The sequence below is a fragment of the Prionailurus viverrinus genome, chromosome E3 (assembly GCF_022837055.1).
Source record: "Prionailurus viverrinus isolate Anna chromosome E3, UM_Priviv_1.0, whole genome shotgun sequence".
Lineage (NCBI taxonomy): Eukaryota > Metazoa > Chordata > Mammalia > Carnivora > Felidae > Prionailurus > Prionailurus viverrinus.
Window position 1 is genome coordinate 10,524,639 of NC_062576.1, and position 68,941 is coordinate 10,593,579.

Consider the following 68,941-nt stretch of genomic DNA (forward strand, 5'->3'; position numbering starts at 1 on the left):
GCTTGGTGAGGGGCTGGAGGCAGGGTCCGGGAGATGGCCAGCTTGTCCTTGGCCGGGCTGTCTCTCCAGTCCACCAACAAGTGAGCCAGCGTTTCATCAACCTTCCAGGTCCAGGTGGCAGGACTGTGGCTGCGGGGGTGATGGCTTGGGGGAGGGGAAGGCAGGGGCTGTGACTCTGGAGTCCACGTCACCCAGGGGCCCCTGCCCACCCCCCTCCTGTTCTCAGGCTGGCACACAATCCTCTACCTACCCTCCTCCCTGCCCCTCTGGACGGACAGCAGACCCCCCCCCATCCCCAAGCTCATTTTTTAGGTTCACCCCTCTCAGACCCAGTCCCTCCCCTGCTCCTGGGGCCACCCCATCAGGTGTGGGCTGCCCCCTTCCTGTGGACCTCACTGTCCTGCCCTGGATGGTCACCTCCTCGCCCTTTGCTTCAGAGCTTCGGCCACACATGCTGTGCCCTCTGAGACACCCAAGGGCGCCCACTTCAGGGCTGCCCAGCCGAGGCTACCCCCCCTACCCCCTCCCCCCCCCCCCCCCCCCCCCGCCCCCGCACTGGTCATCTTTTATTTAGCATCATGATGAAAAATCTGGGGAGCCATCTATGGGCTCCCCATTGGCACTGCACGCCCTCCCTTCACTGAACCCCACTGGGGGCACTTTTGAAAGCCCCATCGCACCTCCTCGGGTCACAGCTGTCCCTTCCTCTGCACCCACCAGAGCGCAGGAGAGATTTTCAAAACTCTGCTCCTAGGGCGCGCGGCCCCTCGGAGGCTGCAGTTCCCACAAGCAAACACACGGGGGCGACTCGCGGGAGCGCTGACGCAGGCCGGTGCGGCGGGGCCCAACCCCTGGGGGACAGATGGACAGACGGAATTTCCACTACCCTGCTGTGTTCCCGCACCCTTCACCCCAGCCCCACACCATCCCAGCCGGGCCTGATCCCCTCCCCTTCCCGCGTGTCCACAGCCTGCCTACAGTTCTCAAAGGCAGGGCCTGTGGGGTTCTGAGTTTCTCCCCAGCTCCAGCGAGCTGGGGGTTCAGTGACATCTTGGAAACAAGCTGGAGCAGACCTGATGCTTGTGGTGGTGGTTACACACTCTTTGGTCCCCGTCAGTTCTGGGTTCACGTCCTGCCTGCACAAGCCGTGCGTCCCTGGGGAGATCTCCGAACTGCTCCAAGCTTCCGTTTCTTCATGGGTAGAACGCGTCGCCAGCACCAAATCGTAGTTTCCTGGGGGTTAACAGCAGCTGCGTGCGGCCTGCCTGGCACCCGACAGGCAGTTGGGAAGTGCTAATTACTGTTTTTCAAGCTGCTTTATTGAGATACAATTCACATACCATATAATCCGCCCATGTAAAGTGTATAATTCAGTGGGTTTTGAGTATATTTACAGTTAGGCAACCATCACCGCGGTTGTAGAACATTTCATCACCCCAAAGAGACACCCCGTACCCTTTACCCCCGCCCCCACCCCTCCAGCCCTAAGCACTGACCCGTGTCCCGTCTCTATAGATTTGCCTCTTCTAGACGTTTCTTGTAAACAGACTCGTACAATATGGGGCCTTTCTACCTGGCGTCTTGCACTAGCACAGTGTTTTCAGGGTTCGTCTGTTGAGGTGTAGATCAGCACTCCCTTCCTTTTTATGGCTAAAAGTAATCCCAGTGTAGGGACCTAGTCCGCTTTGTTGATGCATTCATCCACTACTGGCCCCTGGGGTCGCCTCCACCTTTTGGCTGTCAGAATAGAGCTGCTATGAGCATTTGGGGGAGTTACTATTGCCTGTAAGGCAACAAGGCCCGAGCTCCCCGGCCTGTCCAGAGCATGGGGGAGAGAAGAGCTTGGGAGGCTTGCTTTGGTCCCAGAGGCCCCTGGGGCTGTTTAGTTAGGTAGGACAGGGGGGGCCACTTCCCCATCAGCAGGGGAGCCCAGGGTATGAGAGGCCGGGGAATGAAGGCATTCCCCAAGGCCACAGGGCTGGGGACACGGGGGCCAGGAGAGCCCTTGTACGTGTGTTTTCGGGAGGGGGTGGACACTATCATGTGACCCAACCCTTGGGCAGCTCTGGGACTCTGGCTTGCCAGGTGGCGGGACGGGCTGGATGAAGACGCCAGGCCTGAGCAGCTCCTGTCCCGCCTGCTGACTGTATCTCAGCGTCTCACCCCTGCCTGCCAGGCCCTGAGCGTCTGGGCTTCACAGACCCTCATCACACTTGCCTACCTTCCCCCCACCTCTCTGCCCCTCCTGCCCTCCGGGCCTCTGCTCCCTCCCCGCGCATGTGGTTCCCGGTGGGTCCTTCCTGCCCACCCTCCTGACGCGTCCCTTAATTTTTCTCCCAACTTTGTATCTTGGAAAAGTAAAACCTACAGAAAAGTTGCAAGAATAGCTCAGTGAACGCTCACTCACCCTCCACCCAGGTTCACCACTTGCTAGCACTTTGCTCCATTTCTGCACTCCCTCTCCCCTCCCTACACACACACTTTTTTTTTTTCTGGGCGGTTCATGAGAGTTACACGAATACAGCATGACCGTTGACCGCCCAGTACTTCAGCATAGGCATCTCCTAAAACGGGACGTTCCCCACCAGAGAGGTTCTGGAACATGAGCAGAACTGAGTACTGAGTCCTGCCTGCTGGCAACCCCAGTGCCCCTTCACTGCCCAAGCATGAGCCAGGAAGGCTCCCTGGAGGAGGTGGGGCTTGGGCTCAGCTAGCTAGCTTGCCTTCTTTCTTCTTTTGTTTCTCAAATAGACTTTATTGGGGTGCCTGGGTGGCTCAGTCAGTTAAGCATGGACACTCGGTTTTGGCTCAGGCCATGAACTCACGTTGAGCCCTGCATCAGGCTCTGTGCTAGCAGTGTGGAGCCTGCTTGGAATTGTCTCTCTCTCCCTCTCTCTCTCTGCCCCTCCCCTGTTCATGCTCTCTCTCTGTCTCAAAATACATACATAAACCTAAAAAATATAAAGTAGGCTTTATTTTTTAGAACAGTTTTAAATTTAGAGAGAAATTGAGAAACATAGTACAGAGAGTTCCTGTATAACCCCCACACCCAGTTTTCCTATTATTTTTATTATTATTATTTTTTTTAATGTTTATTTATTTACTTTTGAGAGAGACAGAGAGTGAGCAGAGGAGGGGCAGAGGGAGAGGGAGACACAGAATCTGAAACAGGCTCCAGGCTCTGAGCTGTCAGCACAGAGCTCGACACTGGGCTCGAACTCATGAGCCGTGAGATCATGACCTGAGTAGAAGTGGGATGCTTAACCGACTGAGTCCCCCAGGCGCCCCCCTGTTATTTTTTAAATTCAGTTTTTATTTTAATACCAACCAGTTTTCTTATTACTAACATCTTGCGTGAATGTGGCATATTTGTTCCAATTAATGAGCCAATATTGCTAGACCACTATTAACTAAGGCCCGTACTTTATTTTGCTTTCCAGTTTTTACCTAAGGGCCTTCCCCCTGCCCCCAGGATCCATCCAGGACACCCCATAACATCCAGTCGTTGTTTCTTCCGAGGCTTCTCTTGGCTGCGACGGTTTCCCAGGCTTTTCTTGTTTTTGGTGACCTTGACAGTTTTGAGGGGTCCCGATCAGATATTTTGTAAGGTGCCCCTCTATTGGGATTTGTCTGGTGTTTTTCTCATGGTTATATTGGGATTGTTTTGGGGGGAGCAAGACCCCAGAGGCAAAGTGCTATTGTTTTCACATACTACCAAGCGTGTATATTCCCAACACGGTTTATGGCTGTTGATGTTGACCTTGATCACCTGGCTGAGCGAGTGTATGTCAGATTCCTCTACTATAAACGTAGTCTTTTCTCCTCCTTCCCATATACTGTCCTCTTTGGAAGAAAGTAACTCTGCAGCCCACACTTGAGGGGAGGGGGTTATGCTTCCCCTTAATGAAGGAGTAGCATTTATATATATGTTTTGAAAATTTTCTGCATGGGAGATTTCTCTTTCCCTCTATTTATTTATTCAGTCATTTCTTTCTTTCTTTCTTTTTTTTGGTTCATTTTATTTTTGAGAAACAGAGAGAGGGCGCTAGTGTGAGCAGGGTCCAGAGAGAATCCCTGCAGGGCTCAAACTCATGAACTGTGAGATCATAACCTGAGTTGAAATCAAAGAGTTAGAGGCCCAACTGAGTGAGCCACCCAGGCGCCCCTCAATCACTTATTTCTGTTAATATCTGCCTTCTTTTATTCACTCTTATCCAGTAAAACTAGTAATTCAGGGGGCATCTGGGTGGCTCCGTGAAGTAAGCAACTTCGGCTCAGGTCATGATCTCACCGGCCATGAGTTTGAGGCCCCACAACGGGCCCTGTGCTGACAGCTTGGAGCCTGGACCCTGCTTCAGATTCTGTCTCCGTCTCTCTCTGCCCCTGCCCCGCTCGTGCTCTGTCTCTGTCTCTCTCTCAAAACGAAATAAACGTTAAAAAAAATACTAGTGATTCAGTAGCTAGATGTTGATGCTTGTTCAGAGACACACGGGCTCTTCTTGGAGAGTCAGAGAAGAGTAGGTGGTCATCTCACCGTCGAGGAACCTAGCCTAGCGTGGGAGGGCTGGGGGGCGGGAGGCAGAGACCACATCCACACGCAGTGTGGCAGGTGCTCTGATGGGGTGATCACGAGCGTGTGGGTGAGCCAACAGGCTATGGCCTTAGAGCTGGGCTTTGAAGGAAGGGACAGGCTTTGCTGTGCAGCAAAATGATGTGTGTGCTCAGGGTGTGGTGATAAGGGACGAGAGGCTGGCGGACACGGTGGCCAGCCAGGACATTAGGACATCAGGATATGTGGCAGGAGAGGAAGGCTGGGCCAGACTAGGGTAGACTTTAGGGGTCCCTGGGGTCGGGACTTCATCTCGCTCACTCAGGACACCCGGGAAGGCTTCTGGGCAGGGCCAGTGTGTGTCTCAAGGTCACTGTGACCTTGGTGTGGAGGGGGAGGCTGGAGAGAGGCCGGTGAGGAGGCTGAGGAAACAATGGCTGGGGTAGGGGCGTTCTTGCCACATCAGTTGGTGTTTGTTCTCTCTCCTGTCCCTGTTGCCAGCTGCCATTGGCCAGGCTTTGGACGGGGAGGGTGGGAAGAGAGGCGGGCTGAGACAGAAGCTCTCCTTGAGCTTGACCCCAAGGTAGAAGCCGAGGTCAAGAAGAACCAGGATTTGGTGTTCTGGAGCGGAGACAGACAGGGAGGATGGGGGAGAGGTGCCTTCCTTTGGAGGCAATGACTTAGGGGGCATGTGACAGGGGAAAGGCCCTACGGTGTGGTCCGCCAAGCACTGTTCCCAGGAACAGAAGGCGATAAACTCTTAGGTGATGGCTGCCTGGTTCCTGGTCAATGATTTCTGATCCCCCCCTCCCCCCCCACCACGTGTAGCTGGGAGGCCCCTGAGCCCCAGGCCCTGGAGGGGCCACTGGGCCTGGAGGCTGGAGGTTTCCATGGCAACCGGGGCCTGGCAATGGCTGATGGGACCAGGAGGGACCTGTGGGTGTCTAGGTGTGTGTGGGGAGCTTCATACTTCCTGGGTGGGGAGGCCTGGCCTGGGGAGGTTGCGGGGGTGGAGAGCCGCGGGGTGAGGGTAGTGACACCAAGCTGGCATCTGCGGCTACCCCAGCCCTGCTGGTGTGTATGTGTGTGTGTGTGTGTGTGGAGGAGGGAGGGAGGAGGGATAGGGGAGGGAAGGAGGAGGGATGGGGGAGGGAAGGAGGAGGGATGGGGGAGGGAGGGAGGAGGGATGGGGAGGGAGGGAGGAGGGATGGGGGAGGGAAGGAGGAGGGATGGGGAGGGAGGGAGGAGGGATGGGGGAGGGATGGGGAGGGAGGGAGGAGGGATGGGGGAGGGAGGGATGGGGAGGGAGGGAGGAGGGATGGGGGAGGGAGGGAGGAGGGATGGGGGAGGGAGGGATGGGGAGGGAGGGAGGAGGGATGGGCGAGGGAGGGAGGGAGGAGGGATGGGGGAGGGAGGGATGGGGAGGGAGGGAGGAGGGATGGGGGAGGGAGGGAGGGATGGGGAGGGAGGGAGGAGGGATGGGGAGGGAGGGAGGAGGGATGGGGGAGGGAGGGCATTCACTGGTGCTGCAGGTGGATACTTGGGCTCACGCCAAAAGTTCAAACCATGTAGGTTAAGCCGGGCCATAAAAAGAACATTGAAAAACAAAAAAGTTCAAACCTAACCACAAGCGTGGCTGCTCCTGGCTCCCCACCTCCTGCCACCCAGCTGATGGGGCAGGTCGGGGCGCGTGCCCTTCCTTGGGGCTAGACCCATCCGCAGCTGGGAGCCGGCGGGGGGGGTGAGGGCCGCTGGCCGGGCTGGGTCAGTGGGTGCATCCGGCGGTAAGACCAAGATCTGGCAGCTGGACTTGAGGGGCCCGAGGAGGCCAGGGGTCTGCGGGTGGGGTCCACCCCATCCATGCCAGAGGCACGGAGGCAGGAGAAAGTCTGAGAGAGGCCCGGAAGGCCAGGCCTGGGGCCCTCCACACCGGGAGGGAGGGGTAATGTGATCTCTGAATCACCTGGGGTTGGGGCTTGATGCCATTTAGGATCCTTAGACTTCTGGTTTTGTCCTTGGCCTGTCACTCCTGACTCACAGGCTGCCTGGGAGTCCCCAGGTCGGCCTGCTGGTTTCTTTCTCCCCCTCGGTGCGTCACAGAAGCAGAGACAGCTTCTCTGCTTGTCGTCAGCAGGTGCGTGCCCTGCCCAGGCTGCTTGGAGAGCAAGGGTGCCAGGTTCCAGAGTCCTCTGAAGCTCCCACCAGGGGGGTGGAGAGGAAGCCGGGTGGGACGGCTCCAGCCCGGGCCCACTGGAGACAGGGCCAGGCCTCGCCCAGGGCTAGCGGGTTGCTCTGGGGGTCCTGGCTGGTTCTGGGTCAAAACACCCCCCTTCCCCCCACCCCCGTGAAACCCTGCCTCCCGTGCCCTGAGGGTCCCCCTGAAAGCAGGACAGCCCTCTCTCTCCTCCCCCACACTGGCCCAGGTACCTCCCCACGAGTCACACCTGGCCAGGCCTGCCCTTGCTCAAAGCCTGTCCGTGGTTCCCCTGTGCCTCCAGGCTCCTGAACTTGGCACTCAAGGCCTCCCCTGATGTGCCCAACTTGATTTCCAGCCCAGCCCCATCAACTGCCAGCACCAGACTCCACAAGCGCCCCCACCAGAGGCCCTCCTCTCTCACCTATCCCCCTCCCCCTGGGTGTAGAAAGATCCATCCCAGCACCCTCCCTCCCCCCCCCCCCCCCCCCACCGCCTTTTGCAGAGCTCTTTCTTCATAGACTTCTAATCTTTTACTCACCCTTCAGGTCTCCTCTCCACCTGACACCTCCTCCAGGAAGCCTGCTGTGGGCCCTGGGTGGGGCGGGCCTTTTCCTTTGCAGAGTTCACACAGACCGTCTGATACTGGAAATTGTCTATTCAGAGTGGGGGTGGGCCTTGAGGGCAGGTGCCAGCCACGTTCCCCATTGAGTTCCATGTCCAGCCCTGGGCCTGCCAAGCTCCCTGTAGCCTCCTCGGAAGACTAAAAGGAGAAACAAAGGAAGAGTATTAAGTGAGAGGGTGGGTGCAGAGGACAAGCCCCAGAATCAGGCAGGGCCGGGTGTGAATCCTGGTGGCCCTGGAATGTCACATCCGTTCTCAGACCCTCCGTGTTCTCATCTCTAAAATGGGAATGATGATACCCTTGCGTGATTTTATAGGAAGAGACATTGGTTTCTCGTCACGCTAAGGCCCTCAGCCTAGTGCCTGGCTTGTAGCAGGTACTCGAAAACTATTTGCTGACCAGCTGACTGGAGGGGTCTGGTGGAAATGGGTTCCTTGGCTCCGGAGGGGCAGGGCTGGGTGTCAGCTGAGTCCTCAGGGACCCCCTGGCCTTTAGGTTCTGTCCTTCCACTGCTTCTGGAAAAAAGAAGACACATCCAGCAGAGACAGGGCTGCCTTGAAATGGGGGTGGGGGCGCAGGGGGAGGGACAGGGGTGGCTGGGAAGGACATCGCACCTCTGGGGCTTGGGATGGATCTTTCTGAGAAGCAGGGGAGTGGCCCATGATCGGCTGCACAGCTGGGTGGGATGGTAAGGATGATCAAGGTCGCACATAAATACGGGGTTCCTTCCAGAGGGAAGCTGGGATCCGAGGCACGAATTTGATGGGAAGTAATTAAAAACTCGCTCAGTTACGAGGGGCGCCTGGGTGGCTCCGTCAGTGACAACTCTTGATCTCAACTCTGGTCATGACCTCACGGTTCGTGAGATCGAGTCCCGCATCGGAATGAGGGACTGAGCTGTCAGCACAGAGCCAGCGTGGGATTCCCTCTCTCCCCCATCTTTCTCTCTGCCCTCCCTGTCTTTCTCTCAAAATAAACAAATAAACTTAAAAAAAAAAACAAACTCATTCGTTTACGTGCCTTCAAGGAACGCTTGCCCCCATCTGACCCTCTCTCTAACCAAGCACATGAAGGGGACTTGAAGTCCCTCTCTCTCGGAATCCATGTCCCCATCTCTCTACCCGGGTGGCCAGCAGGCAGCAGTGTGGCCTGGCTTCCCTTCCCTGGAGGGGCCACCCTCCACCCCCACCCTCTCCCTCAGCCCACGTGGGGCCCAGCCAGGGGGTAGCACAGGCTCAGCCGGTCTGGCCAGGCCGGGCAGTCAGGCCTCCTGTGCAGCCAGGCCTGTCATTACCCCGTCCCCAGCCGGTGGGGAGGATGGCCGCTGGTGCGGGATGCCAGGCAGAGGGCCAGGCCTCCACTTCCCAGCCTAGGAAACTGGGCTCACCGGACCCCTGTGAGCGTGGCCCGAAGAATCTCAGTGGGCCAAGTGCTCCCGGGCCCCGACTCTGTGTCTTTGCTTGAGCTTCCCAGTCCCTGGGCAGGAGGCACCGTCACCCTCCTCACCCAGATGAGGAAATCGGTTTGAGAAAGTTTGCTTCTGTTGCCCAATGTCACAGAACTGGTAGTGCAGAGCTGGACTCGAGCCAGGGAGGGCCAGGGTTATTCCGGATGAGAGCCACACAGGGGCCACCACATCCTCCCTCAGATTCTGAAAGTCCCAGCCGGGGGCCCAGCCTTTCCACTGGGAAGGTGTGGGAAATCTCTGTCGCTGCCAGAGCCACGCAGGAGGCGGCCAGTCGTGCACCGGCCGGGGGCTGGAAGTGACGGCCTGTTGCCGCAAGCCTCGGGGAGATCCGGCTTTGGAATGAGCCAGGGAGATGGCATCTGAAGTGCCCTGGTGACACAATCTGTATGCTCACCGGGGACCGTGACATTCCATTGCAGACTACTTACTGACATTTAACATTGTGGAACTTAATGGCATTGTCTCTGGTTAAAAAAGAACACGATCTTAACTTGTGTCTGTGGGCTGAGAAGTTTGCGAGCTGTTGGAGAAATAAATGGTTTCGGACCAGCTTTCCGCTGGACTGATTTTTGAGCTGAGAGTGAGGCTGTTTCCTTTTTTCTTCAAAACACCTTGATGTTATAAGGATCAAAATGTTATGTTTGGGGTGTGTGTGTGTGTGTGTGTGTCTGTGTGTTTTGATCATGGGCTTGGCTGAGCTTCTGGGCCTCTGGGGACCAGGAGTCCAAGAAGTCCCAGCTCCTACCTGGTGTTAGTGGGACCAGGGCTGAGGGGGTGACTTCTCTGTCCTCATGGTGCTGAACTTCCTGCTGACAAGGCATTTTCACATCCTCATATCGTCTGACACTTTGAGAGGGAAGGGGTCGGATATCCTCCTTTGACAACAAGGAAAGTTGAGGCTGAGGATGAAACCGACCTCCCCATGGTCACACGGCAGGCAAGATGCTCCTGGCATGGGCGGGGATGGGTGAACTGATCTGGGGAGAGGACTGTCCTTGATAAAAACCAGCATGTGTGGTATAATTCTATTGGCATGAAATTAGACAGCAAATATTGGGAGAAAGAAAAAGAAATCAATGCCAACCTTGCCCTCCTTGGCCCAGAAGCAAAGATGATGGGTGGCAATATATATATATATATAATATATATATACATATATATATATATATATATATATATATTGAGAGATGTCACAGTAAAAGGTTGTCCAGGCTGTTGGGAGTGGCAGGCTCAGGGAGCCCGAGCACACGCAGAAAAAGTGTCTGGCTTTTGCTAGTGTTTTTCCTTCAACAGGTGGGTGGGACCCAGCCAGTGTCTCCTGGCATAAGTCAAGCATCTACAAATCTCTCTCCAGCTCCACTCATGTGCAGAGCTGCTCACGGTCCCCTGGGGGATCCCCCTCCTGTTCCTTTTGCACACCTGGGCCCACAGCCCCATCTGGACTCCCCACAGACCTCCCCTGCTCTGGGCCTGCCCTCTGCCTGGGCCTCTCCTGCACCTGCCCTTCCCTTCCCCCGCCTCTGATGTGCTTGGCTGAACTGGGCAGGGAAGGACAGCTTCTTAGTCACTTCTTTGGGCCACAGGTGGAAAGTTCTAGGGCCTGTGTGCTCCCCCTCCCCCACTCTTACTTCTCCAAGTGCCAGTTGGCTGTGTCCCAGGAAAACAAGGGCAGGAAGTTGGCAGGGGCGGGGCAAGGTGGGGGTCTGGCCATCTGGCCAACTCACTTCTGTACTCAGAAAGCTTGCTGAGGGGCTGGGACCATGGCTAAGGAGGCTCTGATGGAGGAGTGCCCATCCCATCCTGGGCAAGCCCTCGGCCTTCTCCGGCCTCAGCTTACCCATTTGTGCAAAGGCTCGAAGAGACCCTGCCTCCTTACTGATGGGGAGGCTGTGATGAGGTCATCACAGGAAAGCACTTAATCTCGAAGGGTAGTTATCTCTGTTGCTCAGCCCATAGGCCTTGGGGTGTGCTGTTCCTCAGAGCCTTGTAAGGAAAACCCTGGGAGGTGTGGTCCAGGCAGAAACCATCCCTGTTTGTGTTGGTGTGTGTCCCTGGCAGTGTGTGTGTGTGTGTGTGTGTGTGTGTGTGTGTAGGGGAGAGTGGGGGAGGGCGTTTGGGAACCAGGAGAATGCCTCCTGCCTTACTGAGCGCCCCGAGCATTCACTGAGAACCCCTTGCTGAGACAGGCATTGCTTCGGTCTTTGGGAGCCCCCCGGCCTCACAGAGGGGCCGGATGCGTGACCGCCAACCACAGCGCAAGACCGCGACTTCCCCATCACGCTAGATTGTCCCAGCCAGCCCTGCGGTGTATCAGGTTGCCAACACGGGGTCCAAAGGCCTCCGGTGTGCCCAGGGCTCACAGAGGACTCCAACCTAAATCACGCATGCTTGCTGATGCTTCCATGGGAAGCCGGAGGACACATAGCCACCCCAGGGCACCGAGCGTGGTGCTGGACAGTGCTGGGGGTTCTGGGACCTGAAGATCCCCACGTGGTGGCGACCACGTGGAGGGTGAGGGGCTCCCTTGATCCAGCCACTCTCCTTGACAAAGACCCCCTCAACCCCTCCCCTGCTTTCTTTCACCTCTATTTAGTTTCCAGAGACATCTCCCTAGGGTGTGCGGGCACCTCTCTGCCTGGCATCCAATGCCCTTGCTGATCCTGATGGGCTCAGTGATACTTGGGGCAGAGATTTCTGGCCCTTTCTCTCCAGCCCCTCCCCCACAACCCCAGGGTCTGGTCAGACTGGATTCCTCCGGGTTCCTAGAATTAAGTGCATTCCACCCCCCCACCCCCATCAGCACCTTTGACCTCCATGTTTCTTCTCCCCAAATGTCCCCCTTCACCTAGTCCCGCTGCCTTGCAAACTCCCGTCGGTGGCGATTCCTGTCCTCAGTGCCCTCTGCACCCCCAGAGTTGTACCACGCAGCTCCCCTTTCCTTCCAAGCCCCCTTCCCAGAGCCCCACCTCCATTCTGTCTGTGTTCTTCCTCCCTTTTGAAGCCTCCTGGGACTTTGCCCCCATCCTGGCTTTATCTGACCACCTCTCTGTGTGTCTTCACAGAGTAAACAGGCTTTTGCTGGGCTTTGCTCCCAGGGTCTGGCCCGTAGCGTGTTCTTGGTGATCTCCCCCACTCAGGTCTGGCCAAACAGGCTGCAGCCCCAGGAGGAGGTGACCGAAACTCTCCTGGTAGGGGGCAGGAGTCGGGGGGGCAGGTTTCCCTCTCTCTTCTCCTCTGGCAGGGCTGGGAAGCCTGGTGGTGGTAAGAGGGGGGACAGCAACTAACAGACCCAGGAGTCCTGGCTCCCCAGCCCCTCGTTCCCCAAACTGTCCTCGTCGAGCCAACACCAAAACCGCGGGTGAGGCAAGCGGGTGGATGGTGAGAACGGGAACAGTAGTGATCAGGCCAGTGGGGAAGAGGTATGGACAGGACTACAGTAATTGGGGTGGGGATTTTATCCTCAGACCCCCTCCCTGAGGGTCTCCACCCCATCTGCCCACCCAAGCCTGGAAGGAGGGAGCCCTGAGGTGTGGAGATCCTGTCTTCGGGACCTGAACCTGGCTGGGCGTGGCTGCCCCATGGGTCCAGGTGCCTGTGGACTGTGACTCAGTGTCTATCTCCAGATCGACCTCAGCAAGGGCCTGGGGGTGGGGGTGGGGGGGTGGGGAGAGGGCAGTTTCCCCTGAGACTGGCTCTCCAGGATCCTGACTCAGGGGCCCAGGGTTGAGGCCTTGAAGGGCCTTTGTTGGCCCTGACTCTGGAATCCAGAGAAACTGGTCAGGGGAAGTCCCCAGGGACGGAAACCCCTCCCTCTGCTCCCCCCCCCCCCCCCCCCCCAAGAGCCATATAACTGCTCCAGTCTCCAGTCTCCTGTCAGACTGGAGACAGGAACTGGTCCGGTCACACGGTCACACTCGCTGTGCTGGTGCTTCTGACTCCGGAGAGATAAGGAGCTGAGCCGACCGTCTCTGCCTCTGCACTCGAAGTGAAAGTCTTCCCTCTAGACGCCGAGGGTCTGTCCTCAGCGCTTGGATTCCTACAGCCCCCCGGGGCCGGATCCCCACAGCCTTCCAGGTCCTAGACCCCGGCAGACGCCGAGCCATGGCCTCCATGGGACTACAGGTGATGGGCATCGCGCTGGCCGTGCTGGGCTGGCTGGGCGCCATACTGAGCTGCGCGCTGCCCATGTGGCGCGTGACGGCCTTCATCGGCAGCAACATCGTCACGTCGCAGACCATCTGGGAGGGCCTGTGGATGAACTGCGTGGTGCAGAGCACCGGCCAGATGCAGTGCAAGGTATATGACTCGCTGCTGGCGCTGCCCCAGGACCTGCAGGCGGCCCGCGCCCTCATGGTCGTCTGCATCATCCTGGCCGTGCTGGGCGTGCTGCTGTCCGTGGTGGGCGGCAAGTGCACCAACTGTGTGGAGGATGAGAGCGCCAAGGCCAAGACCATGATCGTGGCGGGCGTGGTGTTCATTCTGGCCGGCCTGCTGGTAATGGTGCCGGTGTCCTGGACGGCCAACAACATCATCCGGGACTTCTACAACCCGCTGGTGGCCTCCGGCCAGAAGCGGGAGATGGGTGCCTCTCTGTACGTCGGCTGGGCCGCCTCGGGCCTGCTGCTCCTCGGGGGGGCCCTGCTGTGCTGCAATTGCCCACCGCGCACCGACAAGCCCTACTCGGCCAAGTACTCTGCCGCCCGCTCCGCCCCGGCCAGCAACTACGTGTAAGGTGCCGCCACTCAGCTCTGTCTCCGGGCTTTGCTTCTCCCTGGACTGAAGGCGCAGCCCGTGCCCCTGGGGATGTTCCTGCCACGGGCCGCAGGCTGCACAAGCAGGGACTGAGCCAGGCCACCGGCCGGCAGCCCCTTCCGGCCCCCTCGGACACCTACCCAGAGCCTCCTCTCCGCCAGCAAGGATGGATGGACAGAAAGAGACTCCTGTGCTGCCCTCCTCTGGCCCCGGGGACACAGGAGAGGGGGCGGAAGTAACAGGGTGCGGAGGCGGAGGGGGGAGCTGGCTCCTGCCGGTCAGGAGAGCACGGCCCTGAATTTGCTTGGGCTCTGCCTCCGTGGGTGCCCGGCCCACTCCTGTGTTGGCTGCGAGGATGGCTGGCGCCTCGCTCCCCCACCTGCCCGTGGAGCAGAGTTGACACAGAGTTGACGGACGGGTTTAGAGGGGAGGGGTGAAGGCGCTACAAACTGGTTTGGGTGGTGGTGGGGGAGGAGATCGCGGAGGCTGCCCAGGCTGCCTGCACCCCTCCCTCCCCCCACCCTGCAGCCTCAGGGCTCTGCCTCAGCGGCCTGGGTAGGAGGACCCCAGCCTCTTGTGACCAGTCACGCCTGGATTCGCCACCCCTGCCAAGGTCGTTGGGCATCCTGGGAAGAGCAGGGGGGACGGTCTTTCTCTGGCCTTCATTCCCAGGAAGTCCTGGACCTTTTTTTCCCTGCCTCCTCTCTGGTTTCTGTTTTGTAACTTAATATCTGTTTGTCATGGTAATTACTATAATTTTCTATAATAAATGGGACCTGTGCACAGGAAGACCATATCGTTTCTGATTTCGGCCTTGAAGGTGGGCAGGGGAGGGCTAGAAGCCTGGGCAGGGGTGAGGGAGGAGTACGACCGCTGTGTGGTGGTCAACACAAGAACACTTAAAAAAACAACAACAACCTGGTTTCGAGGAACTGTGACAAATCAGAGCTGGCCTTCACCTTGGGAATCACCTCACTCAAGCCCTTCGTTTGCTGGAAGGTCAAGGCGATCATAGGAAACGCACTGCTGAAGTGCTGGGGACCCCAGGGGGGAGGCCACGTGAGAACACTCAGCCCTGGGGGGTGGGCCACCTGCCCTCTATCCATCTTTGTCCCAGCTCTGTCCGAACCTGGGCATCCAGGTTGGTCTGCTCACCCTCCAGGTCCCACGTCCTGGCCTTGGCCCAGGCTGTTTCCTGCTGTGGGTCTAGAATGTCTTTTTTGCCTCTCTCCACCCCTCGGAATCCTGCTTGTCCTGAAGGCCAGGCTTCAGTCTTCCTCCCTAATGAGCCTTCGCACAGTCCCTGTGTGGAGGAATTATCATTAGTCCTGATCATACCCCCAAGGCCTGGGGGTCACTGAACCCTTTCACCGGGCAGACACGCCCTGAGCTCAGCTTTCCGGCTCCTTTAGAGATGAGGAAACTGAATCCTGGCCACGTGAAGGTATTTGGCCAAGGCCAGAGGCACGGGCATGAGTTTCCTGTCCTCGAGTTAGCGTGAGAGGGCCCACCACGGGAGGTGTCAGGAAGTTACATCTGTGGCCCTGTCGGGGCTGGCTCAGGGGCGGCCTGGGGTGGGGGCCCTCTTCTCACTTCTGTCCTTCTCAGGGACGGATGTCAGTTTCCTGGGGAAGAGACTCACAGAGCCAGAGTCCTGCTACCCCTCCTGGGACTCATTTAATGGGCCAGGTTGGCTCAGGGGCCCCATTTTACAGATGAAGCAGAGGAGGCCCAAGGACGGGCCTGGAGGAGAGGGTCAGAGGCCAGCTGGGGGCTGAGGACCGGGCCTCACTCCCTCCACCTGGGCCCCCTCCTGCTTTCGGTACAGGTAGACGATGCCAGAGATGAAGCCATCGCTGTCAGAGGTTCTGGGCACCACCTCAAGCTCGGATGTGGCCAGTTCCCACTGGTCCACAGGCCAGGCCACTAGGCGTTCCCACGCCCCGGCCTGCTCCAGCCTGTCCAGGGTAGCCTCCAGGGCCTCCTTGTAGTGAAGGTTGGACGGGTTGGTCCGGGTGGTCAGACACACCAGCCCCCCTAGGGAGAGATGGGGGCAGGGGGTGGAGGGGGGGAAGAGGTGAGTGGGGGAGGGGCAGGAGCCCTGGTTCCAGGCTCTAGGCCCACCCCTTCCGGGAAAGGTTATCTTTCCTGCTCTTCCCTCAAGGGTGTACATTCTCCCCACCACCAACCACCCCCCCACCCCCCCCAGCCTTTTCCTATCTCCATGCCTTTGCTGCTCACTGTTCCCGCCTCAGGGAATACCCTTCTGCGTTTTCAGCCTCCTATACCAACTTCCAGGCTCACGCGTCCTTTATGCTGGGAACTCTTGGCTTAATCCCCTGGACAGAGGGGACTCCCTCCTCAGTGCTCACCCAGCCCCTCTGCCGGAAGATGTGGTGTGTCTGGATGCACGGGAAGGAAACACTTGGGACCTTGGGTAAGTCCCATCACCTCTCTGAGCTGCAGTTTCCCAGCTTACAGAGTGGGGCTCGTTTCCGGCTCTCACAGGAAGGACCACATTAAGCGCCGGCTGAATGAATGAGTGACATATCCTTTCTGGTGTTCCCTAGACACCTATAGCGTGCCCAGTGCGGGCTCAGATACATGTAGAAGAGGCCAGTGTCTGGAAGGCTTCCTGGAGGAAGCGGGGAGGAGAAGCCGGGCCCTGCAGGGTGGGTGGCTGGGCTCCGTGAGAGGAAAGGCTCCGAAGCAGGGGAGCCTGTGACAGGGGCGCAGCAGACGGGGCTCTAGCCAGCTCAGGGGCCTGACAAGCGCGGGCGGGGCTGGTTATGCCAATGGGAGTTTCCTGTTCTCTTGAGCCCCACCACTACCTCTCTCTCTGACCCCATCGAAGACCCTGCTCCCTGAGGCTGAAGCCTGCCCAGACCTGCCCAGGCTTAGCCACAGGGCCGGCTCCTCACAGTGGAGGCGAGGGGGACAGGGAGAGGATGCGGCCTTGCTGCCACAGGCCCACTTTGGGGCTTCCTGAGCCCATCCTGCAGCCAAGTCAGGGCCTCAGCTCCTGCCTGCTCAGTCCCCCATGCTCCTTTCTGCCTCTGACTCCCCGTGGCTGTCTTCCTGACCTGTTTTGGCCTGTGGCTGTGTTCCTGTGCCCACTGCCGTCAGCACCGCCCCCCCCCCCCCCCCCCCCCCCGCCGCCTGTCCCCTGGAAATGCCTCTCTTCCCTGAATTCTCAGAGTGTGTGCCCTGGTCCTTTTCCCCACGCCCCTTCCTGGGGTGCAGTGGGGTGCAGTAGGTTGGTGATCGAAGCCCAGAGGGCAGGGTGCGTACCCCCCCTCCAGAGCAGAGGCCAGCGCGGGACAAGGCACACAGGAGGAGCACAGTAAACACAGTCCTTAGCTGCACATCAACCCACGGGTGGAGGTTACAAAAAGTGCTCACGTCTATCATCTCACCTGAGCAGCCCATTTCACAGATGAGGAAACTGAGACCAGGAAAGAGCAAGAGACTCACCTGACAGTTGTCAGTGAGTTCGTGAGGGAGCCGGAAGACAGGGAACTGAACTGAGCCCCCACTGCGTGCCAGGACTGGAGCAAAGGCCTCAGACACGTCTTTTCACTCAGCGCTCACTGCGATCCATTGGGGAAGGGGCTCTGTCACCGCTCAGAGGTGAGGAAACAGAGCCAGGGGGAGTGGAGCTGCCCAGTGGATAGGAGGGCAAGCTGGCTACCGGTCTGCCCTGCCTGCTTGCCTGGGTCTGTTGATGGTGGCAGCTGGTGGCTGGGAAGCTAGGCTAGGCTGTGTGACCCTGGGCAGGACCCTGCCCCTCGCTTAGCCCGAGACATTCGGAGGTTAGTGTCTGTGGGTGTGCGGCGGGGGAAGGCATTCACGTGGGGTTGGATGGGCCTGCTCCTCACCTGGCTTGGTAACTCGCAGAAGCTCAGGTATCGCACTGCAGGGCACCTGGCCATCGCTGAGGGCACCCACCAACAGTACCGCATCGAAGGTCCCTGTGTGGAGTGTGGGGTCTGTCTTAGGTGTGGCCTCATGATACCCACAGGGATGACATCAGATCACGGGGTAGAGGGCTCAGAGAGAGGGGCTCACAGGGGCTCAGAGAGGGTCCCGGTGGGGGTTCATGGGGCTCAGTGTGGGCGGGGGCTTGTGAAGGGCTCAGCAAGGAGGATGGAGGCTGGACAAGAGAAGGCACTCACTGTCAAGGTGCCTGGGTGGGAAGGGAAGTACCTTCAGAACTGGGCAGAGGCTCCTGGCCCAGGACGCAGAGGCTGAGATTCTGGTAGAGGCCACGGGCTCGGGCCCGTTCCAGCATCCCTGGGCTCCCATCCACCCCATGCAGCTGGAGGAAGCCCCGAGCCTGCAGCTAAGGTGGGGGGACTCAGTCACAGTTCACACCTGCCATCTCCCAGCTGGGTCCCTGCACTGGGGAGGGCAGCAGGCTCCGCAGTAAATGTAGTCCACGTGTTTGGGACCGGTGAGTCTGAGCAGGGAGGCAGAGTTCTGGGGCCAGGGGTGGGAGGAAATTGGAGCGAGTGGGGAGTTGAAGAGAGGACAGGGGATGTGGGGAGGCCTCACCTCAGCAGCCACCAGGCCGGTGCCGCAGGCCACATCCAGGATCAGGGCAGCATGGGGTGGGCCCGGAAGGGCTTGGGTAAGGCAGTCTACTGCGAGGCGGGGGGCGCGGTACTGCAGGGCGGCCACATCCTGGGGACAGAGTACTGAGCTGACCGGCACCCCGTGCCCCAGTGTTTGGGTGACCTCTGTGTAGGGTGGTCTAGGAATCAAACAGGCCAAGCTGTGTGTGTGTGTGTGTGTGTGTGTGTGTGTGCGCACATGCTTATTGGCACCTCCTCCAGGTGCAGTCCCAGGGTAGAGAGGTCTTGTTTCCTGATTTTTCAAGGGGCTGCCAATATGGAAACATGGGGCTGGTCAGAGGCCAGAGCTGCTGTGGATGAGCCGAAGAGGGGGCCAGTCCTTGAGGAGGCAGGACTGCCGGGTCTCACCTCATTCTCACAAGCCACCCTGCGATGATGCAAAGCGAATTATTCCCTCTTTAGAGATAGGAAAGTTGAGGCTGGGCAGGCAAGAGGAGAGAGGGGAAGGAGCCTGGCCAGTTTACCTGGTCATAGTCTGGAGCCCAGCGGTCATAGAAGTGCAGCTTGTGGCCCAGGTCGGTGATGCCATGTGACGCCCCCACCCGGGCCCGCACTTCGGACAGGCTCCCGCCCTCCTCCTGCGCCATCCTCCTGTGGGGACACAGCCTTGGTGTCCGACGGACACTGCAATTTCTCCCATTCCCACCCCTCCCACCCAATCCCATTTCACAGGCGGTGGCACTGAACACACAGAGGGCGAGACTGTAACACCTGGAGTTCAGGGCTTGGGGGAGGGGTGCTCCCTGTGGCCAGAGGGAGGACATGACCCTACCTCCCCACTCTTTAAGCGGTGAGCTGGCGTCCTGGACCTAAGGGTCTTTAAGCAGGTAAAGGGTCAGAACTCACCGTCAATCGGACTCTCCCGCGGTGCTTAGCGCCGGAACTCGGGGCGGGGCCTGTACGGCGAGCCGGGCCCCGCCCCCACCTCCCTGGATGATTGGCTTTCCGCTATGAGAAAGTACCCAATCAAAGGAAAGCGCTGGCAGCCGCCCCCGCTACCAGCCAATGAGCTCAAAGTTCTTGGCCTCTCTCTCTAGCCCGGGGAGATCCAGACTTTCCAAAGCGTTTTCAGGGTATCCGCGTTTAGGAGCATCTCTGTGCGCTCCGGGCTCTCGATGTCCTTCATTAGGAAGTGACAGCCTCTGAAATCTTAGGGGGAAGAGGAGGGCCTAGGTCTGTGCTGACAGCTCAGAGCCTGGAGCCTTCTTCAGCTTCTGTGTCTCCCTCTCTCTGCCCCTCCCCCCTCTCAAAAATAAATAAACCTTAAAAAAATAAAAAAAAAGGGGGGTGGTGCCCAGGATCAGCCTTCATTTTTAGAACGGTCCCCACGGCCTGGGCAACGCTATCCTGTAGAACTTTCTGTGGTAATGGAAATATTCTATACTGTACGCTTTTCAATACAGTAGCTACATGTGGTATTGAGCATTTGAAATGTGGCTAGTGCTACCGAGGAACTGAATTTTGAGTTTTATTTTGTCTTAGTAATTTAAATAGCCATCTGTGGCTAGTGGCCTCCGTTTTGGACAGCGCAGAGATCCTTGCTGCTCAAAGTATGGTCCCAAAACTTGTATCCTCTTCTCCAGCATCTTTAGCTCTGGTTGCTCCAGGGGACCCCCTTAGGGGAGGTTTTTAGAAATGCAAATTCTTGAGCCCCATTCCACACCAATAGAATGAGAATCAGATTGCGGGGTGGGGGGAGGGGGCCTGGGAGGGGCCCAGAAATCTACTTTTTTTAAAATTTAATTTATTTATTTTTAGAGAGAGGGCACTTGGGTGGCTCAGTGGGTTGAGTGTCTTGACTTTGGCTCAGGTCATGATCTCACAGCTCATAGGTTCAAGCTCAGTGTCGGCTCTGTACTGACAGCTTGGAGCCTGGAACCTGTTTTGGATTCTGTGTCTCTGTCTCTCTCTGCCCCTCCTCCTCTCGTATTCTGCCTCTCTCAAAAAGAAATAAGCGTTAACAAATTTAAACGACAAAAGAAGAAAAGATATCTTGAGAGAGAGAAAGTGGGGGAAGGGCAGAGGGAGACAGAGAGAGAGAGGGAGAGAGAATCTCAAGCAGGCTCCACACTCTCAGCACAGAGCCTGACGTGGGGCTCAAACTCATGAGCAGTGAGATCATGACCTGAGCTGAAATCAGGTCAGACACTTAATGGACTGAACCACCAAGGCGCCCCCCAGAAATCTACTTTAAACAAACTCTCCAGCTGATTTCTATGCAGCTGAAGTTTCAGAAGCACTAGCCTAGAGGACCCTTGGGGATCAGAGTTTGGACAGGTGGAGTTTGGGAGTTTGTTACAGGTGTCCAGGAAGGAGGTGATGGTAGCACGAACTTGGGTAGTGGTCATGGCTGTGGAGAGGAGTGGATGAAGGTCAGAGACGTTTAGGCGGTCGAGGCAGCAGGGCTTTGGTGATTGAGAGCGCGTGGCCTGGGGAAGTGAGTCGTTGGGAGTTGAGACTTTGGGTTGATGATGGTGCCATTCACAGCCAGGGAAGCCCGGGAGGAGGAGCTGGTTTGGGGGCAAAGAGGATATTAACCACTTGGGGTTGTTGAGTTTGAGGGGTCTACGTGAAGATGTCCAGGAGGATGTTTAATGCCAGAGTCTTGAGCTCAGGAGACAGGACAGGCGGGAGACAGATTCAGGGTCACGAGTATAGCCAGTGATTGAGGCAGCCAATAATGGTGGGATGTGCAGGGAGAGATAAGAAAGGATGAGAAGAGGATGGAACCTGAGGACCCCTAACCCTTCAGGGTGGAAGAGGAGTGTCTAGGAGAGCTGGAGAAAACCCAGAGAAGTTGGGAAGGATGCCAAGAAGAGAAGAGTCTCAAAGAGATGAGGAATGGCCAACACTGAGGTGTGTCGAGAGGTGGCATAAAATGAGGCTTCGGAAGTGAGCCCTGGATATAGGGATGTGGAGGTCTTTGGGGGCCGAGGGAGGCCCTGACAGCATACACCGGTGGCCAAATTTACCACCTCTCCCTGAGTTAGACAACGTGCCCCAGCCTCCCTTGTATGTTGGCGTGTCCGTGTGGTTGAATTCCGGCCGATAGAAGGCAGATGTCGGTAAAGTGCTTTATTTCCAGACCTGGACCATAAACGCTTCCTATCCGATCCTCCACGGAACAGGGTCCAGGCGCCCAGAGGAGAGTGGGGGCTGCCAGACGACGGAGTCGGGGACCCTAAATGATTGTGTATAGCACGATCCACCTCCCCCACCCACCTGCACAGGACTGTAACATGAACAAGAAACCCACTTCATTGTGTTGAGCCGTGATTTCAGGATTGTCCGTTACAATAACATCATTTCCCTTCGTTGACATGGTGACCTTGGCAAGAGCAATTTTGGGGGAGTGGAGGTAGGGGAGGAAACCCAGATGTCAGCTGTCACCTGCCAAGATCCAAACCCAAATCTGTTTTAGTCCAACGGTGTCCGGTGAATGTGTCGTGAGTCCGTCGCGCTCAGCTGACAGAACAGAACACGTGCGAAGCTGCAGCCAAAACACAGAGAGATTTACGAGACTCGTACAGAAAGCTGAGACTGGGCAGTCGGGTCAGAGGCTCACTTATGCCATCAGCGACCCAGGCTCTTGTCATCTTCCTTCTCTGCCACCTTTTGCACGGAGGCCTTTGCGCTCCTGACTGTCACCTCGTCATGGCCGCTGCACCTCCCAACAGGACAGGATGAAGGGGAAAGGGCAAAACACTAGGCCAGCTCAGACTATTCATCATCACAAAAGCTTTATTGGAAGCCCGGGGCCGGGAGTTCTTCATCCCATTGGCCAGTTTGGGTCACATCGTCAACCCCAGAGTGGTCACTAGCAGGTGAGTCGGGAGGGGGAGATTGGGGGTGGGGACTGGCTCAGTCATCGGACAGCGTGGGCCTCATCTGTATAGCCTCATGTTTCATTTAGGTCAATAAATATTTATTGTGCACCTAATGTTTATCAGGCCCTGGGCAGGGCACCGGAGTCACAGGGGTGAGTCAGAAACAGCCCCCACTCTACCCCGGTCCAGCAGGGTGGGGGAGATGGGTGTCTTCTCCTGTTCTGGCTCTGGGCACTGTCTCCTCAGTATCTGTGTTCAGGCTTTTCCTTCTAAGCACCCCTCCCACCCCCCACCACTGGGTGTCCAGGGCCACTCCTTTGTCTGGGGTTAACGTAGGTGGGCACTATGGGGTTGAAGGATGTCGTCACGAGGAATGTCCCCTTAGGTAAGCTGGATAGCCCCAAAGGTGGTCCTGTTGGACCATCAGAGGGTGGCCTGGGTGGCTCCATGACAGAACCTGGGGAGGCCCTGGGGGGCCAGCATATCTGTCCCCACAGCCCCTCGGTATCTCCACTCGGTGGTACCCCACTTGCTGGAGGGGGCTGTGTGGTTTGTGGGCACCAACATGGCTTCTATAGCAATGGCTCCTAGGCCATGATGGAGAATGAGACTTGCCATGCGGGGTACCGGTGGGGGCTCCCAGGCTTGGACCCCAGGCCTGACCGGCTTCTCTCCCCAGAGCCCACTCCATTCCTCCCCTTCCAGAGCCTGGGAAATTGTCCCAGCCTCAGGGCAGGAGGCCCTTCTCTGACGCATCAACTGTTCTTGCTCCCTGTCATAAGCCCCCTTAAGTCCAACGCTTTGGAACTCCAAAGCCTTTCCTGTGCCTTTTGCTGATAATGACCCTCCCCTGGAGCAGTGGACACCATCCAGACCGCCCCCCAAAACTAGTCTGGGGTGAAAAGCAGGAGTTCATGTTTCAAAACTATTGTCTAACCTCACAGAGGTACAAGCCGGAGGCCAAGGGCTGCAGGTGGCTGAGGACGGGGCGGGGGGGGGGGGGGTCATCCTGTGGCCAGAGTGGGCAGCGTGAAAGGGTCAAGCGGACAAGGGTGAGGCCACGTTAGGCGAAGATGGCCCACACACAAGACATGGTGGTCGATGCCAATGGGCAAGAGCTCTGGGGGAAGGCACGGCTTTCGGGGGCCAGGCATGGGAGGGTGGGAGGTGCGCATGCATGAGGCTGTGGGGGTCAGTCGGGATGCTTCCGGACACAAGTGTCAGAAACGCAACTCGGGGAAAGGAGGGAGAGGGGGACGGGCTGCTGATACAAGGTGCGTGCGCTTACATGTGCACCTGCGTCTGATGGGCGGGAGCATCCGCAGGGGTGCGGCTGACGTGTGCAGGGGCCCAGGCCACAGGGGGCCCGGCCACCAGGCTGGGACTGGCTCTCTAACCCTGCATGGGCCGTGAGGAGTTAACAGTGTCAGACCTTCATTTTCACAAAGACGCCCAGAAGGCAGTGTGGGGAGTGGACTGGGCGGGCTCAGGGGCCCAGGGGCAAGAGCTGGAGGCCTGAACAACTATGGGGTCTGCAGGTGGGGGTGGGGGGGGGGGTGGGGAGGGGGGTGGGGACAAAAGAGCAACCTCTCTTCCTTTTGGTTTCCTGTCTCGTTTCCTGCCTCTTCACTTCTCTCCCCTCTTCCTCCTCAAGTAGGAGAGCGCCCCACCCCTCAGTCCTGGGCCTTTTTTTTTTTTTTTTTGGTCTCTATCTGCACCCACTTTCGAGATGATCTCACTTTGTCCCGTGGTTTAAAATACTATTTATATGCCAGCGAGTCCCAAAGAGGTGACTCCAAGCCCTGACTCTCCCCTGAACTCTGGACTCTGAGTACCTGATATCTCCCCTTGGAGGCCACGGGCCTCTGTCTGGCATCGTGCCCAAACCCGGCTTTCCTTGTCCCCACTCCCAAACCTGCCCCTCCTTGTCCTCCTCCTTGGCGTCTTCCAGAACCACTGTGCACCCAGGGGCGAAGCCCAAGCCATTATTCCCCCATCCCACATTCTGTCTTCGGCAAATGCTATTACCTCTCCCTTCCGCCTCTGCCACTCTGGTCCCGTTTACTGCTTCCCTCTCAGCCAGACCCCTTGTGCAGCCTCCTCACTGGGCTCCCTGCCTCCCCTCTGCCCCCCACCCACAGTCCATTTTCCTCATAGTAGCCAGCCAGGTGGTATCGATTATTGTTTGTAAAATTTTTATGGAAAATTCCAAACACACAAAAGAAGAGATTGGCACAATGATCCCCATGTATTTTGTTCGTCCCTCAGTTTTGATAGCTAACAAAATATGCCCAACCAGAATGATGTTTTCACAGTATGAACTTGATGAGCTCACTCCCCTGCTTAAGACCTAAATTCCAAATTCTTTACCATCCTCCTCCCTAACCTTTCTCCTCACTCCACTGTCCTAGCCTCTGCTGCTCCTGGAACATGCCGTGGTTACCTCAGGACATTTGCACTGCTATTTTGGGGTCTGGACCATCCTTCTTTCAGATCTCTGCGTGACTGGCTTGTTCTCAACTTTCAGGTGTCCGCTACCCGGAATGAACAAATATTAGCATTTTGTCATTATTGCTTCAGAATATGTGAATGTAGAAAAAGAGAGCATTATAGATGAAGGTGAGATTTCCTCTGAATTGCTCTCTCCCCGTTCTGCTGCCCCAGGGACCCAGCTACCACCCTGAATGGGCGGGACCTTCTGGGTCTTGTTTTTGTATTTTTACTACACATGTCCGGAACAACGTAATATTGCTAGTGGGTTTGAGAAAATTCATATGCGTGCCATCATTTTATAGTGATTACTCTGTGACTTCCCCCTTTTCATCACTTAACACCACGTTTTCGAGACCCTTCCACATTGGTGTATACAGATCTCGTTCATTGTCACCACCGCGTAGTCATCTCTCAAACAGATCCGTCCAATTCATTTCCATTTCCCTATTGATGGGAAAAGATGCTGCCACAAATAGCCTTGCACATGTGCCTTTGTTCACAAATGAATACTTCTGGAAGGAGTGCTTTACAAAATGGGGCTTGCAGCCCAGTAGGGGGTAAGGAAAACAATTCAGTTCCTTGTGAAATGGATCGAATAGAGAACGCACACTGCATGTAGTAAGGGCAATTACTGTCTCGTGAACTCACTTCGGTTTCACATGCGTGTGCAGCGGGCAGCGGCGGATAACATCTTTCTTACCACGGGTGGCCCCCTGAGTCTGAGAAACAAACGGATCTGCCAGGTCAGGACGCGTGCCACGTCTGATGCTCTGGTTGCCCCCGCGGACTCATCGACACATTTTTGTCAGACTTTTTTTTTGTCTTTGCAAACGAGCAGGAGAGAGTTATCTCATTGTGGTTTTCATTTGCGTGTCCCTCGATTACTAAGGAGGGTGACAGCTTCGCACACGTTTATTGGCTCTTTGGGTTTCCTCTGCTGCGAATTGCCTTTGCCTATGTGTTCTACAGTCACTTGATTGAATCTTATCTATCTTTATGTTGGTAGGAGTTCCTTAGATGTTCTGTCCATTCTGGATACTGATTCTGGGACTGCTGTGTGAGTCGCAAACATTTCTCCCAGGCCAAAGCTGCTTGTTGGCTTTGCTCATAGTGTCTCTGCACCAGATTCAGCAACAAAGAGTTTATCGGTCACTTGGGCCAGGGTGGTGACAGTGGGGAGTGGGGGGGCAGGAGCAAATGGCCAGTGGCTGGAGGCGGCAGTAAGATGATTACAGGATTTTTTTGCAACAACGTGATTTGAACAGCGAGGTGAGTGAGCACCGAGCAACATTTTCCTTTGTTCCTTTTAATAAAAGTCGCGTATGTTGAAGGTGCACAACCTGCTGTTTTGAATATCCGTAGACAGGGGCGCCTGGGTGGCTCAGTCGGTTAGGCGGCCGACTTCGGCTCAGGTCATGGTCTCGCGGTCCGTGAGTTCGAGCCCTGCATGGGGCTCTGTGTTGACAGCTCAGAGCCTGGAGCCTGCTTCAGATTCTGTGTCTCCCTCTCTCTGACCCTCCCCCGTTCATGCTCTGTCTCAAAAATAAATAAACGTTAAAAAAGAATATCCGTATACATTGTGAAATGGTCACCACAGTCCGGCTGAAATTAGCATATCTGTCACCTCTACTTAGTTACCATTTGTGTGTGGTGTATGTGTGTTGAGAAGATTTAGGATCTATCCGCTTAGGAAATTTCAAGTAAACAATAAGGTATTATTGTTAGCCGTGCTCCCTGCGTTGTACATTAGATCTCTAGAATTTATTCATCTTTATAATGGAAACTTTGTACCGTTTGACCAGCCCCCTTCTCCCAACCCCAGCCTCTGGCTCTGGCTGGCAACCGCCATTCTTTTGTCGGTTTCTGAGTTTGGCTTCATTAGATTCCACGTGTAAGTGAGAGCATGCAGTATTTCCCTTTCTGTGTCTTACCTCACTTAGCATAATGTCCCGCAGCTCCATTCCGTGTTGTTGGGAATTTTCCTTCTTAAAGGCCAAATAATATCCCATTGTATCTATCTATCTCTCACATGTTGGAATGCATAGGAATACAGCTACTATGAAAAACGTATGGAGGTCCTCAGAAAATTAAAAATAGAACTGCTTTATTATCCAGCCATCCCACGTCTGGATATAGAGCCGGAGGAATTGAAATCAGGATCGTGAAAAGATAACTGTACCCCTTGTTCATTACACCATTCCTCACAACAGACAAGATATGGAAACAACCTAAACGTCCTTCAGTGGATGGAGGGACATTTTATTTAGGACACAAGAGGTCTAGTAGAGAAAAGGGCAAGCAGGGAGAGGGGCAGCGGTTGAAGATGGGTGGGTGGGAGAATATCCGAGAGAGGTCTAAGTGAGCAAGCAGAAAACAAATACACTAAACACATTGGTTCTTGGGACGCCTGGGTGGCTCAGTCAGTTAAGCGTCCAACTTCAGCTCAGGTCATGATCTCCTGGTTTGTGAATTCGAGCCTCGCATTGGACTCTGTACTGACAATGTGGAGCCTGCTTGGGATACTCTCTCTCCCTCTCTCTCTCTCTGCCCCTCCCCTGCTTGTGTTCTCTCTCTCTCCCTCTCTCTCTCTCTGCCCCTCCCCTGCTTATGTTCTCTCTCTCTCCCTCTCTCTCTCTCTCTGCCCCTCCCCTGCTTGTGTTCTCTCTCTCTCTCTCTCAAATAAATAAAAAAATAAACATATTGGTTCCAAACAAACTGATCAAGAAACAAATTGGTGAAAACTGTATTTCCCATTGATGTCTGTTCATATGTTGATTTTTGTACCTCACAGGGGTGACTTTGCAATCTGTTATTGGCATTTATGCATTTTGTCCATTTATCAGAACTTTTATGGGGGGATGACTGTTTTTGAGCACTGGGGTGATGTGGCAACTTTATGTCCTCAAAAAAAAAAAACACTTTGGGTGTCTGGCTGGTTCAGTCTTTAAGCATCTGACTTTGGCTCAGGTCATGATCTCACCGTTTGTGAGCTGGAGCCCATCAGGTGAGCCCCACTCCTCTCTCTCTCTCTCTCTCTCTCTCAAAAAATAAAAAAAAAAAAACACTTTTAAAGCATTTTTATTACTTTTTATGTTAAAAGTTTTTTTAAGGTGTCAATTTGAATCAATTTTAAGGTATATTTGCCCATGTTTTTCTAGAATTTCAAAATGTAGCCTTGGCCTCCAAGTGAATCATCTAAAAGTGGTTTGGTTGAAATGAATATGTCCACTTATTGGCTTATGAATCAATACAGTGTATGCCCCCTGGAGAGAATTTCTTTTCACATATTTGCACGTGTTTGAAAGCAATTCTGTCTAACTTGTAGTTTATTTTGCTTCAAAAAATTCTTGAGTCAACTTTTCCTTTTTAAAATTTTTTTTTTTTTTCAACGTTTATTTATTTTTGGGACAGAGAGAGACAGAGCATGAACGGGGGAGGGGCAGAGAGAGAGGGAGACACAGAATCGGAAACAGGCTCCAGGCTCCGAGCCATCAGCCCAGAGCCCGACGCGGGGCTCCAACTCACGGACCGCGAGATCGTGACCTGGCTGAAGTCGGACGCTTAACCGACTGTGCCACCCAGGCGCCCCAACTTTTCCTTTTTAAAAAAAATTTTTTTTAATGTTCATTTATTATTCAGAGACAGAGACGCAGAGCGTGAGCTGGGGAGGGGTAGAGAGAGGGGGAGACACAGAATCCGAAGCAGGCTCCAGGCTCTGAGCTGTCAGCCCAGAGCCCGACGCGGGGCTGGAACCCACGAACCGTGAGATCGTGGCCTGAGCCGAAGTGGGACGCCCAACCGACTGAGCCACCCAGATGCCCCACTTTTCAACTTTTCAATCCACAGATGCTGACTTCATTGACCCCGAAGCCTCCAGGCACTGGTGGGGGTGGGGGTGGGGGCAGGTACTGCTCAAAGCACTTCCCAGACCCGGTTTCATTGACTGCTTCCCACACAACCTCACCTGCTAGATTCTACAAAGTATATCCCAGTTTTACAGATAAAGGAATTTGGGCCGAAGCACAGACCTTTGATTAAGCGTCAGAGGTCTTTTCAAACGGACTCCAAAATCTTGTCCCTTAACCAGGATTAGGTTCCTCCTGAATTCATTATTATTGTTATTATTATTATTTGCATTTAAGTAGCTTTGATAAAGCCATCTTTAGAAAACAAAAAATACAAATTCCAATAAGTATGAAGGCATATTTATCATTGTTGTGTCTTTCTGGGGGGGAAAAAAAGAAGTAGATATGAAATAAATATCTATTGGAACATGAAATCATATTGGAACATGAAAGAAAGAAAAAAAAACCACGATTATTTCTCGTGGTTTCGCCTCCAACAACCCAGCCATGACAGCACCTGTGCCCCGGGCGAGCTCCTCAGGATGCCCCAAGGTTGTTGTCACAGGGAAACCGGCCTCGCAGACTGACAGGGGACAACATAGCAACCCAAAACTTTCCACCAAGTTCAGCAGCGCGCGCAGGTGCGCCGGGCCCGCGCCCCCGGTGTCTGCTGCCCCCGCGCGGTCGCATTGCCGTCCTGCATCCGCAGGGGAGCACCTGAGCGACCTCGAACGCCAGGAACGAAGCAAGTCCCAAGTGGGCTCCCGGCCCTTCTGTAGCCCTGGGTCCTGAGCTGGGGAAGGGAGTCTGCGCAGGGAGGCACGGGGAGAGGAATGGCGCCCCCTGGCGTCGGGCAAGGCGGCGGCCACTGATAATTGGGCTATCCCACCTGGTCGTCCCGTTACCCTGCAAGGTGCAGACAGGGCCAGGGCGGGGAGGTAGTTATTGCCCGAGGTTACACAGCACAGTAGTGCAAGATGGCCTTGAACCTAGGTGTTGAGAATGAAAGAGGAAGTGGTGGAGGGCTCCCCACCTAAGGATCCGAGTTGATATGGAGCAGTTCTTGCTGCCCTTACACGCAGCCTAGCAGCTGGGATCTCCAGGCAGGTACTCCTTCATTTGCTCATTCATTCAACAAATATTTGTGGAATTCCTACTGTGCACCTGGCACTGGGCCAGGCATGGGACACCGTAGTGAGCGAAATTCATGGTCCTGGTCTCTGGAGGTGGCTGGGCAGGAAGATGAAGAAGGAAGGCGACCAGGTGACTCTGGGTTTTCTGGCCGATGGTAACTGCGTGGCCGGGACTAGGTCAGGGGAGGTCCTGACCTCTGGCACTGTATTTCCAGCCTTGCAGACCCCTCTGGGTCCCTCCCCTTCTGTGGTCTGGGCAAGCACCGAGCCACTGAGAGGCCTTGCTGAAATCTAACTTGGGGACCAAGCTGGGGAGCTATTTGAGCTCTCTCCCCCCCCCCCCCCCCCCGGACGCCTTTGCCCTAGTCTCACCTCCTCATGAGCTGAAGGGACTGTCTTAGAGCCCACAGCAACCTCCTTGCTGCCTTGGCTCTTTGATAGCTCTCACTGTGTAATGTAGAATATTCTGTGGCCTGTGTGGCCCTTGCCTATCTCACCACTTGCCTTGTGCTCTTCCCTGCCTCCCGCTTTATGCTCTAGTAAGATGAAATTGTTTGAATCATGCTGTTCCCTCTGTCTGGACCATCCTTCCCACTTCCTCTGAGAACTTCCTACCCATCCTTCAAAACTTAGCTTAAGGAGGCTCTTCTTTTTTTTTTTTTTTAATTTTTTTTTAACATTTATTCATTTTTGAGACAGAGAGAGACAGAGCATGAATGGGGGAAGGTCAGAGAGAGAGGGAGACACAGAATCTGAAACAGGCTCCAGACTCTGACCTGTCAGCACAGAGCCCAATGCGGGGCTCGAACTCACGAACCGTGAGATCATGACCTGAGCCAAAGTCAGATGCTCAAGTGACTGAGCCACCCAGGCACCCCACAGGAAGGAGGCCTTTCTGAAGCCCCAGTAACCCCCCAGTGCCATAATGTTGCAGCCACAGAGGGTGGGAGGGGGAGAGGCAAGGCAGAGGACAGAGTGGAGGGACTTTGCACGCTGCACCCTCCAGCCCTCAGCTGTTGCCCCAGGAGAGGAAACAAAGGGGCAAACAGGACTGCCCTGGGCAGAGGTCATCCTTTCTGTTCCAGGGATTCATAATGGCAGGTTTCCATGTCCAGTTGGGCAGGTTGTATCCTGCACAAGGTGCCTGGCTGAGGTGGCAGGCGAGGACTGAAATCACGCTGTGTGCAAGGGCTGAGGCGGCGCCCACCCTTCTGATGGGCACAGAGGGGCTGAGCCACTGAGACCCACACTACGGCAGCCTGTCCAGCAGAGGGAGAGCTTTAAAAACATTTCTAAAAGGCGTGAGAGCCTCCTCCCGCAGCCTCCTGGGGCCACCTGCCGGGACCCAGACAGAAAAGCAATGTGAGAAATGCTGGGGTCAAGGTTCTGGTTCTCCCAGAATTCTAAGCCTTTGATCCTAATCCCAGCCTCCTGCAGACTTCCAGGGACGCTCCAGGCAGCCTGTGGCCTCCTGGTTGCCCTGAGCGGGCTAGCTCAGCAAACTGTCCCCTTTCCTGCAGCCTCTGCCTCTCTCCTGAACCCTGAGGCCTTTAGGTCAGTACAACTTTCCTCCCCTGGCCTCCTCTAGCAGAGTCTCAGGTATCACGAGGGTCTGAGAGGAAAAGTCACAACCTCATTTTTCCTCTTTGTGACGAGGGCGGGGGTGGGGGAATGGGGAAGGAGCTTTTCCATCTGCCTCCAAATACTGTGTCACCTGTGGCCTTGGGGAATCAAGATTTCTATTTCCCAGGCCTTGAATACTTTGGGATTTCCAGGGACGTGGGCGGGCCAGATATGGAGTCGATGTCCCCAGGGCCGTCTCCAATCGGGAAGGGGACAGAGCATAGAAGAAAAGTACCCTGCGTTTTGTGCCCTGGAGAGGCGGGAGGCAGGTAAAAGGGGGTCTCTTGTGGCAACTGGGTCCCCACGGTAACTTGGCCCCCACCCTGCGGTATCTGTGAGGTCACCCTCCCTCTCCCAGCTGGACGAAGGGGAGAAGGGTCAGACATGGAGGCCGTTCCTCCTGTCAGATGCAGCCTTTTGGGGATTCTGCTGCTGGTGGTGAAGCTCTCGGTGCTGGTGAGTGGGGAACGGGGGTCACTGGGGGGGGGGTCCACCCAGCCATCCACAGCCACCTCAGGGCTGTTGGAACCCATGGGCCTGGCCCAACCTGTAGAACTGGGTGACTGTCTGCCTGCCTGGAGTAATCTGACAGCTCTCAGGAGCCCCATCCCTAAGCCACAGTGCCCACGGTGGGGCACATGGCCACCCCCAGATGGCTGTCTCCTGCATCGTCCCCTAGGGCTCCAGGTGGTCCTCTGGACAGTGGCACATGAGGTCCAGACAGAGGGGATTGGCGTTACTCAGGGCTGGGGGCTTTAGGGCTCTGATGAGGGACTGGCTGTTCAGCCCCAGGACTCAGGCGGAGCTTTCCCGTTTACAGACTCTTTCCCTACCCAAGCTCACTCTTTTCTCCCAGTGGATGGGAGACATCATATCCACCCTGTCACCCAGGACAGAAGCCTGGAGATCTTCTTGGGGCCCTCCCTCTCCTTCACCCCTCTCCATAGTGTGACAGTGATGCCCCTATGCCTCACATCTCTCTACCCCCTGGCTGCCCTCTGCCCCCCAGCTGCCCTCAACAGACAACTGGTGGGCAGGAAAGCCCAGGCGCTTGGGAGAAAAAACTGCCCAGGGTTCAAATCCTGCAGGATCAGAGGGCTGGGGGGATGGTCACTCCTTATGTAATAATTAATAATAATAATAATAATAAATCAGCTTCCTTCAGTCTAGAGTATTGTAAATAATCACTTAAATCCAAGGGAAAAAAAAATGAAAGGTAATACGAAACACCTTCTACAGTCCCCACCTGAGAGTGGAGTCCTTAGCGGCAGGCAGATGAGGATCATTCTTGCTGGGGAAACTGAGGCCTCGAGGGAAGGAGGCCCGGTAGCCCCACCCCCTACGGCAAAACCCGGGGCAGGCAGGGTCCCTGCCCCGGGTGGGTGACGATGGGCTGGCTCTCCCTGCTCCCGCAGCTGGTCCAGAACCGCATCCACCTCTACAATTTCCTGCTCCTGAAGATTGTCTTCTTCAACCGCTGGCTGTCGGGGCTGGCCCAGGAGGCCTGGGGGTCCTGCAGCCCCGAGGCCCACCCACCCCCTGGGCTTGCAGCCAGCCCCGTGGGCCGGGTGCTACGGGCCGGGCTGGCACCGATGGCAGTCCCCGTGTGGCTGGCGTGGGCCGGCGTGCTGGGCTGTGTGCGGGCCTCGGGCCTGGCCTGGAAGCAGCTAGGCCTGTCCGCGGCCACCTGCAGGGAGCTGCTTCTGTCGTGTCTACACAGCCTGATGCCGGTAGTGTTGCTGCTGTTGCTGCTGACCAGGAGGCTGTGCCAGAGGGCCCATGGCCGCAGCGTGGTCTGGTTGCTCAGCAAGGTGGGCTGCTGAGGGCAGGCCTGGGGCACTGGGCAAGGCCCTGGGGCGATGCCACCCTGCGAGCTCCTGGTGGCCAGCCGCCCATCCGCTTATCCCCTCCAGGCTCTGCTGGACAAGTGTGCGGTGCCCGAGCTCCTGGCTCTGCTGAAGCGTTTGTACTGGTGGGTGGAGAACGCAGCTGCGCTCACCTCCTGGCACCTGGCCTATCTCGTCGCCTGGACCACTTGCCTTGCCTCCCGCCTGCTGCAGGCTGCCTTTGAGCACACGGCCCAGCTGGCCCAGGCTCAGGAAATTGAGCCCCAGGAGGGCTCAGGGCCCGTGTCCGAGTCCCCCACTCCCTGAGCGCCCGGGCCCCGAGGCTGGGCCAGCCCTGTCAGAGCATGGGACCCCTGGAGAATTAAAGTGTGTCCCCATCTGCCTTTCTGGATCTGGTCTGGTTTTCTCGCTCCGTGGCCTTCTTCTTTACTGGTCTGTGTGTGTGTGTGTGTGTGTGTGTGTGCATGCACACGCGCATGCGTGCCCTAGGGCTGCCCCTCGGAAGGAAATCGCATTCTGTGGGCACCTGATATATGCCAGATGACCCTCTCAGACACTTTATGTACATGATTTTGTTTAAATCTCATAACATCACAGGCATCAGGTTTGATTAGCTCAATTTTCCAGATGAGAAAATTGAGCCTCAGAAGGGTTGAGCATTCCCAAGATCCCAGAGTAAGTCAGGGAAAGTTCCAGCAGTGGAACTAGATTTTTTTTTGTTTTTCAGAACCTCTAACCTTCTCTAGGTCTGTGCCCCTGATTCTCAGGGCTTTAAGGGACATGAGTTGTTAGAGACTCTGGCCTCTGGGGGGTGCCAAGGCCTCACATTTCAGAGATTTAGAAAGTTCCTTTTGAGACGCAGTTCCTCCTGAGCCGGTCTGCAGCTAGCCCATCCATTCATTTACACTCTTAGCCACTCAGTTTCCCACTCATCCATCCATCCATCCATCCATCCATCCATCCATCCACCTATCCACCCATCTATCCATCCATCCATCCATCTAGCCAGCCAGCCAGCCAGCCATCCACCTATCCAGACATCTGCCCATCCATCCACCCATCCAACCATCTGTCCATCCATCCATCCATGTGCCCATCTGCCCATCCATCCACCCATCCAACCATCTGTCCATCACATCCATCCTTCCATCCATCCATCCATGTGCCCATCTGCCCATCCATCCACCGATCCAACCATCTGTCCATCACATCTATCCATCCATCCATCCATCCATCCATCCATGTGCCCATCTGCCCATCCATCCATCCATCCATCCGTCCATCTGCCCACCCCCTCATCCATTCATTCCTTTGCCTGCTTACCCAACCAACTACTTACTATCCATCTACCACTCTTCCACAAATCCATCCACAGATCCATCCATCTATCCATCTCCTCCAGGGAGAGGGAAACATCCCAAATCTCAGCCAATCTGAGCTGGGCAAGCTCAGGCTATAGTGGGTCAGACACCCACCCTGTCCTTAAGCCAGGGATTCTGTGAGAAGGAGGGGAAAGGATGGTTTCGTGGGAGTTAGCAATCACCCTCCACTCACTCCCAAGCCCGAGGGTGGTGTGAGGGTGGGCAGACATTCCAGACAATTCTGTCCTATGTTCGCCTTCTGCATTCTGGTTCCCAGGGAAATTAGGGCCAGATTCCTGCCCTGTCTCCCATATGAACCTGCAGATGGCCCAGGGTAGGTGTGGGGGGGACTTCTGGGCCCTTTCCCTGAGTCTGAGGAGCAGGCTTGGCCTGCCCGTTGGGGGAGACATCTGAAGGGCTCCCATCTGGCCAGCGAGGCAGAACATCTGCTGGGAAGGAGGGCGCTCGAGGCCTTGGTGCTGGAGTAAATGTGACTGGGATTCCAGAACACACGATGTGCAGGGAAAGCTGGGCGCTGAAGTGTGTGAAGTTGGCTCACCGCTGAGGCTGGGGACTCGGGGAATGGGAAGGAGGCCCCAGGGCAGTCATCTGGAGCTGCATGGGTCTTGAGCTGCCAGGGACCAAGGTGGTGCTTGACAGGACTGTGGCCCGTGGGGCTTGGGGTACTGGCAGCAAGGGAGGGGGGCAGGCGGAGCGGGGTCTCAAGGGCGAAAGGGGACAGGCAGGGTGGTGGGCTTGCACATGGTGGGGGCAGGGAGGGGGGAAGGGACAGAAGCCAGGAGGGGGCTGGGCGATGGGCTGGAGGCCGGGACCAGCAGGCAGGCTTGCATAGCCCTGGCCAGCAGCTACTGGCCAGACTGCATATGTAATACTAGTATTTTTCCTTTTACTAAATTAAAAAAAAATTATTTTATGTTTATTTATTTTTGAGAGAGAGAGAGACAGACTGCAAGTGGGAGAGGGGTCAGAGAGAGAGGGAGGCACAGAATCCGACTTTGGCTCCAGGCTCTGAGCTGTCAGCACAGAACCTGACGCGGGGCTTGAACCCACAAACTGTGAGATCGTGACCCGAGCCGAAGTCAGATGCTTAAACAACTGAGCCACCCAGGCGCCCCTCCTTCTAAACTTTTACAAAATCACCCACAATTCGGACGTGTTAAGGTAAAAATGCGTCCTTCCTCCCTGGTTCAAAACTTGAGAGAAAAAGGGCTCCTTTCTGGCCGTGAGTCGTTGCATCCACGCAAACCTGCACGCGTGCTCACACGACACACCTGTAGAGGGGTCTCTGGCAGGGACCCACCGAACCATGCACGTCGGTAGGTGACAGACTTTTCTGCCTTTGACGACCTGGCACGCACCCATTCCTGAGGCGGTCCGCGTGGACGTCTTGTCCTTTTGAATGGCTGCACTGAGCTCTCAGGGCAGCTTCCAGTTCGGCCCTTCCCACCCTGGGGTTCTGGAGGGGGTGAGCCCCAGAGGAACGGCCTGGGGGCAGCGAGGGGTGCAGATGGGAGGTGGCCCCGGTCCTGGAGAGCTCCTCTCTGACTCTCCACCTGCTACATCCTCAGGTCTTGGGGTTGACGTCTCTGGGGCTTAAGGGACCGGGGCCGGGGCCGTTGGCCAAGGCTGGCAGAGGGCGAGGGCCTCGCCTGGCCTTGGACCTGGGGTGCAGGGTGGGGCCGACAGACCAGCCGGGACTCAGGACGCTGTTGCCCTGAGCGTGCCCACCTGCTCAGCTTGCCCCCCACAAACAGCCGGCCCCCACGTCCTTGGCTGCTGGCGGGAAGGAGGCCCCCGCTGGCAAAGGCCCGACGTGTACTTTCCACATAGGGGCTCTGCAGGAGGGCCTCCAGTGTGGCTGCCTGGGCTAAGTGCCCGCTAAGTACCTCAAGGCCTGGAAGGTAGAGTAGGTCCGAAGGCAGATTGGGAACCCATCCTTTGGGCTGCTGTGGCTGGGAAGGCTTCCTGAAGGAGGGGGCATTGGAACTGGGTTTACAAGAGAGGCATGTACCACAGGCCCTGCGCTCTGGCCCCAGATCAGCACTGTCAGGCTCTTAACCTCTCTGGACCTGGGTTTCTCCCTGCTGTTGCTGATATGTGCCCAGGGAAGGGCCCCCCGCTGGGTTTTAGGACACAGGCTGATGTCGAGTCTGCCCCGGGCAGTGTCCAGGCTGGGGAGCTGGGGCAGCTCTGAGCAGGGGGAGGCTTGTGAGAGGTGACGGCCTTCCCGCCCCGAGGCCAGGGCCCGAGGAGAAGGTTCCGTAGGTCTGGCCTGCTTCTTCCTGTGACTTAGATGAAGCTCTGCCCTCTCTGGGCCTCAGTTTCCGTGTCTGTGACCAGATGATCCCCCATGAGCTAGCCAGCACTCGAGGGGGCCCCACGGACCTGGACGCCTCAGCGGGGAGGTGGTCTTGAGCAGGGGGAGCTGGGTCTACATGTGCACCCTACTCGAGCCGGGGCCTGGCTCCGTGGAACTACACGTCTAGGCCTTGGCTGTAAGTCCTCCGGGGCTTTCTGAGGCCCTGGCATCCGGGGACTGGGGTTTGGGAGAAAAGCGGGGGGGGCGGGGGCAAGACCCTGCCCCTGGCTGCCCCTCGCACGCAGTGGGCAGATCAGAGGCCTTGGAGTCAGAAAGCCTCAGGGGTTTGAATCCTGGATCTACAGCTTCCTGGCTGCATAACCTTAGGCAAGTCCCTGAACCCTGCGAGCCTCAGTTTCCCCACCTATGAACAGGCATGATCACAGCACGTTCGGCCTCACAAGACTGTCATCGGGTCTGTGCGTGAGGCAGGGGGGACTGAGTACCCCAGCTCCCTCTGCTGCCTTCCCAGGGGCTGCGGATCCCCGTTCTGAGGCCTAGGGCAAGGGCGGTCAGTCCATCTGCCTCAGGCCTCTGTGTGTGTGTGTGTGGAGGGGCCCTGGCCCGCCGGAGGAAAACAAGTGGGGGGCAGTGAGGAGGGGGGGACTGTGGGCAGGGTTGGGGGAATTGGCTGAAGGGCCGGCCAGCAGCTCCACGCAATCTGTCTGCTATGCAGTCCCGGGCCTGGCCTGTATTTATTTATGCTGAGCGTATATTTATATCAGCCCCTTTCTCATTAATAGGGCAGGAAATGGCTGGAATTGTTACATACCTGGCCGCCCAGGGGTCCCGCTCCGCCAAGGCACACAGGGCGCTGGCTGCCCGGCCACGACTGCGAGGGGCCCCCTCCTCAGTCCCCGGCCTGAGTCCCTGGCCTTTCACTGACCTCGCTTTGCATCGACCCCCCCTTGGCTTCCTTGAGTTCCTACTCCGTGCCCCCCCCCACCCCCGCTGAGCATACAGCCCTGGGAAAAGCGGGTTCATTTTCTGGCTGTTCCCTGTCCCCCAGCTCCTGACCCCCTCCCGACCTCAGGGGAGACAGAAGTGTGAGGTGCCGTCCAGGTCCAGCTTACAGAATGGGGGAGCACTGGGCAGACGGAAGGCAGAGCTTCAGAGTGAGAAATCAGGGTCCCCTGATTTGGGCATGGGGTCCTGGAGCCCTGGGGTGGGGTGTGGGCAGAAGAGAAAGTGACGGGGTGGCGAGAGCCCTCCCGAGGTCCCCGGGGCTCTGCTCCCCAGCAAAGCCAGGCTACACGTCCACCAGGATGCACCCTGCAGGTCATAGGACCCCCGTGCATCCGACAGGGGCCTGACAGGGGGTGGAGGCTCATCCTCGTCCCGTCCTCCTGGCCACCGTGGCCAACCGAGGCTTCCCTGCCGAGGGCCCAGCAGCCCCCTCCCTGGCCTTCACGGCTGCACTCGGAAGCAAGCCAGAGTCTGTTGGGCCTGGGCCCCAGGTGGGGCTGCCGGGGCTGAGAGGCGTGGCCCCCTCCCCAGAACGCTCTCCTGACATAACCAATTCGTTTCTGTGCCTCGGCCTGCTCCCCCAGCCGGTCTCCCCTCCCAGGCCAGGCTGTGCTGTCCTGCTGTCCCTCCCCTGGGTGGCTTTGCTGGGGTGGGGTTAGAAGGAGCCTGCGGGATGCCCACCTGCCCCGGGGCGGGGGGGGGGGGGGCGGTAGCTGTGCCTGTTACCCTCCCCGCAGCTGGGGCCCACGAGCTGTATCCACTCAGAGCCTTTTCCTAGGCCAGGTCTCCTGGTGGCTCCCCTGTGCTCAGCTGGGCCTGGCCTCCGACTTCTGCCCCCTGCAGCCTCAGTGCCCTCCTGGCTCAGAGGCCAGAGTGGGGCCAGTGTGCAGATATGGTGACTAAAGCTTAGAGGCGAGGGCTTTTCCTGAGGGCCAGCCCTTTGCCCTCACCCCGCTCTGTCAGCAGTATGTCTAGGGCCTGGGGCAAGGGGGTGGGAGGGGTGCAGCTCCTGACCTTGAGGAGGGGACACTGAGAACCTCCAGTTCTCTAGGCCGGAGCCCCCCTGGGTGGTGGGAGCGGCTGCTGCATGCCTGGGGCTCAGGCAGGGGTCTCTGGGTTTGTGGCCGTCCGACCATAAAGGGCAGATGTGCTATATGGGGACAGGAGAGCCAGACCCCAGGTAGAGCGCCACGCCCGGGTTCCTTCTCCCCAGACGCCATGTTGAGCCACCAGCCTGCACAGCCCCACGTCCGTGCCCGAGCCCTGGCCAGCGGCAGGTGCCTGGTGCTCCTCCGGCCCTGCCTGGCTCTGCCTGGCCTGGCCAGGTGGTCTCAGACAGGTGGCTCTTCTGGGAGCTGCCTGTTTGGAAGAGGAGGACCCCACACCCTGCACGGGAGCTGTGAGGCCCCGATGAGGCAGGTGAGGGGCTCACACAGGATCCGGCACATGGTGGGTGCTCAGCAAATAGGAATATCTCTTCTGTCACCTCCATGTAGCGGCTAAGTGCCTGGGGCCTGGGGCTCAGCGGTCAGCTCGGGTCCTCTGCCCGGCCGTGTTCCTGTCCCTCCACGTTCCAAACGGACTAGGGGGGAGGCCGAGGGGCGGCCAGCTCCTCGGAGATTCCCCTGGGGCTGGACTATGTCGCCCACCCCACAGACCCCGTCTCAAAGGTCAGGGCAGTGTCTCCTCTCGATGCTTAAACTAGGAGGTCCAGGTCACCTAACTGTGGGAGCCTGGGAGCATCTGTGTGGGAGGGAGAGGCAAGCATCTGTCCCCAAAGTGTCCTCTCCCTCAGACCCTCTGCTTCAAGTTGGGGTCCTGCCTGTCCCTGGCTTGTGTGACCCTGGACAGGTCATTGGGCCGTCCCTGCTCATGCAATGAGGCGTAAGCCTTCAGGCTCTGTGGCTCCTGAGTCAGAGTCAGAACCCCTCTTGGCCCTGGGGTTTGGGGTGCTGGAGAGGGTAAGTGTGGAGGCCCCTTGTTCCAGCCCCCGAAGCCCCAGGCCCCCACGTCCGGCTGCTGCAGCTGAGCGCTGCAGGGAATAGATAGACCTTGGGGATAGACCGCATCCATCTGGAGCTGTGTCCGCCCCCACCCCAGACCCACATCTGGAGCCCAAAGCCGGCTAGCCGGCTAAACACGGAGCATCTGGGCCCCGAAGAGCCTGCTCCCAGGTTAATGCGGCCCATCTGGGCCCCTGGTTGCTGCTCCGCCCTGTCTCCACAGCGGATGCTGGCGCACATCTGGAGGGCTGGAGCCCTGTGGTCGCTCCGCCTTCCCGTGCTGTCTGGGGTTCCCTCCCCGAGGCCGGGGTCTTACGCACAGAGGGCTCATTCTTCCTTTCTGGATGACACGGCTCCTAGGACTTCCTCTGGGAGCTGCCTCGGGAGTAGCCCAGTTTTGACATAACGTGGACACATGTCCCTTGCCAGAAGTGGTGACAGCTGCCACTCTGCAGCAACTCACCCTGCAGCCCTTGGCATCGCTTGAAAGAGCCTCTGGGGCCCCCAGCGTCGTCTGCCCGCCTGCCCCTCCCCACGGCGCCCAGGGTGCCGCGGGGCGTGTCACTAGCTCTGGGGGACCATCCTGGGTCCCCGTCACGAAGCCCACCTCACACGCTGTGTCTGGCTGTCACTTCCCTTCTCTTCCTCAATTCCCAGCCAATGGGGGTGCTCAGCAGGATGGGGGCAGACGTCTCCCCAGAGGCCCCAGACTCAGAGAGGAGAGCTTAGAAAAGGAGGTTGCCCGAGGGAAGCAGGCTGCCATGCAGCACAGACTTCGTGGGGGCAGCCAGGGGGGAGGGACGCAGGCCTGGGTTGGAGGAAACTTGTGGGCCATGGGAATTGCCCAGGGGCGGCCTGGACTGGTTCCTCCTCAGACTGCCCTTCTGACCTCAATGGGGACATGGGGCCCTAACGAGTAAGGCGTAGGAGTCTTGTCACTGTCATTGGGCTAGTGAGCTCCTAGCGCCAGGCCCAAGCCCCATTATTCCAAGATTCTAGGCTTCTGAAATGCTGCCTTCTCAGACTCTGAGCTTCCTGTGACCGGAGGTACAAACAGCTACCAGGTACATAGGACGGAGGGAGGAAGCGCGGGGGGAGAGCGCCCTGAGAATGCAGGCAAGTGTCTCTAGCCTGTGGCCTGGGCCGAAGGCCTTGCTGTCTCCCTGCCCGGAATGCTCTCTGCTCCGCCGCTGGCCCAGCCTCCGAGGCCTGGGGGTGTGAGCACAGAGCCCGCCGATTTTGCATCCTGTGGTCAAGCTTTATCAGAGCATCACTGGCCCCAGTTGAAAGGAATCCTTCAATGCCGTAGCCTCCAGCCCGGAGGACCCGGGGCATCAGGCAGTTGAAACCGCAGAGCTTCATGCCTCCTTCTCTACCTCCTTTACCCACGGAAAATTTGACTCAACAAACATTCAAGACGGAGACACAAATAAAAAAAAATCACAAGGGGTAGCATTTATTGAGTCTTTACTGTGGGCCAGATACCGTTCTGAGGGCTTTGCTTGTGTTAACTCATTCCAGCCTCCCTTGTGAGGGAGGTACCGTTGTTATCACCGACCCATATTCCAGACGGGGAGACTGAGGCTTCAGGTCCACTGAGCCTTTGGGTGGCAGAGCTGGGTTCAAATCAGGCAGTCTGGCTCCAAAGCCGGGTCCTTGACCACTGCTCCTCATTGCCTCTCTGCATGTGGGCGGGCACGGGTTGGGGGTGGGATATGGAGACAGAGATGGAGAAGGGACAGAGTGAGGCAGAGACAGGGGTGGCTTCTAGGTCCTGGCAAGTGATGCTGCTGTCCCCAGCCCAGGAGGAGAAGCACCACCAGCTCATCCACAGGGACCATCTTGTCCCGTCTCCCCAGGCCCTTGCGTGAGGTGTCCAGGCATGAGGAAAATTTCCTGCCTCGTCAAGGCCTCCAAAGTCAAACAGAGAGAGATTTTGTATTATTATCTGAGTCCTGCCGGCCAGGGAGAGAGCTGCTTCCTCTGGCCGTTCTAGAAGGCAGGTGTCTGGGGCTGCTGGGGGCTGTGATGGTCAGCCTTAGGCCCACCTGCTGTGCTAGGTCTTTTGGGGGGACACCTGGTTCTGAGGTGGGGGCGCTGTCTGCGGGGTCACTTAGAGCTTCTGGGGCTGTGGCTGGGGGTCTCTATGAATGTGCATGTGTCGGGGGAGGGGCTCCCTCTCTCTGCTTCTGCCACCATCTGACCTGCCTGGGGAGTTAAGCAGACAGAGGGAGGAGAGGGCATTCTGGGACCATTGGTGTCATCTCTGGACTCCTCTGACACTCCTTGTCCCACAGCCACCCTCCGACAAACTCACTGGGTGAGGCTTGTGCCAAGCACCGTGGGGAGGACTTTGTCCTGATGTAATATCTCAGTCCCCACAACCGTGGCAGGAAGGGATCATGCTTATCCCCATTTTACAGATGCAGAAACTGAGGCTCAGAGCCAGTAAATCACTTGTCCACACCGGCTGACAAGAAATTCAAACCCAGGCCTGTCTGACTGCTCTCACTGAGCCCCTAAGTCCCATCCGGGCCCAGAGGGGTGGGGAGAAACCATTTCCCAGACTCCAGGGGCTGACCCATGCTTCCCAGATTCCCTGCCTGACACCCCCATTCCCTAGCTGGCTGGTTTCAAGGGGGCTCAGCCGGGACTTGGGGGCCCGGCTGAGTGCCAAGGGGGAGGACAATAGGAGTAACAGGAGTGGAACCCCTCTCGGAAAGGGGGGGAGGGCAGCCCAGGCCAGGCAGGCAGGGCTTTCTAGATGGACTGGGTCTCAGGTTCCATGGGATGGGGTGGGCAGCGGTGGTGGGGAGAGGTCACCCAGGCCATGCTTTCTGCATGCATTTGAGGCTCTGTGGTCCAGGCCTGTGTGGGGAGACCGAGGCAGGAAGGACGGATGTTGGTCTTGTCCTTCGTCCTAGGGGACTTGGTTCTCTCCGGGGGGCGGGGTGGGGGGGGACTCTGGCCTGAGGAGAAAGGAAGTGGAGGAGGCTCTTGCTAAGACCTAGATTAACTGGACTCTACACGGTTGAACTTGGCAAGAGGAGGAAGCTGCTGGTTCAGCCCAGAAGGCACCTCCCTCCTCCACCCTGGGCAGGCTGCGGGGGCCGGAAGGGGCGGTGGACTCCGTGCCCCCGCCTCGGGCTGCAGACCCCCAGCAGGCCTCCCCGACCCGGGGTGCTGTCCTTCGACGCCCAGCGTGTCACCCAGGCCTCACGGAACGCCCGAGTCAGATGGGGAAGCTAGTAGCTTGGGGGAGAGCCCAGAGCCCTCTGCTGCCACTTGCCAAGGTCCCAGTGCCTGGACCACTTATTCGGGGTCCATCCTGGTCCCCAGGACCAAGTCTCCCTGGACCTCAATGCTCTGGACGGGAACCTGGGTGCCTAGGATAGGAGACTGGTTTCCACGGTGGCCTTTGAAGGCCTGTGGATCATTTCGGCCACCACTCATTACCCCGTCCCCCAGGATGGGGGGTCCGGCCCTGGTCTAGGCTCCTGGGCTGGGACGAAGTTTCTACACATGCCTCTGGACTATCAGGTCAGTGGCTTTGTCAGCTGGCCCAAGAGACGCTGCCTCTGGCCTCACTGCGGGTGCTTCTCATTCCCTCCTGGGGGGCTGCTGACCCGTGGGCCCTGGTGCTGGGTCTGCAAGGGCATCATTAGCATGCCCTCTCCTTCCCCACCTTGGGACGGGCCCTCAGGAGCCCCGTCCCGCCATTCACAGCCCGGGGGGAGGGGACGATTATTAGCAGGTGCTCACAGTGGTAGAGGCCTGTCCACCTTCGAGGTCTGCCCAGGGTGCCCAGCTCCCCCTCTGCTTCCTTCCTCCCAAAGAAGATTTGGGCAAAGGGCTCTGGCCATTCTCTCGGTTCACAAACACTCTGGCAGCCTCCTTGGTGACAAGCCCCGGGCTGGGCAGCAGAAATCCTTGCCCTGGGTGAGTCCTGGTCGTGCTGTTAGAGGTTCTAGGGCCTCGGATCACCTACCTCCTGCCTCTGGCCTCAGTTTCCCTTTCTGAGGAACAGGGTTGGATTTGAGATGTTCAACAGAACCTTCTGGCTCTTGCTGAGGTGAAGCCCACCCCTCACCCGACTGTCCAAAGCCCATCATCCACCCACCCCCATTCCCAAGGTCCTGCGACTGCCCGACCAGTCCCCAGGCTGTGCCCGTGACCCTCTTTCCAGTCTCGCGCCCTGTGGGCCTTGTTACCAACAGCGAGAGAGAGTGAGAGCGAGAGAACATCTTCTTGCCTTGCTCTCTCTTCAAAGCCAAGCAGCGGGGAGCCCGTCAGGGAGCAAATCCTCCCAGGCAAACCAGGCCAGTCAACAAACAGGCGACCAGGACAACAAGGAAAGATTACGAAACTCAGATTCAGGGAAAGAGGCCACTCCAAGCTTCTCTCTGGGACAGGGGGCGGCGAAATTGGGCCAGGCCTGTGGGTCAGAGCCTGCCTGGCCCGGACTATTTTTGTACTGTCTGGGGGGTGGGGGCTGATGAAATCCCAGCTGCATTTCACCAAAACACTTTCCCCTTAAGCCCGAGCTCCATGTGGTTCAAATTCATTGTCACTTAACTCATCACTCAAGGCTCTGAGCCGCACCCCCCCCCCCCCCCCAGAAAGACAAAAACACAGTCTCTGGCACGCGGGCGAGGTGGGCGTGAGGGGTTGTGACAAGCGGGCTGCCTGCCTTGACCTTAGCTGCCCCTGGCTCCTTCCATCCGGGCCTCGGTTTCCTCCAAGGTAAGAAGAGGCAGGCCGCTGTGCAAGCCCCACGGGGACTTGGGGTCGCTGACCCTCTCCCCTCCACCATGCCCCCCCTACTGCTGGAAGCAGGAAGCTGCTGTGCCCCCCAGTGCTGTGCCCGGAGGTCACCCCACGGAGGGGTCGCGTGGGCACACGTCTGTGCCAATGAGCAAGGAGAGGCCAGTCTGCCTTTTCTTCTTGAGGCTTTTTTGCGACGTTTGTTGGCTGGCACCTGGTGTTCTTCACCTCAGGGCTCGTTGGGGTTGGCGAGGCCTGAATCCCAGCGGATGGGAAGGGCCGCTGGGAGGGGAGCCACCAGAGGGCATTTTCGTCTTTATCAAACAGGGGGACGGTGACCTCTGCTTTTATAAACTGCCCCGACCCGTGGCTTCCCGAGCTGGGTGGCCACGGCCGCACGTGCATTGGATGACGGGCCCACCTGCCCCTATTCTATTCTGGGTGCCTAAGGCACCCAGAGTGCTCCAGGGCACGGCGGGGCTAATCCACTCCTGGGTCCCCAGTGCCCAGCACGGGGCTTGGCGTGGGACCCGAGCGCTACACATGCTTGTTGAATGAATTAATGCATTTCTCAAATCGCATCAAAGTGTTATTTTCATTATCTCCAGGCCAGATGCATCCAGGGCCTCGGATCTCCAGATAAATATTGACAATCTGGCCCTTGCGTCTTCCGCAGGCAGGGACAGAGCTCTCGTTCTGATTTCGGCAGGAAGGAAAGCCCCAGTCCTTAGAGAGAGGTGACCCGGAGCTCCCCTCCTGCCCACATCAGGGACCCCTAGGACCCCTCCTGCTCTGCCGCCTCCTCTGCTGGGCCACCCCGCCAGCTTTGGTCTGTGGTCCCCAGACTGAGGGGGCAGCCGGGTGGAGCTGCAGGAGTGTGCTTTCCTGGGCAGGGTCAGGCAGTTCCTGAAGCAGCACAGTTGTTTGGGTGCAAACATTTCCCTGCATTGTCCGGCTTCAGGAGGCAGCCAAGGGTCTGGGCAGGAGGCGGGGAGCTGTTCTCCCTTCCACCCCAAAGAGGACACCTCAGAGCTCACAGGTGGGGGCTGGGAAGTTGTCCCAGGCCTTGGGGGGATGCAGAGGAACTTTCGGCAGATAGGACGGAGATCTCTGCTGGGTATCGGGGGATTTAGGTGGAGACACAAACTGGTCTCTGGTCCAAGTCCAGCCAAAGGATGAGATTATATTGGCCCCAGGGGCTGCTGGGAGGTGCCTGTCATTCTCATGCAGGTGCTCCAGCCTCTCTTCCACGAACAACAGACTGCCACCCCCCGCCCCCTTTCAGTGAAGCTTGCCCCGCCTTTGAGGCTTCTGCCCAATGACACCTTCTCTGGGGACAGCGGCTCTGGAGACGGGGTATCCTGGAAGTTGAGGAAAGGACATCCATGCTGATCCCTGTGGGTCTCCAGAATCTCCCGCTCTCTCTGCCCCAGGGCCTCGGAATAAGACACTCCTCTGACTTCTGCTTACCTTCCCTGGGGCTCCGGAAAGAAGCTTGTCTGTGTCTAGGTGACAGGGGGCAAGGGTGTGTATCCCAAGGGATGCTCCATGGAACTTTTTTTGGTGGGGGGTGGGGGGTGGGGAGAAGAAAAGTGCCTGGCTCCAATAACCTGGGGAAACACTGGACTAGACGAAGTCAGGCAGGACTTCTCAGAGCCTTTGACTGTTAACAGGGGCTTTGATCTCCCAAGAAGGGGCACTGGCATGCAGTGTTTCCCAGCCTTATTTGATACTGGTGCCATTTTTCCTCATGGAATCTTTCCCAGGATGAGTGGGACATACTCTGGGCCGTGCATGTTTAGAGGGCATCTAATGGATTGGAAATGGCCAATCACCCAGCAGAGATGGTGGCTGTGGCTGAAGATGTTTCTCTTTTTATGTCAAGTTTGAAATCACCCTTATGGCATCGGATGAAGTTGGCCCCGGGAGGTTGGCCAAGCTAGCGTGGAGATCTGGCTACATGATTTGTCCTCTCTTCCTTGGCACGGAGGGGAGATGAGCTGGCAGGTGGACAGGACAAAGGGGCTAGGGACAGACCTGTCCATCTCTCTAACTTATTCTGAAAGTACGAGCTACGATTAGGTTGGTTGTGGTTGAGGTTGGGCGAGACCCAGGCCACAGGGAGAGCTGGGAGGACTTCACTCATCAAGCTAGTGTGATGTTCCGGAAAGAGCCATCCCGGTGTCAGGGGAGATCTGAGTCCAGGACCAGATTCTGACTTTTTTTTTTTTTTAATGTTTATTTATTTTTGAGGTAGAGAGAGACAGAGTGTGAGCCCGGGGAGGGGCAGAGAGGGAGGAAGACACAGGATCCGAAGCAGGCTCCAGGCTCCGAGCTGTCAGCACAGAGCCCAACATGGGGCTCGAACCCACAAACCGCGAGATCATGACCTGAGCTGAAGTTGGACGCTCTACTGACCGAGCCACCCAGGTGCCCCTCAAAGACCAGATTTGGGGATGAGTTTCTAAGACTGGTACCACTGCTCAGATCCCTGTCCCCTCCTCACAGCAAGAGTCCCCGGGCCCCACCAGCAAGCTCAGCTCTGCCCCAGGTTCTGGGGCCCAGCCTGACTTCAATTAGGGGCTTTTTGAAGGAGCCAAGCTCAATGTTCAGGTGATCGGCCTTTGATCTTGTGTCCCAGTTCTGGTCACGGAGGCTCAGCTTTGCTCCTAGGTTCCCTCTTGTCTGTCTGCTGCTGGACGTCCCCATCTCTGCCTGGGTCCCAAGTCCCAGATGCCTGTTGCTATATCCCATTGACCTGCTGGGCCCCTTCTTCCTGTCCACTCTGGCTCGTCCTCTTTGCGTCTGCCTGGGCCCCAGGCCTGACCCGCTGGACGGGCTCCCTGTAGGTGACATTGTCTGAGAGTCTGTTCCATCTCCGAGGGAGTCCAGCTGGTCGGTCCTTCCCTGTCTCAGTCTGCAGCTCTCAACTGTCTCTGGGGCTTGGACACCAGACAGGCAACTAGGAACCATTCTACGTCAAGCCTCTTGAAAGTCATTCGGTCATTTGCTCGTTCAATTGCTTATTCTATCAACATTTGTGGAGTTGACCTTGGTCACACTCTAACTCAGTGGTTCTCAGACCTGAGCGTGCATCCCTAGCCCCTGCAGAGGCTGATTTAGTAGGTCCGGGATAAGGCCTGATAACTTGCATCTCTACCAAATTTCCAGGTGATATTGATGCTACTAGTCTGGGGGGGAGCCACACTTTGACGGGACAAGTCCAAGCTATTGTCAGCTATTAAAGTCCACATATGGACCAGCTTATCAGGCCATTGAAACCTGAAGCATCCTCTCACGGGGAGGTCCGGACAGAGGAAGGCTTACGGAAGGACGTGGACCCCAGGGCGGGGTAGGTGAGATGTGCCAAGAGACAGACGGAGGACAGAGAGCTGTTTGGGAGCACAGAGGACAAATTTGTATTTTTCCCAGGCTGGGCCAGGCCCCAGAGGTCAGGGCCTGGGACAGAAGGGAGGCGGCAGGCCCAGAGAAGGCTGGGGCCACAACGAGCAGAGGCTGGGTTTCGGCCGTGGGCCCAGTGCACCTGACCCGTGGGGCTGGGAACAATGGCTGGGCCAGTGCTGCCTGGCCAGCTGCCCCAGCACATCTCTGTTTTCCTTCCCGGCTCCGATCTCCCGGAGCTCTCTTTGCGCGCTCCCTCTCCGGCAAGCCCATCCTGTCCGCTGGCCCCTCGACAGCACATTCCTTCGTGCTGATTTCTTCTTTGCGGCTACAAGCGCACGTTCTCACAGTGAGGAGGGAAGTGAGGCCAGGGACCGGGGTGATGCCGAAGGGGGCTCAGGCAGGCCTCCCTGGGGCCCTGGCTCTGCACTGAGACCAGAAGGCACCTGGAGGGAGGAAGGGGCACGCCCTCAGGCTGGGGGTTCCCCAGTACCCAGCCATCCCTGAGAACTTAGACTGCTTTTCCCCCCGACTCTGTATCCCCTGCTGTTAGGCAGGGCCCAGAGACTGGGGGTTCCTGCACTGCTAAGCCCTGGGCCCCTGGGCCCTAACCTTATGCACGGTCATATCAGCTGCACCCTCTGTGAAGCATGGCCCTGTGTATGCTCTGCTCCTTGTGGAGGAGGGCTCAATGCCATAGTGGAATGTTCCTTTCTGGAACAGGACCTCCCCCTGGCTCAGGCCACTGTTCCTGAAAGACCTGTGTGCAGGGGGACGTATGTGTCCAGTGTTCCATCCAGGATGGCCCTGCCCAGGCTTTCTTTTATCCTGCCAGGGTCACCTTGCACAGAGGCAGGCAGGCTGTGACGCTCCCCTTCCCCCTGATTTGATAAGCCTGAGGCCAAGGAGTATGGTGCTGGCCAGTGTGACACAATATTGCAGTGGCCTGTCCTGTCTCTTCTTTCCTCATACCTGGGTGGCCCCAACATTCAGGGGAGTCCACCGCCCGGTCTGGCAGCAGGGGGGCTCGGACTTATGCCCTGGTGTCCCTGGAGTCTTTCCCAGTCTGTTTATGCTGGGACAGGGCTCTGCCTTGGGGTCAGGTTCAAGGTTCAATCTGGGGTTGCCGTCAGAATCAGGGTTTAATCTGGGATTGGGATTAGGGTCAGAGAGGGCTCTGAGGTCAGCCTGTATTTCAGGTTGGAGTTCAGTCTAGGGGTGGAGTTAGGGTTCAGTTTGGATTCAGTCTTGTTCTGGGGCTGTGGTTGGGCTTAGCCTAGGGTGGGTTTTGGGGTCACTCTGGGTTTGGGGGTCAAGTCTCAGACTAGGTACTCTGTATTAGGACAAGACCCTTGTGTGGAGCTGGTTAAGGTGGGTATATGTTAAATTAAAAATAATTTTTTTTTAAGTTTATTCATTTATTTTGAGAGAGAGAGAGAGAGAGAGAGAGAGAGAGAGAGAGAGAGAATCTCAAGCAGGCTTCACTGTCAGCACAGAGCCCAATGCCCGGCTCAAATTCATGAACTGTGAGATCATGATCTGAGCTGAAATCAAGAGTCAGATGCTTAACCGACTGAGCCACCCAGGTGCCCCAAGGTGGGTATATGTTAAAGATGATCCCTGTCCCCATCCCTTACCCTCACAACCAGCTGCTCCCTGATCCCTGGAGCCTCTAAGGGGCCCAGAGGCAGGATGAGGGCTGGGCTGTGGGGGTGGGGAGGTCACTGCAGCCAATGTGTCCTGACGCCTGTGTTGGAACTGGGGGCGCAGGGTGGACCAGCTAGCCCCTTGGTTCTCTCCAGGCCTCAGTCTCCCTGTCTGCGAAGCTCCACGTTGGGGAGATGGCTTGTGCCGCAGAAACCCGGACCCGGCAGCTTGGGCAGCTGTATCGAGAGCTGGGCACGGGGAGGGCAGTGGGAGGCTCCTGCGGGAGCTGTGGCCTGGGCAGGTGCGGGGAGGAAGGGCAGGTCGGGAGAACCAGGGGCCATGCTTCGCTTCTGGCTCTTCTCTCCCTCTCCCAGCTTAGCCCCCTAATCTGGCCTCCTCCTGTCAAAGCCGCAGACACAAAAGAGAAGCCCCGATTGACGTCAGGCGAAGCGGCCACAGGGCCTCTGTCCCTCCCAGAAGTTTGGCTCTGGTGCCCAGTGTAGGATATCTGTGGTTTTTAAAAGGTGAAAATGGCCCATAGCCCCGCTTCTGTGTCTCCACCAAAACCTGGCAAGACGGGTGGTTTGGAGGAAGGTGAGCTCTGTGTCCTGGTCCTAGTCCGGAGCTGGACTGGACTGCTGAGCCCCCTCCCCTTGATGGGGTCCCTTCACCGGGCCCCCTCCCTTCCCTCCTCCCTCCCACTCACTTGCAGACCCCAGAATCCTGTGCGTTTCCGTTGTCCCTAGCAGCTGCCCCCACCCCCCACTGTCTCTCCGGCCCCTTCTCCTTCCTCCCATCTCTGCCCTCATCTTCCAGGTCCTTCTCCACGCCGGTGCTCACTGCCCAGCCCCCCCAGGGCTTCATGGCTCATGGGTCTCAGGGCACCCCCTTTCCAATTACACCCTATCTCCAAATCTCTGTGCCCCTAACACCAACCCCAAGCCTGGCACACAGTAGGGGCTCCATGAGCCTTTGCTGCATCGGGAGGGATGAATTCCTCCTTGAATCTCCGTCTCCACTCACGCTCTGCCCCGCTTGGACGTGGACATTTGGACCACCGGTTTCTGGGAACCATTCTGCATCACAAGCAGTGGCCACTGGGAGGAGCCTGGGGAGCCAGATGTCCGTGGCGCCTTCGGTCAGCCTGACCCAGTGCAGCCCAGGGGTGGCCCTCCGTGCAGACGACTGTGATGGCCAGGCTCCCTGAGGGTCAGCATATGGTCATCAGGCCTGTCCTGCTTCTTGATGTCTGCCCTGGGGACCAGAGTCCCTTGTTCTCACAGTCCAGGAACGGGGAGAGAAAGACCCCATCTCTGATTCTCGCTCTGAGCCCTCCCCATCTGCTGTAGCTTCATGGCTGCTGCTGGGCTGTGGTGAGTGTGACCATGACCCTGCCTTACTTAATGCCCTCAGTTTCCTGTCATTTACGGAATATGGTCCAAGCTGCTGACACCGGCTACCCACGCTCATGCCCATCATCCCCTGCCAGCAGTTGGCCATCTCTCTGAGGCTTTATCCGGCCCCTCCCCGGGGCCTAAGCTAAGCAACCTGCCTCCTGCCCTCCCGGGCACCTTGCTAGAACTTGAGGTCTCCTAAGTGAGGGTCGGTATCTGGGCAGCCCTGGGCTAGCCCTGAGACCTGTACCGTGAGAGTCACCTATGGCAGGAGCCTGCATCCTTTGCCACCATTGTACTGATGAGAACATTGAGGCCTGCAGAAAGGAAGAGACAGCTCACCCCAAAGGCCTCTGATTCTTCTTTGCAATTTTCCTTTTGTTGACCTATTGCTGTCTCTACCTAGGGTCACCTGAGTGGGCTTCACAGAGGACCGGACTGTCGGGGAGAACACCTCCTCCGGGAAGCCATCGTGATTTCCCCCCTACCCTGCCAGCCTTCTGAGCCATGGATGCTGGGTGCTGTCGTTGGGTGCTGTCCAGCTGTCTTGACATCAGCTGCCAGGCACGGTACCTGTGAACACCGTCACCTTTACCACTGGTGCCCTCTGACCTTGGTCAGGCCCTTGTCGTTGTCGTTGTTGCTGTTGTTGTTGTTAAGCTCCACTTGACCTATTTATGGAACAAATGTGTTGCACTTGAATTCTGAGGCTCTGCAGTGGAGTTGGGGTTTGTTCTGGGAGGCCGAGGCCAGGGTTTTGGTGGCCTCTTGCTGTGTGCCCCAAGTGTCGTTGAAAGATCACGAGTAGGAGGCAGCAGGTCCTGGGCGAGAATCTATACCGGCCTCTCCACGACTGTGTGGCCTCAAGCACATCCCGCTCTGGGCCCCAGTTTCCTACAAAACAGGGAAACCTGCCAGGCCTGGCTTCCTTCGGGGGTTATTAAATGCGATCGTGGCTTTGGAGGTGTTTGCTAAGTTGAACAGCACCGTGCAGGTGGATGTGGGGGCTCGATGGCCCACAGCGCCCCGCGCAGGGCTCAGCTCAGAGGAGACCGGGCGGATGACCGCACATGGCGCCCTGCCGAGGGAACGTGGCAGGTGTCTGGACGCTGCGTCCCCAGGCGACTTGTACGGGCAGCATTCCCAGCAGCTCATGCTACGTTCCCAGCCGGTCCCACTGCTGGGCCAGCCTCCCTGCTGTTGGAGGGGCTGGGGGGCGAGGGGGGGCACCTGGCACTGGCCCAGCCTGGCTAGTCTCCCACCCATGTTTTGTTCGCAGTTTGGAATGTCCTGGGACGCGGAGCTCGGCTCCCTGGGGAGACACTGGTGCCATCCCCTTGATCTCATCTCTGGACAGGTTCTTGTTCATTCCAGCCTGGGACTCGGCAGGCTCCCAGCCCCAGCCGCTGCCAGTCCCCGTCCGTCTGTGTCTGTCCCAGCGCTGGCAGCCAGGAGCCGTGCAGCTGGGAGCCGGGGGGCTTCCCGGGGGGCGGGCTTCTCCTAGCCCATCTGCGGCGGGGCCCCGAGCATGCCTCCAAACCCACTCTCCGCAAGCACTTTTCCAGCTGCTTCTCTTCACAAACTCCTTTCTTTGCCGGTGACCCCCTGATACTGAGGTCCCGAAGTCTGCTTGGAATGATGTTCTCAGGACCTAAGGGACTGGGGCGGGGGCAGAACGTGCCAACCATCCTGATTTCCGTTCCCCTCAGTGGGACAGACGGTGCACAGAGTGGGCCCTGCTAAGTGTGGGGGAGTGGGTGTCAGAGACCGAGAAAGATGTGTGTGTGCATGCATGGGGTTTCCTTTGGCTCCCAGTTGTAAGTACCCCTAAACTTGATGAATTGCGGGGAGAATTTGGGGTCTAGTTCAGGAAGGAGCCCATTCTCCCCTGGCCAGCATGCACTTCTGGGGTGGCTGGACGCCGTACCCTGACTTGGTCCCATATGCCCACGTCAGGCCCACCTGGCCGGAGAGCAGGGAGGTAGGGTTAGACCTGCTCTCAGAAATGTGCAAAGGTGTATGTGTGCGTGTGCATGTGCACACGTGTGTGTGTGTGTGTGTGTGTGTGTGTGTGCTCACAAACACCAGTGAGTCACTCCCGAGCCTGAGGAAAGAGATTCATCCTTACCTAGCCAGGATATACTCCCGGTGTATCTAGCTCACGCCCGGCTGGGTTGGGGGGCCAGGAGCACGCTGATAGAGCAAAGAAGAATCCTCCTTGGGGGAAACGTAGCCCCGAACAGACCCCTGTGGTCTGTCCTCAGCTTGGGTAATCCCTGCCCTGATGTAGGTCAGCACCTGCCCCAGGCTTGGGTAAACTCTCCTTTTTCCACATCGTTAATGAGGAGACTAAATAAGTCAGTCGCTCTGGCAGGCCCCCCAGCCCCCCAGGCAGCCCGGCTGGAGCTATTAATATTCCCCGTGTTTATGACCCTTTGGCCCTGCTGACAGGCTCCTCTCTCTAGCCGTCGGAATTAATTTTGTGAATCAGAAAGGGGTGGGGGGAAGCAGCCTGTTGGAATCCAGGACAATGACATCCCCACCGCCCCCCTGCGGTGGGTCCCACTCGCTAATTCTGTAAAACAGTCACGGTGTCCAGCCCAAGCTGGGGCCGCCTGCCTGGCTGGGGCTGCCTCATACCTCTGCTATGCTCTCCCTCCCCCCACCGGGAGGGGGGCTGGCCCCAGCCCCGATGATTCAGGCCCCCTGACACCTTGCACTGATGTCAGTGGGAACTGAGGCCTCAGGCCCCGGGATCTTCTGGCCTGTTGCCTGAGCCCGCGCCCTGCACGGGGCTTGGCCCCGGCTCGTGCCTCTCGTGACCTTCCCATGGACGAGGTCTGGCTGGGGGAGGAGGCCAGGCCAGACAGCCTCTCCCTCACGCTGTCCCCTTTCCGAGAGCTGCCCCGAGCTGGCGCCGGGACGTCCCCGGCCTCCTCGGGTTTCGAGGACTCGTTCTAAAATTAATATGGGGGAATTCGGGGAATTTGTGAACGAGTTCCCAGAGAACCGCGGCTGCCCTGGGGGCAAGCGTCCCTGCTTCTTCCCACCCTCCTCCGATTTTTATTTCCCTAACTTCCTATATGGGCAGGTCCCCTGTGGGCAAACTCACTCTGTGAAGGGCAGGACGGGATACCCTGCACTCTGTGCATTGGGGAAGAGTCTTCTTCCACCCCCACCGTGGAGAAGTTTCCGAGAGGAGACTTGTGTACAACACGTTCTCTCAGGTCATTTGAAATATGTTTGCAAGTATCTTGTGGCTTGTGTTTTCACTTTCTTGATGCACAGAAGCTTTTTGTTTTGATGATTTCCAATGTACCCATTTTTTCTTTTGTCCCTTGTGGCTTTGGTGTCACATCTGAGAAATTGCTGCCAAATTCAAGGTTGTGAAGATTTACTTCTAAGAGTTTTATGGTTGTGGCTCTTGGGTTTAGGTCTTTGACCTATTTTGAGTAAATTTTTGTATATGGTGTGAGGTAGGGGGTCCAACTTCATTCTGTGGCATGTGGATATCTGGTTGTGCCAGCAGCATTTGTTGAAAAGACTAATCTTTCCCTATTGAATGTTCTCGGCACCCTTGTCCAAAATCAGTGGACCATAAAGGTAATGGTTTATTGCTCAATTTTATTCCACTGAGTTATATACCTATCTTTAAGCCAGTGTCACACTGCCTTGATTACTGTAGCTTTGGAGTAAGTTTTATTATCAGGAAGTATGAATCCTCCAATTTTTTTCTTCCTTTTCAAGATTATTTTGGCTATTTGGGGCCCCTTGTGATTTTATATGAATTTAGGACGAGCTTTTCCATTTTGCCAAGAAAGAAACAATGAAAGAAAGAAAGAAAGAAAGAAAGAGAAAAAGAAATAAAAAGAAAGAAAGAAAGAAAGGGAAAAAGAGAGAAAGAGAAAATAAAAGAAAGAAAGAAAGAAAGAGAAAGAAAGAAAGAAAGAGAAAAAGAAAGAAAGAGAAAGAAAGAAAGAAAGAAAGAAAGAAAGGGAAAGAAAGAAAGAAAGGGAAAAAGAGAGAGAGAAAAACACCTTTGGGATTTTGATAGAGATTGTACTGCATCTGTTTCTGGTAGTATCATCATCTGAACAATATTAAACAACATTCATGGATTAGACAATCCATGAACATGGGCTGCCTTTCCATTTACTTAGATCTTTAATTTTTTTTCCAGCATGTTGTATAGTTTTTGGTGTACAAGGGCTTGTGTTTCTTTTGTTAAATTTGTTGCTAGGTATTTTGTTCTTTTTGATGATAGTACAAATGGAATTGTTTCCTTAATTTTGTTTTTGGGTTGAGTCATTTAAAATAGGGTTTGACAAAAAGCATCAGCGTAAGCGTCATTTATGACCCAACTAGTCAGGACCCTACTTATGGAAAAAGTGAGATCCGCTGTGTCTCAAGCCTAGGTCAGTTGCTTTCCAGGGTCTGAACTATGACCCTTTCTCACTGCTGGAGGCATGGCCTCTAGGGGGACATTTCATCCTCATCCTAGGTCTCCCTGCCTCCAGTCTCTCTCTGCCCCAGCCTCCTCCCTTCTGCTTAAATGATATTTTTAGATCTGATTGTGTCATTTCCCTGCTTATAGCCTCCTGTGGCTCCCCATCTTATCCATGAGAACATTGTAAGCTCTTTGGCCTTCTGTTTAAGACTCTTCATCCTCACTAAAGACTTCCATTGCCAGTTCTGTGCTGACAGCCCTTGTGGACATCATCACTGAGATGTCCCAGATGCTGCAAAGCCATCAGATTCTAGGGAAGCTCAGTGATGGCACCAGATCAGCTCTCCCTCCACTGTCTCATCACCACCTGCAGTACGCCCTTCCTCCCTACTTCCCGGACACCTCCTTCTCCCTCCCTCAACCACCTACGTCCTGTTACCAAGTCCTATGAATGTTACCTCCTAAGCCCCTCTTGTGTCTGTCCCCTCTTTTAAACAGGCTTTATCCTGACCTGCTCACAGGTCACCAGAACCATTTCCTACAGCATAGATGCACCAGCTTAAAATTTTTAATAACCTCCCATGGCCTCCAGGGACAGATCCTGGGTGCCTGCCTGGCACCCTCTAGGAGTCCCCCTGCCCTCTCCGCCCCCCTCCATCTCTGTGCCCATGACAGCTCCTCATTGGACCTACCTGGCAAACCCCTGTTTCTTTTGCCAGATTTGCCTCCAGAGCTAATCTTTCCCATGCCATCCACACCTCCCAGGTGGCACGGTCCCTCCTTCCAAATGACAACCATGGCACCCAGGACACTCCACCTGTTTCCTTTCCTTGGCCAGGACCGTGCTTGGTTTTTCTCCGTGCCGCAGAGCCTGGCACAGGCCTGGGATACAGTGGCCACTGGCAAATGTTTGCTCAACACTGAGAGGGTAGCTGGAGTAGTTGGGGAGGAACGGAACCACCAGATGCTTTGGCACTAGCTGGGTTTGGTGCCCCACAGTCATGTCATGTGTGGTGATCTGGGGAGTCACTGGCCGGTCTGTGGGGAGGGCCTATGGATGGGTGGCTGATGTGGCTCTAGCTGGGCCCGGGCCCTGTGAGAGGCTTTGCATGTGTGTCTCCAACTCTCCTGGCCCCTCCTCTTAGGGATCACCTGGGTCAGTCACCCCTCCCCCACCCCGGCTGTGTTCTGCTCACCTTCACTTCCTCTCCTTGTCCTCCCCCTCCCCCTCTTCCCCCTCCAACAGCTGCCCACTGTTCTGGTAAGACAGTGGCCTCCTTGTTTCTCAGTCTGAGTGGCCGAGCAGCAAGGTGCAGCCTCCCTCCCACCCCTCCAGCCCTCCTCCCCAGCATCTCTGCAGGACCACACGCGGTTCCCCACAGCCCCCAGCTGACGGTCTCCCCATCCCGTGTGCTGCCCCGCGGCTGCTGTTGTTCTCACTCTGATTCTCCATGGCCACATGCAACAGCCAGTCTCTGCTGCTTGACTGGACACTTTTCAAGGGCAAGGATGCAGAGGGCTTTTCTCAGAATCCTTAGAACCTAGCTCCGGGCTGGCCCAGGAAGAGCTCAATAAATGGCTTAAAATGGGATCGTATCAAAATGGCTTACGACTCTCTGCTGTCCTCTCACTCAGAGGTAAGATATCATTTGAGGGGCACAAGGATAGGCTCCCAATGAGGGAGTCCATGACTGGACTTTTGGGGTGTTTGCATTCTCACTAGGGAAGGTCCTAGGACCTTCTGGGAGGGGGAGTGGCTATGAGGGGGCAGGCACTGAGAACCTTTCCTTGTCTGGGCCGCGAGCATTATGGATCCAACAGCAGAGGGTCTCCACCCAGTGTCCCATGCCTCTCTCCTGCCTGGGGTCCCTTCTCTTCCCCGGGGTCCCCTCCTCTGGCCTCCTCAGCCCTCAGCACGTGAATCTGGTGCGCAACCTGGCTCAGGGCCTCCAAACACACAGAGCAGCCCCGGGTCCCTGGTGGCAGCGTGGCTGGGAGGAAGCCACCCGCCCAGGTCTAAGCTCCCCACATGGGTTCCCGTCTCCGCCCCCTGTACCTCCCGCCAGTGCCTAATGGCTTCCGCCTGCCCCACTGACTCACGGGGCTCCAGCTGTCAAGGTTGAAAAAATTTCCAAATTCCTCCCCACCCTGCCTTTCCAGGCTCTTTCCCCAGCTCTGGCCCCCTGGTGGCACCCCATATATCCAACCAACCAGCTGCTTCTTCTCATACTGGGAGTAGGGGAGTGAGGGTAGAGAGGGGCTTCTGTGAGGGGCAAGATCCCTCTCTCCCAGGGGAGGCCCTGACAGCAGCAGAGAATAGGAGAGCTGGAACACCAGGGTTAAAGGGGCCATCGGGGCAACCTCCATTTTATAGATGGAGAAACTGGAGGCCCAGAGCCAGGAGTCGAGCAGGGTGTAGGACGCAGGCCTTGGGACCCTGCTTAAGAGCTCTCCTCTGCCCCTTCCTTCCTCTGCTCTCTCCGTTCCTTCCATTTGTTACTCTCCCCTTGGGCCATGGGAAACACAGCTTCAGCCTGGCCTGCCCTTCCCCAGGGACCAGGGCCACTTGGTGACCAGGAGGGGTCTCTCCATGCCCCCCACCCCCTGGCCTCTCCCCAGCTGGCCTGCTTCTCCCCTGTCCCTCAGGATATCTCCTGAAGAAGTGTTTGTACCTAAACAGTATTTCCAGGGCAACTTGCATTCCTGGGGGGTGGGTGGCCAGAAGGGGGCAGAAGGAACGGGTCTAGCTGTGATGCCCCGTGACCCACAGCCCCTCTGGGTTTATGGGACTCGGGGCCTGGGAGCCTGTCTCACCCTTGATCTTGGACAGAGCCCGAGGATGATTGTAGGAGCCACCCTGCCCCCCACTCCCTTCTACAGTGCATCTTCCACGGATGGGCTCTGTGTGTTTGCGGGCGGGGGTGGGCAGAGTCCAGAAGTTCCCTCAGCCTTTGGAGGCAGAGGGGTAACCATGGGGGTGAACGGCTCCCTCTTCCTTCTCTTGCTTCTCAGGGAGAGTGTCAATGCTGAGCACCCTCCCCCAGGCTGTCCCCCTCCCGCCTATATGCCTCTGTCTATTCCTCGTTATTTCTAAGATGAAGCCCTACCCCCTTGGCATCACTCTCCAGGCCGAGGGGGGCAGTGTCTATCCATTTCTGCAGCCCCACCTTGCCCTTCTTCCTACCGCTCCTGACATACACCTGCCCTTGGACAGCCCCTCCACGCTCCCCGGCCAGGCCTCTGTATCTGGCCCCCTTCTCCTTCAAACCCAGTTTGAGGGTCATGCCTCCTCCTCCAGGCAGGCTTCCTTGGGCTGCCAGAGGGAGCTGACCACTGCCCCGCCAGAGCTAATGCTCTGTGGCTCGGGTCTCCATGTGTTCAGTGTCCCTGGCTCTCAGCCTGCGTCCCTCTCTCCCAGAGTAACTCTAGGGAGGGGTCCCAGTGACTCTGAGCCATGGTACCAGAGTCCAAATCCCAGACAGCCTGGATTGGCCAGGCTTTTGTGGAAATGTCCTCAGGGAGGGCCTAGACCTTGGGCCACTCTGGCCCGGACTTCACTAAGACCCTGGCTGGAGAGGAACATGGCGGGATGATCAGGCCAGACCGGCAGGAGGCCAGAGGGTGCGGCCCAGGCTGGGTGACCCAGTGGGAGCTCTGTGACAGAACCGGACATGAGGAAGTGTGATGGGGAAGGAGGGTGGGTGGGCCTGGGTTCCTTGCTGACACACCCCACTGAACGGCTCCAGTGAGCCCCCTCCCCCCTCACTGTCCCCCTCCTTCTTATTAAGCCCCATACTAAGTGCCCCCCCCCCCCCCCATCTTGCTCTCCAGGCACACTCAGCATAGCTCTGGGCCGCCAGGTCCTGCTGCTGTGGCCTCTTCCCAGGATCTGGCCTAGAGCCAGGCATTTTCTGGGGAGACCTCCGGTCGGTTCCCCCTCCTCGGCATGCTGGGAATGCGGCCCCTACACAAGCAGACCCCCTCTGCCTCGGGAGAGGAGCTCAGTCCGATGGACTTTTAAGGACTGAACAGGGAGTAAGCTCCATCCCTGATCGGGCCAAGCTGTCCTCCGGATCTGGCCCGGTCTCCGAGGGGCTTGGCCGGGTGCCCCGGTGGGGAGAGGTCTCAGTGCTGACATCAGGCCTGAACCGGAGCTGGAAGCAGGCTAGGTCTAGCTGGGCTCCTGTCCCTTTTTTTGTCCCCACTTGGGTGGTGCTGAGGGCTGAGGTGCACTGACCGTCTCTAGCAATCGGAGCCTCTGGTCCCGACTGCTCACCCTGACCGGAGGCCCCTCGGTGCTTCTCAGAGGGGGCTGGGGATGCTGGATGTAGTGGTCCCCATGACCGCAGCTGTCATTTTGCAGTGCTAGCCCCTTTCCTGACTTGGCCCATGTCATTCTCCAATGGCCCTGTGTTTTCTTACCACTCCCATTTTATAGTTGAGAAAAGTGAGGCACAGAGAGATTAAGTATCTTGTCCAATGCTTTCCAGCCGATAGATGGCACAGCCAGGATTTAGACCCAGTCCTTTGGCTCCCAGTCTTGGGCGACAGAAGATGGGACGGAGGTAAAGTAACACCCCCCCTTCCGTGTCCCCTGTGATCTCTCCCTTTTCACTGCACTTTTGGACGATTCTACCCACCTTGGGCTGTCAGGCGGCTCTTTGCCTGTCTGTGCACGTGGCTCCTGAGCCTACACGCTTGTGTCATCCAGATCCAGAGGCTCTGGCCGATGTGACTATGACACTTGGGGGCTTGTGCTCAGCGCTTGGGCCTCCTGGGCTTGCCTAGTCTTTCCCCATAGGCTGGAGACAGACTCCCCTGCCCCCATCCCCCTTGGGCTGGTAATGGGTCCCTGGCTCCTGGGTGTGGCTTTCAGGCCTCGAGACTCTCCACTACCCAGTTCTGCCCCTCTGCACTGCGGGCTCTGGCTTCCCCATCGGTCCCAGGGCTCCAGGAGGGCATGGCCATGTCTAGGTCATCCTGGCTTCCTGGCACTGCCTTTTGCAGGGAAACCTTGGCTGGGAGTTCGGCCAGAGCCTGGGGAGAGGACACACTCGTGAGGAAGCCCTGGGGACTATTTATACCTATCTTGGCACAGAGGTTCTTCTGTGGACCAGGTGAGCCCGTGCGTGGGTGGGGGACCTGGCAGCCTTCTTTGTCTCTCTTCCCCAGGGCTGCGCACGGTCCCTGATCACAGTCCTGGTCTGAGACGATGGTCTGAGTGAGGGCAGGGCCCTGTGCTAGGACACCGGTCTCAAAGTGCGTGTGCACTGACCTGTGTGTATATCTGTGTGCGTGCGTTTGTGTGCGTGTGCACATGCCCTGAGTGTGGCTCTGCCCTAACTTGGGAGGCTTGCTTTTAGGGAGACATCATCTTGCTCTGAAATGATGGTCTGAGGGTGGAGGCACGGCCCTGCCGGGAGGCGTGTGGGGGACCTGGGGTGGGTGCCGAGAGACAGGAGGCAGCTCAGGTCATCTGCTCCTTGACTGTACAGGAACGGGCTTCCCACTCTCGGTCAAGTCTGGGGATCTGGGTGGTGGAGATGCAGGGGGCATGGGGGTGGGATGCGGGCTCATGGAGGGAAATAGGGGCAGGGTGTTGAGATGAGCAGCCTCACTTGCCCCAGACTCCTGGCCCCTTCTTCATTCCCTGGACGCGGAGCAGGTGGCAGACTTCCTTGAATGTCCCGCCCCAGCCCTGCTGTCTGGGTCCCAGACGTGCCTCGGTTTATGGGCCGATGTTCCCTCCCTGGCCAGCTTGGCGGCCACTTCAGACATGCTCGTGCCTGGATGCCCCCCGCCTCGCTGAGGACGGAGAACACAGTCTGCCTCCCCCAGCCCCAGCCGCCCCCGCCCTGCTAATCCCGAGCGAGCGGCAAGGCCAAGAATGTCTTGCATGCTCTGGCGGGCGAGCTAGCCACGAAGCCTGCTGGAGGGGCATGAATCACGGCCCCCGCCTGCCAAGTGCTCACTTGGGACGTGTTCGAGGCTGGCTGTGCCCAGAGTTGATGGGGAGAAGGGAGGGACGGAGAGCTGGCAGCTGGGATGGGCAGACAGAGCAATTTTGAGGGGAGAGATGTCTGCTGGACTCATCCCTGGTGGCAACACGGAAATTATGTTATAGAATTTTAGGAGCCTGGAATCAGAGTATTGACTTCTCGGCATTCCACAGTCTGAAATGCAAGATTCGCGGAATGTCGCATGGCACCCCTCGGGCAGCACACGAGCGCCAAGACCCCGTTCTGCAGGTGGGGACGGAGAGGCTCTGAGAGGGCAGAGAGGTCCCGCGTGGAGTCAGGGTGAGGGCCCTCGCGCTTGGGGAGGAGGAGCATCGATGGGAGCATCGATGGTGGAGGAACCCCTCTCGCTCCTCCCACTTACTCCGAGCACCTGACCCACCCATGGAGACTCTTGCCTCCCTCTCTGCAAAATCCCCCTGCCTCGCTGGCCTGCCCCTCCCCTCGGTCCCCAGCACCAAGGGGGCCCGCCGGATGCCCGCTCCTGCCGTCTCTACCTGCTCACTCACTTATCCAAACGCTGTCCGCCAAGGGGTGGATGTCCTCTGGCCACAGAGACCTCACCCCAGCCATCTCCCTGCTCTCCCGGGTCTGCAAACGCTTCCTAGCCTTAGCGTGACACCACACTCCATTTGCTATCATCCTGGAATAAGAAAAGTCCCTCCAAGTGCTCCATCTACCCACTCTCCCTGCTGCCCGCAGCTTTCTCCATCTGTCCATGGCCAAGTTTCTTCAAAGAGATGTCCACGCTTCCCATGCCTCACTTCCTCACTGCCCACTCCCTCCGGAACCCTCTCTGGCTTGGCTTCCACCCCCAGCGCTCCACGGACGGACGGAGGGAGGGATGCTGGAGCTTTTGTGGCTAAGTATCACTCTTCCTCTCCTGCCCGCCCCACCCTCCTGCCCGGCCAGCCCCACCTGCCTCAAAGCCCCCGCCCATCCTGGCCTCTTCCTGCCTCCCCCAGAACCTCCCTCTTAGCTCATCCTCACGCTGGTAATCCACCCAGGCCCCCTTCTCTCGGTGTCGTCTTCCTGGTGGCTGGCTGCCTCCACTCTCCCCATCGGATGGCCAGCCCGGCCGTCCCCGGGGCTCCAGACGAGCAGGTGCAGAACCAGGTTGATGTGCCCACTGGGGTGACCCACCGGTCCGTCCACTCAGCTGCCCAGGCTCCTGCAGCCCTGCTCCTCCCCAGGGTTCCCCCTTTTCAGTGAAGGACCCCACTACCTACCTGATCCGTGGGCAGAGACTCTTCGTTTCCCTCACCCCCCACCCTTGGTCCCGTTGGTCAGCCAAGGCCAATCCATGCGATCCCGTGACCTTATCCCGCGACGGCCATTGCCATCCTCCTGAACTCATCCTTTCTGGCCTAGACTGTTACGACATCCGCAGCACTGGTCTCTGCCCCACCAGCTGGCCCTCCGTGGGAAGCCAGGGAGACCTCTTCAAATACAAACCTGATGCTGCTACTTCCCAGCTCAATACCCTTCATGGCTTCCCGCTGCCCACTGGCCCCTCAGGGCCCTCTGTGGCCAGGTCCTTGACCGGCCCCCCCAGCCTGACCCAGCCCAGCACCCCCACCTCGCGTTCCGTCCGCCTCCAAATGCTCATCAGCCCCAACTGCGTTGTTCTGATTCTTCCTGCTCATCTTTTACAGGCGGTTCCTCCTGCCTGGAATGCACGTTCCCTTTTTCGTCTCGACAAACTGCCTGCCCAAGCCGGAAGTCCCGTCCAGGTCATCTCTGTGCTCTGGCGGCACCCCACACTTGCCACGCTCTGTGCCCACACTGCCTTGCTGGGTCCCCCACTCGACTGCTAACTCCGAGATCAGGGCTATGCTCGATCCTCTGGGCCTCTCCAAGGGCCTGGGGTTCAGGGAGTGCTTAACATGTACTTCCTGAATGAACCAATGAATCTGTGGTCCCAGGAAGGCTTTAGTCCTCTCTTTGGGGACCCTGCTGAGATGATGTGACCTGAGCCCCTTGCTCTGCTCCTGGCCCGGGGGTCCGACAGTCTGAGTTCTGAGTATCTTTGCCACAGGCTGATGGCTGGTGGGTGGGGGAACTTATTCTCCCCCTGGGACTTCTAGCCCCATGGGAGAGGGGCAGAGGGGGGTGCGAGCCTGGGAGCTAGGAGCGCTGGCAGCCAGTGGAGCAGAGGGATGGGTGGTTAGGGGATCACGGGCCTTGCCTGGGCTGCCACTTGGTTTCATCTCTGGGGCACCAGGGCCTTCGAGGGTTCAGCTGGGGAGGGGGCATGAGACCTGTCTCCCCACCCTTCTTCAGCCTTGTCCTGGAAGCCCAGGCCGAGAAACCAGGGGTGGAGAAGCCAGCGGAGAAATGGAGTTTATACAACAGCATTCAATATGTTTGCAATAAAGGGGAAATGGAAAAAATGTTAATTTAATTTTGTCCGTGCCCTGGGGACAATGCTCATGGCTCTGAGCTTTCCAACTGCCACCCTGTCCAGCCCTGCTCGAGAAGACTCCAGGGACTGAGGGAATGTGGGGTCGAAGGGTGAGATGGTCTGAACCCCTTGTCCCAGAATGTCCTCCTACTCTCTGTCACTGTGCCGGCTCCCCCCGCCCCCTCCCCCCCCCCCCCCCCCCCCCGCCATAAAGCAGCCCACTCAGGGCTCCCAGAGCCATGTGCCTTTTAGCCAAAGGACAGCTGCTCACTGGATTTGCCTCCCAGAGGAGAGCCTGGGGTTCTGAAAAAGACCCCAGGCTGGGAGCCCCTTTTGCCTTGATCCATCATTGCCCCAAACTTCTGTGATCCCCATGTCTGCCCCGCTGCCTGACTGTAGAGCTGTTGACTTCCCTGCCTGGGGGCCTCTTCATGTCCCTCCAATTGTCACCTTTGGAGAGGTAGGGGAGGCACAGGCCTCGGGAACACAGCCTTCGGCTCCTTCAGGGGCTCCCAGGTGGTGGTGGCTGTCACCCCAGCTGCCCTCATATTGATGTCATTGATTTAGGTTCTTCTGAAAGTAGCCTTTGAGACAATGACTTGGGTGCAGCTCTTTTATTCAGGAAGAGATCCCAGGAAACACAGGGAGAGGGAAACAGGGAAGGGAGAAAAGCCAACGAAAGGTGTGTGAATGAGCACACACCGGGGCTCACTCCCCCTGGGGATCCTTTGACAACGCTTTCCCATAGAATCTTCTATGATGATGGGAAAGTTCTAAATCTACGTTGTACAGTACGGTAGCCATGCGGGCTCCCGACTACCAAAAATATGGTTGGTGCAACTGAAGAAATGAATTTCTACTTTTATTTACCTTCATTTAACTGTAGGACATCCCTCAGGAGCCCGTGCCTGGGAGAATGAAGTCCCGCCACATTTCTGGGTGGCACCCAGCAAGTTCTCTTGGTGTCAGAGCGCCCCGACACAAAGAAAGGCAGAGGCAAGAGCCATAAGTGGGAAGCCACCACCTGCCAGGAACCCGCCAATAGCCGGGCAAACTCAGGTGGGCGGGGCATCCACGGACGCCTCTCATTGGCTGATAGCTCACCTGCGTTCCCAGTTCTCACGCCCCACAATGTCCCCTCCCCTGTGAGTATCTCCAGGAGGCCCTCGGGACGAGTCACCTGTTTCCATGCTCCGTTGGTCTCTTCCTCTCCGTAGCATTGTCACTCTCCACTGTCACGATGATGGATCTCCATGCCACCTTCCCTCTTTCCTGGAAAGCCCACCTGCCACTCAAGGCCGCGTTTGCCACACTGTGCTATTTTATTAGCAACTAAAATAGAAAGGATCTGTTGTACAACACGGGGAATAATTGACTATAACTGGAGATGCAAATCACAGTTTTTAATTATTTTACTCATATCCTTTTTGGGGATGAGGAAGGGTCTGTTTTCTGTTTGCTTAATAGAACCTAAGTGCCAGGAAGGACTTAGCACAGAGGAGACAACAGATGTTTGTTGAATGAACGGATGAATGAATGTATGGGAAATACCAATCCTTACACTCAAGGCCCTCACATCTGGTGGGTGGCTGCGGGTGGGAGATTGGGTCCAAGATCCCAGGAAGAGATCCCAGGAAACACAGGGAGAGGGAAACAGGGAAGGGAGAAAAGCCAACAAAAGGTGTGCGAATGAGCAGAGCCTCCTGTAAGGAGGCTTAGTGGAGGACCTGAGGAGGTCTGCGTCCTGGTAAGCTCAGGAAAGTCTTCCCATGTGTCCTGAACTCCAATCTGTACCCCAGCCAGTTGGCCAACACTCTATTTTTTTTTCCATCTTTATTTGTTTATGTGTTTGTTTTGAGAGAGAAAGAGAGAGGGAGAGAGAAAGCATGCATACGTGTGAAGCAGAGAGAGAGGGGGACGGAGAATCCCAAGCAGGCTCTGCGCTGTCAGGGAAAAGCCCGACTTGGGGCTTGATTTCACAAAACACAAGCCACCAACTGAGCCACCCGGGTGCCCCCAACACTCTTTATAAATTAATTTATTTCAGGGGTGCCTGGGTGGCTTGGTTGGTTAAGCATCTGACTCTTGGTTTCGGCTCAGGTCACGATCTCATGGTTTGAGGGATCAAGCCCTGCATTTTATTGGGGTTTAATTTCCACACAATAAAGTGCAATCATTCGAAGTTCTGTAAGTTCTGACAAATTCTAGGGACCCATGTGATCTCCAGCGCAATCAAATATAGAGGATGGCCAGCACTGCAGAAAGTCCCCTCCTGCCCCTTTACAAACCGGGCCCAGACAACCGCCTACCTGCTTTTTTTTTTTTTCAATCGTTTTGATTTTTTTTTTTATTTTCAGACTTTCATGAAATCATTGCTAAAATTTACTACACAATTTTATTTTTATTTTTTTTTAATTTTTTCGGACAGAGAGAGACAGAGCATGAACGGGGGAGGGGCAGAGAGAGAGGGAGACACAGAATCGGAAACAGGCTCCAGGCTCTGAGCCATCAGCCCAGAGCCCGACGCGGGGCTCGAACTCCCGGACCGTGAGATCGTGACCTGGCTGAAGTCGGACGCTTAACCGACTGCGCCACCCAGGCGCCCCAATTTTTAACAAATTTCTAAAGCTGAGCATGTTTATTGACCAGAATTAAAATTAAGCTGTAATATCCAAAAACCAACCCTAAAACTCTCTTTTTAAAAAATATTTTTAAGAAGGTTATTTATTTATTTATTTATTTTTAATGTTTATTTATTTTCTTTTTTAATTTTCTTTTTTCTTTTTTAAATTTTTTTTCCAACGTTTATTTATTTTTGGGACAGAGAGAGACAGAGCATGAACGGGGGAGGGGCAGAGAGAGAGGGAGACACAGAATCGGAAACAGGCTCCAGGCTCCCAGCCATCAGCCCAGAGCCTGACGCGGGGCTCGAACTCACGGACCGCGAGATCGTGACCTAGCTGAAGTCGGACGCTTAACCGACTGCGCCACCCAGGCGCCCCTCTTTTTTCTTTTTTAAAACTTATATCCAAATTCGTTAGCATCTAGTGCAACAATGATTTCAGGGGTAGATTCCTTAGTGCCCCTTCCCCTCGTAGCCCATCCCCCCTCCCACAACCCCTCCAGCAACCCTCAGTTTGTTCTCCATGTTTTTGAGCCTCTTCTGTTTTGCCTGCCTACATACTTTTTGTGACTGTGGACCACTTTCTTCTTTCTCTAGAGTTTCAGATACAGAGAATCATATAGAATCATTCGGATACAGACTATCATATAGTCTCCACAGTTTCTTTCACTCAGCATGCTTTTGAGATTCATCCGTGTTGTTGAGTATACCAATAATTCCATTGGACGTACCATTTGTTCATTCATTCACAGGCTGATAGATATCAGGGAAATTTTCAGTGTTTGGCTGTTATGAATAAAGCTGTTACGAACATAGGTTGTAAAAGCCTCTGTGTAATCGTAGGTTTCCATTTCTCTTGGGTGTCGCTTCGACACCTAAATTTTTTTCTTTTTAAAAATTATTTTGGGGCACCTGGGTGGCTCATCGGTAAGTGTCTGACTTCGGCTCAGTTTGTGATCTCGCAGCTCATGAGTTTGAGCCCCATGTAGGGCTCTGTGCTGACAGTTCAGAGCCTGGAGCCTGCTTCAGATTCTGTGTCTCCGTCTCTCTCTGCTCCTCCGCATCTCACACTCTCTCTTTCCCTCTCAAATATAAAATAAACATTAAAAAAATAAAAATTAGTTTAAATTTATTTTTCCTTTAAAAAATATTTTAAAAATGAGAAATATTTACCTGCCACTGAGCTAGAAAGATATGCTCCTGTTTTCTTTTAGAAACTTTGTAATTTCACTCTTCGCTTCTGGGTCTAGGATCCATCTCGAATTAATTTTTGTGCATGTATGTAGAAGGGATCAAGTTTTGTTTTTTTTCCATATAGATATTCGGTTATTCCAGCACCAGTTGAAAAGTCTTAACCTCATTGAATTGCATTGGCACCTTGTTGAAAATCAATTAACCAATAGAGCCAGTGTATGGCTCTATTTTTGGACTTCTCCATCTATTTAGGTCCCTTTATATTTCTTTCAGGAACATTTTGTAGTTTTTAGTATTCAAGTATGGTAACTCCTCGGTTAAATTTGTTCCTAAGGGTTTTTCTTTTGGATGTTATTGTAAATGGAATTGTTCTTTAAATGTCCTTTTTGCACTGTTTGTGGCTAGTGTATAGAAAGACAACTGATTTTTTTTTTTAATTTTTTTTCAACGTTTATTTATTTTTTGGGGGACAGAGAGAGACAGAGCATGAATGGGGGAGGGGCAGAGAGAGAGGGAGACACAGAATCGGAAACAGGCTCCAGGCTCTGAGCCATCAGCCCAGAGCCTGACGCGGGGCTCGAACTCACGGACCGCGAGATCGTGACCTGGCCGAAGTCGGACGCCCAACCGACTGCGCCACCCAGGCGCCCCAAAAGACAACTGATTTTTGTGTGTTGATTTTGCATTCTCTAACTTTGTGGGATTTATTTATTGTTTTTTTATAGGTATGTGCATAAGAGTGTAAATTCTTTAGAAGTTTCTACACATAGGACCATGTATTATGTGACTAGAGATTATTTTATTCCTTTCCAATTTGGATGCCTTTTATTTCATTTTCCTGCCTAATCATCGTGGCCTGAACTTCTAGTACTATGTCTAATAGAAGTGGCAAAGGTGGGAATCCTTGCCTTTGACCTTAAGGGAAAAGCTTTCAGCCTGTCACCACCGAGCATGATGTTAGCTGTGGGTTTTACGTATGTGTCCTTTATCTTGTTGGGGACTCCCGCTTCCGTTCCCACTTTATGGAATTTTTTAGTTTTAATCATGGAAGAGTGTGGAATTTTGTCAAGTGCTCTTTCCACATCCATTGAACTAATAATCATGTCCTCCTTCATTCTCTTGATGTATTTTGCATGGCTTGTTTTTCACATGTTGCGTTCTGGGGAGAAACGACATTGGGTCATAGTGTATAATTCTGTTAATACGCTGCCGTATTCACTTTGCTAATAATTAATTGAGGGTTGTTGCATCTATATCCATAAGGGCTGTTAGTCTCTAGTTTTCTTGTAGTGTCTTTCTCTGGCTTTGGTATCAGGGTAATTCTGGCCTTAGCGAGTATTCCCTCCTTT

The 68,941-nt window shown here is 56.4% G+C and overlaps 3 protein-coding genes across 3 annotated transcripts; 2 read left to right on the forward strand and 1 right to left on the reverse strand.

The window, feature by feature from the left end:
- Positions 1 to 12,690: 12,690 nt before the first annotated feature.
- On the forward strand, positions 12,691 to 14,377 carry CLDN4 (claudin 4). Its single transcript, XM_047839239.1, has one exon. The coding sequence runs from the start codon at positions 12,938 to 12,940 to the stop codon at positions 13,565 to 13,567; it is 630 nt and encodes a 209-aa protein (XP_047695195.1). The 5' UTR covers positions 12,691 to 12,937; the 3' UTR covers positions 13,568 to 14,377.
- Positions 14,378 to 15,242: 865 nt separating this feature from the next.
- METTL27 (methyltransferase like 27) lies at positions 15,243 to 19,106 on the reverse strand. Its single transcript, XM_047839238.1, is given in 7 exon segments — positions 15,243 to 15,503; positions 15,505 to 15,625; positions 17,467 to 17,559; positions 17,795 to 17,930; positions 18,143 to 18,271; positions 18,687 to 18,813; positions 19,069 to 19,106. Coding segments are annotated over 6 exon segments (729 nt in total). The 5' UTR covers positions 18,810 to 18,813; positions 19,069 to 19,106; the 3' UTR covers positions 15,243 to 15,376.
- Positions 19,107 to 31,514: 12,408 nt separating this feature from the next.
- TMEM270 (transmembrane protein 270) lies at positions 31,515 to 33,352 on the forward strand. Its single transcript, XM_047839109.1, has 3 exons — positions 31,515 to 31,599; positions 32,559 to 32,954; positions 33,057 to 33,352. The coding sequence occupies exons 1-3, from the start codon at positions 31,528 to 31,530 to the stop codon at positions 33,294 to 33,296; spliced, it is 708 nt and encodes a 235-aa protein (XP_047695065.1). The 5' UTR covers positions 31,515 to 31,527; the 3' UTR covers positions 33,297 to 33,352.
- The last annotated feature ends 35,589 nt before the right edge of the window (positions 33,353 to 68,941 follow it).

What these genes read in the sequence shown, in the direction of transcription:
- CLDN4 (XM_047839239.1), top strand. Translation starts at nt 12,938, where the DNA reads ATGGCCTCCATGGGACTACAGGTGATGGGCATCGCGCTGGCCGTGCTG.
- TMEM270 (XM_047839109.1), top strand. Translation starts at nt 31,528, where the DNA reads ATGGAGGCCGTTCCTCCTGTCAGATGCAGCCTTTTGGGGATTCTGCTG. An exon ending in TGGTGAAGCTCTCGGTGCTG is followed by an intron (nt 31,600 to 32,558) that starts GTGAGTGGGGAA and finishes CTGCTCCCGCAG; the next exon opens with CTGGTCCAGAACCGCATCCA. An exon ending in TGGTCTGGTTGCTCAGCAAG is followed by an intron (nt 32,955 to 33,056) that starts GTGGGCTGCTGA and finishes TATCCCCTCCAG; the next exon opens with GCTCTGCTGGACAAGTGTGC.